General features: G+C 42.9%; 1 protein-coding gene and 1 pseudogene across 1 annotated transcript; both read left to right on the top strand.

The window, feature by feature from the left end:
* The first annotated feature begins 5,502 nt into the window (after nt 1-5,502).
* LOC126102259 (5S ribosomal RNA) lies at nt 5,503-5,620 on the top strand (annotated as a pseudogene).
* A 721-nt stretch (nt 5,621-6,341) lies between these two features.
* On the top strand, nt 6,342-45,174 carry LOC126100785 (dehydrogenase/reductase SDR family member 11-like). The gene is made up of 6 exons (XM_049911406.1): nt 6,342-6,511; nt 21,746-21,908; nt 28,354-28,483; nt 35,261-35,390; nt 44,572-44,718; nt 44,946-45,174. The coding sequence occupies exons 1-6, from the start codon at nt 6,380-6,382 to the stop codon at nt 44,985-44,987; spliced, it is 744 nt and encodes a 247-aa protein (XP_049767363.1). The 5' UTR covers nt 6,342-6,379; the 3' UTR covers nt 44,988-45,174.
* Nucleotides 45,175-72,089: the final 26,915 nt, after the last annotated feature.

Raw genomic sequence — 72,089 nt, forward strand, 5'->3', positions numbered from 1 at the left:
TTCACGTCCTATGCATTGACTATAACATGTCTGAAGGTTCACTGCACAATACTGCTCCTGCACCCCCGCTACATTAGTTAAAGCCTGCAATTCCGCTTGCGTATAAGACAGATGAATCACCAAATTCATCCATTTACATGCCAATTATTTCAAGATATAGTTCAGAATTAAGAACATAAAATTGATCTTGTGGATTTAGATGATGTAGAGGTAACTGTTCGATTGCGCTTACGAAAACGTAATGGGTATAGTACGCTAGTAACATTGTATCCCTGTGAAGAAAAAGAAAGAAATTAAAAGTGTGTTTCCTCCTCACAGTCGACAAATGATATCATCACTACGATATTCAATACAATAAATACTATCACCATTTTCTGTGACTCTCTCATTCGTTATTGTGATGAGTGAAGAAGACGAAGATGAATTACTTACTGAATATGAGAGCAAAAGTAATTGTCGTTGACGGCTCTGTGCGTCGTTTCGGGTATCATAAGTGTAAAGCATTTTGTCAGCCAGTTTTCGCTCACAGTGGTTCCATTCCAATAGTTACACAATATGATAACTCGTACCTACTACCATGAGGGAGTCCGCCCCCGGTAGCTGAGTGGGCCGGCACGGTAGCTCAGCGTGTTCGGTCAAAGTGGTAGCAACCCTCTGTAATAAAAAAACTGAGTGCATGGATCAACGATGAAACTGAAAGTGTGTCATAAGACGTCCGCCCCGAACAAATGAAACGAACGACAACGAAGAAATTGAGATAAACAAAACAAAAAAAAGGGTCAGCGCGACAGAATGTCAAACATAAGGGACCGGGTTCGATTCCCGGCTGGGTCGGAGATTTTCTCCGTTCCGGGACTGGGTGTTGTGTTGTCCTAACCATCATCATTTCATCCCCATCGACGCGCAAGTCACCGAAATGGCGTCAGATCGAAAGACTTGCACCCGACGAACGGTCTACCCGACGGGAGGCCCTAGCCACACGACACTTACATTACCTTGTGGGAATCGTCTCTCAATGAAGAAAGGCTTAAGGTGGAGCGTACATGAAGTTGACCGAAAATGTGAACTTTCAGTTTATTTTTTATTTAGTAATAGTTCCCATAGACAATAAGTGCCCAAGGTTTCAATGATGAAATAGCATCCGAAGTGCCTGAAAAATAATTAAATGTGTGAAGCGACCTTCGTGCCACGCCTAGTTTTTGAAGCAGCACTTCAATACTACCTCAGTGAACAACAATCCCGTGGATTACTTTCAAGCAAACTTGCTTGGGATAAATCTAGAACACTGTGATATGTACTGTGTGGTTTCATGCGCTGAAGCGCCAAAGGAACTGATAGAGGCATGCGTATTCAAATACAGTGATATGTGTACAGACAGAATACGGCGCTGCGGTCGGCAATGCCTATATAAGACAACAAGTATCTGGCGTAGTTGTTAGATCGGTTACTGCCGCTACAGTGGTAGGTTATCAAGATTTCAGTGAGCTTGAACGTCGTGTTACAGTCGACGCACGAGCCATGGAACAAAGCCGCTCCGAGGTAGCGTTGAAGTGGGGATTTTCCCGTACGACCACGTCACTAGTGTACCGTAAGTATCAGGAATCCGGTAACGTATCAAATCGCTCCGACATTTCTGTGGCCGGAAGAAGGTACTGCAAGAACGGGAGAAACGACGACTGAATAGTTCACTGTGACAGAAGTGCAACCCTCCGCAAATTGCGGCACATTTCAATGCTGGGTCATCAGCAAGTGTCAGCGTACGAACCATTCAGCGAAACATAATCGATATGGGCATTCGGAGCCGAAGGCCCACTCTTGGCCACATTGGTGACTACACGAGACAAAGCTTTACGCCTCGCCTGAGCTCGTCAACATCGACATTGGACTATTGATGACTGGAAACACGTTGCCTGGTCGGACGAGTATCGTTTTAGATTGTATCGAGCGGATGGACTTGTACAGGCATGGAGACAACCTCATGAATTGATAGAAAGGAGACCATACGTCTAGGTACTTCTGTGACAGGCGACACGTACATAAGCAACCTGTCTGACCACCTGCATCCATTCATGTCCATTGTGCATTCGGACCGACTGTGACAATTCCAGCAGGACAACGCGACATACGGATTTATGGACAGCCCTGCAGGATTCACGGTGTCAGTTCCCTCCAGCACTACTTCAGACGTTATTCGAGTCCATGCCACGTCGTGTTGCGGCACTTCTGCGTGCTCGCGGGCGCGCTACACGATATTAGGCAGGTGTACCAGTTTCTTTGGCTCTTCAGTGTAGAGCATCTATGACTCTGTTACGTATTTTAGAAACAATAACAAACCAGCTGTTTTGTTATGAAGAAGCAGTTATTGTTTTGCCACCTTTTGATCTGCTACAGTTGTCAGAATTGCGACATATGATGCAGTTCTTGTATTTAATGATGGGAACGCAGGGAGGATGAAGGTATTAGAGAGAATAGGCTTCAAGACAGGAAATTTCACGCAAGACGTCTTTGCTGCTGAAAAGTCAGTTGAAGACCTGGTAAAGAAAAGAAGGCAGAAAAAAACAGAAGAAAAGCCTTGAAGTGAAAGAGGACCCTGAGAATAAATCTGGCGCGCCTGAAGAGGTGACATAAGAAAAAATGTTGTGTTTGAAGCTTAAATTACAATGAGAGTTTATGTACCTTTTTCTCAGAACGTATGAAGGCTAGATTTATGAAATTTTCCACGCTTATTTCTATAAAGCTAATAAATGTTTTCTCAAGAGTAAATTTTGAAATTCTGAGTGTAAGCTGACATTTGGGGCGAAGAATTCTAATTAAAAAATTATTAAAACTCTCCCGTATGCTCAAAAACCCTCACGAGAGAAGCTTAATATATGGAAAGGGATTGTTGTTGTTGTTGTGGTCTTCAGTCCTGAGACTGGTTTGATGCAGCTCTCCATGCTACTCTATCCTGTGCAAGCTTCTTCATCTCCCAGTATCTACTGCAACCTACATCCTTCTGAATCTGCTTAGTGTATTCATCTCTTGGTCTCCCTCTACGATTTTTACCCTCCACACTGCCCTCCAATGCTAAATTTGTGATCCCTTGATGCCTCAAAACATGTCCTACCAACCGATCCCTTCTTCTAGTCAAGTTGTGCCACAAACTTCTCTTCTCCCCAATCCTATTCAATACCTCCTCATTAGTTACGTGATCTACCCACCTTATCTTCAGCATTCTTCTGTAGCACCACATTTCGAAAGCTTCTATTCTCTTCTTGTCCAAACTAGTTATCGTCCATGTTTCACTTCCATACATGGCTACACTCCATACAAATACTTTCAGAAACGACTTCCTGACACTTAAATCTATACTCGATGTTAACAAATTCCTCTTCTTGAGAAACGCTTTCCTTGCCATTGCCAGTCTACATTTTATATCCTCTCTACTTCGACCATCATCGGTTATTTTACTCCCTAAATAGCAAAACTCCTTTACTACTTTAAGTGTCTCATTTTCTAATCTAATTCCCTCAGCATCACCCGACTTAATTTGACTACATTCCATTATCCTCGTTTTGCTTTTGTTGATGTTCATCTTATATCCTCCTTTCAAGACACTGTCCATTCCGTTCAACTGCTCTTCCAAGTCCTTTGCTGTCTCTGACAGAATTACAATGTCATCGGCGAACCTCAAAGTTTTTACTTCTTCTCCATGAATTTTAATACCTACTCCGAATTTTTCTTTTGTTTCCTTTACTGCTTGCTCAATATACAGATTGAATAACATCGGGGAGAGGCTACAACCCTGTCTTACTCCTTTCCCAACCACTGCTTCCCTTTCATGCCCCTCGACTCTTATAACTGCCATCTGGTTTCTGTACAAACTGTAAATAGCCTTTCGCTCCCTGTATTTTACCCCTGCCACCTTCAGAATTTGAAAGAGAGTATTCCAGTTAACATTATCAAAAGCTTTCTCTAAGTCTACAAATGCTAGAAACGTAGGTTTGCCTTTTCTTAATCTTTCTTCTAAGATAAGTCGTAAGGTCAGTATTGCCTCACGTGTTCCAACATTTCTACGGAATCCAAACTGATCTTCCCCGAGGTCGGCTTCTACCAGTTTTTCCATTCGTCTGTAAAGAATTCGCGTTAGTATTTTGCAGCTGTGACTTATTAAACTGATTGTTCGGTAATTTTCACATCTGTCAACACCTGCTTTCTTTGGGATTGGAATTATTATATTCTTCTTGAAGTCTGAGGGTATTTCGCCTGTCTCATACATCGTGCTCACCAGATGGTAGAGTTTTGTCAGGACTGGCTCTCCCGAGGCCATCAGTAGTTCAAATGGAATGTTGTCTACTCCCGGGGCCTTGTTTCGACTCAGGTCTTTCAGTGCTCTGTCAAACTCTTCTGAGAAAAACGTATATATATATATATATATATATATATATATATATATATATATATATATATATATATATAAATGTTTGAAAATCAGGCTTCCAAATTCCATATGTAAATTAAATAAATAAAATCCAAGGATGGTAACAGTAAATATGTTAATTTCGTGTAAAGCATGGTACAAAATTTCGCTTCGGTATCTTTAAAACTGTGGATTTGGTGCATCCTTAAAATAGTGTGTATTTGTCATGAACATTCCCTTAACTATGAAACAGATTTAGTGAAAGCTGCCGATAGTGCCTTAAAGAATAATTGTACCCATCCCTTGTTTCAGTAGAATCAGTAGCTAACAGCCGAATTGTGGGTCGTGTGCATAGTCCAGGAACTTCTATACTGATGAGGGAATTTGCGTAGTTTACGCCAAGTGACGCAATCGCTTTGCAGAATGTTGGTTAGGGAATGAGAGCTGAAATAAAATAATTTGTTGATAATGATGTTTCTTAAATATTATGCGCATTTTTCTGTCGTGGATGCAGCCGTGGCCTAGGTCTGTCGGGACGGCAGTTCAGCATGTTCGGTCAGAGGGTTATCTGCCCTCTGTGACAAAAACCTGAGGAATGGATCAACGATGAACATTAACGGTTGTCGTGGGATGTCCACCCCGAGCAAATATAACGAACAGTTAGGAAAAAAATGAAATTTCAAAAAAGGGGGGGGGGGGGGGTAACGTGTTCGATTACAAATCAGAACGGCCTCGGCCCGGATCCCGAACCTGCCAGCGCTTAAAATTTGATTAATAATCAGCACTGCCGGCCGAAGACTTCCGGCATAAGAAGTCCGCGTCTTTCTGCCAAGGGCCTTGTCAAAGAGGGCGGAAGAGCAGACAGAGGTTCAGGGCACTTTCTTGTGCTTGGAGTGGGAAACTACCCTTAAAGAAGGGGGAATCAGCAATGGTCAACGACATGAGGAAGCAGAAGGCAATGGATACCTCTGCATTAGAAACACATACTGTGTATCCACAGGACATGTGGCCTCTAACAGGAATTCGTGCTGGGCCGCATCATACCAGTAAGAAGAGTGATGACTCAAAAAAAAAACTTTTTTCTCAAAATCTACCAAGGCTAGGGCAACGGCCTTGCCGCAGTGGATGCATCGGTTCCCGACAGATCACCGAAGTTAAGCGCTGTCGGGCGTGGCTGGCACTTGGATGGGTGACCATCCGAGCCGCCATGAGCTGTTGCCATTCTTCGGCGTGCACTCAGTCTCGTCATGCCAACTAAGGAGCCACTCTACCGAACAGCAGCAGCTCCGGTCAAAGAAAACCATCATAACGACCGGGAGAGCGGTGGTGTGCTGACGACAAGCCCCTCCCATCGGCATCCTCATTGAGGATGACAGCCGGCCGGAGTGGCCGAGCGGTTAAAGGAGCTACAGTCTGGAACCGCACGACCGCTACGGTCGCAGGTTCGAATCCTGCCTCGGGCATGGATGTGTGTGATGTCCTTAGGTTAGTTAGGTTTACGTAGTTCTAAGTTCTAGGGGACTTATGACCACAGCAGTTGAGTCCCATAGCGCTCAGAGCCATTTGAACCATTTTTTTGAGGATGACACGGCGGTCGGATGGTCCCGTTGGGCCACTTCTGGCCTGAAGACGGAGTGGTATCAAGGCTAGATTTGCGAAATTTTGTACACCTAGTTCTATAAACTGCATCCCTCTCTGCGTGATTCTTGGTTTCGCGGAGAGACGGAGGTATCAAGTAACGTGTTCCAGAACTGACGTCTCGGCTGACTCAGCGTTTTGTATGGCGGGTGTCGTCAGATGACCAATTGACGAATGTCACGCCGCAGGTCCGGCAGTACACAGCCCGGGGTTATCTCTCTTGCGACCGCCGGACTTCAGAGAGAGCGACAAGAAAAAAGAAAAAGCACATCGCGGACGGAGTATTAAAGTCCGGCTGCGCCAGAACCCCGCCGTAGTCAGAGCGATCGAGCGTGGTTCGAGATGGCGCTGTACAAGGGACGTGTTGCGCTGGTGACCGGCGCCGGGGCAGGCATAGGCGCCGCCATCACGCAGGCGCTGCTCCGGCACGGCGTCAACGTCGTGGGCGTCGCCAGGAGGCGCGCCAGGGTGCAGGTACGTTCAAAATGGTTCAGATGGCTTTGATCAGTATGGGACTTAACATCTGAGGTCATCAGTACCCTAGAACTTAAGCTACTTAAACTTAACTAACCTAAGGACATCACACACGTCCATGCCCGAGGCAGGATTCGAACCTTCGACCGTAGCTGTCGCGCTGTTCCGGACTGAAGCGCCTAGAACCGCTCGGCCGGTGCAGGTACGTCTGCTGCCGTGTCACCAGAGCCAGGAAGGCCCATGCGTGTACCCCAAGGGCACCAACAGAAAATGCGGCGCCTCTTTTCTCGGCAAATTTGACCACACAAAAAGAGGAAGAATTTTATACAGTCTGGGTCCTATCCAGGATCTACAGACCACTACACTGAACCTTTGCAGCTGGGCTTACCAGCGAATATTTTTTTGATCACGAAATCTGATTTTGTACACTCGGTTCGTCATTTCTCAATTTTGTGGTTCCGTACCTGAACTGGTAGAAACGCAACCTTATAGTAGTAGTTCAGATCCTTTTTGAGTGCATTCAGTTATTAGTTGGCACACCCACGCCTATACAGAACCTGCACTAACATTAGCGCTCAACTGAACTTTAAAAAGAAAAGAAATGTTTTCTTTGAATACTTTTATTTTTAAAACGACGAAGGATAAGTGATACTTAGTTTTTGCTAGGTTTTGTAGACGTAATAACGACGAACTAACGAGTGAGAGACAACTGGTGTTGCTGATGTCTAACAACCTTTTCTTTTTATGGAATGATGCAGCAATTCCCACTGCATCGTGCCTTCTAACAACTCCTTCACAGGAAAGAAACCTAACTACGCCCATTTAGGGTAGATACTTCTTACGATGAATACTTGGGCTCCGTCACTCCCCTGTCTAGCGACACTTGCTGCACCACAACCTGCATCCCCACTTCAAATCGAACAGGTTAAAATGCGTAAATTACTTTATTTCTGACCAAAAATGGTTCAAATGGCGCTGAGCACTATGGGACTTAACATATGAGGTCATCAGTCCCCTAGAACTTGATGATGATGATGATGATGTCCTCCTCGCCGTGTCCGGCGACAGCGACTCCGTTAGTCTTCTCTGTCCTTGTTGTGGTAGGCTCGGATGTGGCTCGCCAATCCGAATTTCGCTTTGAACATCCTGTTGCGTGAAGCACAGTGAAGTTGACCAGCAGAGTTGTAAGTATACGTGTAGACAGGTTTGAGCTGAGGTAGCTCTCTTTTAGCATCCAGGTTCATTAGACGCTTTTGCTCGAAATGTTCGATGCTCTTATGTACAGTTGATCGCCACTCCGATCGGCGCAATGCTAGCTCCTCCCAACGGTTGCTTGGAATGCCACAGGCTGCAAGGTGGCGTTTAATGGTGTCTTTATATCGCAGGTGTTGACCACCTTTCCTCCTCTTCCCGCACGAGAGCTGCGAGTAGATCACCGCTTTAGGTAGCCTACTGTCATCCATGCGTACTATGTGACCACTCCATCTCAGTTGATGTTTCATTATTGAAGCTTCAATACCAGCCAGTTTCACGCGGCGCAAAATCTCCGTGTTTGGGACACGGTCTTTCCATTTGATGCGCAGAATTGATCTCAGACATCGAAGATGAAATTTATCTAGCTTCTTGATGTCAGCTTTGTAACAGCACCAGGTTTCCGAGGCATAGAGTAAGGTGGATAATACTACTGCTTTGTAGACTGCAATTTTTGTTTGTAGTTTGAGATCATGTGATTTCCATACTCGGTCATTAAGCTTACCGAAGGCTGAGGCTGCGCTGGCTATACGCGCTGCGATTTCCGTTGTCAGGCTGTTGTCACTTCTAATTTGGCTTCCCAAGTATTTGAAATTTGACACATTTTGCAAGGGTTTGTTATTTATCTCAATACTGGAGTCATCTGCATTAAGAGCTCTAAGTGGCTGTTTGAGAACTTGCGTTTTAGTGATGCTAATGGCTAAGCCAAATCTTCTGCAGGAGGCATTTAGCACATTTATGTAAGTCTGAAGAGTTTCGCAAGAATTAGCCATCCGCGTAGAGAATCTCTAAGATGGTTAGTTTGGTTACGCGACTTTTTGTTCTGAGGCGAGAGATGTTGAAGACACTTTTGTCTGTCCTTGTGTCGAGACTAATTTGATTACTACAGGGTTTGGTCGCGTCTCTCATAACAACTGCGAAGTAAAGTGAGAAGAGTGTGGGAGCTAGAACACAGCCTTGTTTTACACCACATGTCACGGGAAACTGTTCGCTTATAAGTCTATAGGCCTTTGGCACAATTGTTTTGTTAATCTCCATTGCAGGATGTATTTTTATGTATTTCACTTCTGCGTCACAAGCCACTGGCGACACGCAGTCAGTGTCCTTTGCTACATACAATGTCCATATAAGCAATTAATATAAGGCACAAGTCTCACTGTAACAGCTAGGATGACGGCTCTTCTACTCCGGGTCTGCTAGTGCCGTCCTACTACTGTCCAGCCGAGGCTGGCAGTGTAAGTAGGCTGTTTAGGTTTTTATGTCGGTAACGCCACGTAGTGCTCTGTATCAAAATCACTGACTGTGCTGAGTGCAGTCTGTGGCTGGTTGGACTCATTGTTGGAATATTCGCTTGTGTAGTGTTGGGCAGATTGAGGTGAACAGCGCTTAGCGTTGTGCGGTTGGAAGTGAGCCGCCAGCAGTGGTGGATGTTGGGAGAGAGATGCCAGAGTTTTGAGAACGGGCGATCAGGACGGGTGTCCGTCAGAAAAAGGAAATTTGTAAGACTGGGTGTCATGAACTGATATATGATGACTTTTGAACCCTATTAAGGTAAATACATTGTTTGTTCTCTATCAAAATCTTTCATTTGCTAACTATGCCTATCAGTTGTTAGTGCCTTCAGTAGTTAGAATCTTTTATTTAGCTCGCAGTATTGGCGCTCGTCGTATTGCAGTAGTTCGAGTAATGAAGATTTTTGTGAGACAAATGATTCATGAAAGGTATAGGATATTGTTAGTCAGGGCCATTCTTTTGTAGGGATTATTGAAAGTCAGACTGCGTTGCGCTAAAATATTGTGTGTCAGTTTAGTGATGATCAGAATAAGTAAAGAGAGAACTGCCTGAATACGTTCAGTATTGCTCAGCTGTCTGAATATCAAATAACTTCGAAGTTTACCAGCACAGTCATTCATAATTTTTCTAAGGGGAGGTTTCAGCAGGAGCGGCGCTTATATTCTCTTAGTACAGTTGCCGCTCCTGTCGTGGTGACGTCCTAGTCAGCGTACTGTTGCCTCTCTGCTCTTGCGTTTTTCATCTTCATGCCGGCACTTGTCGATAGGCCAGAACACTAAATATAATTAATCATTTCAAAATCGTCTCGAAGGGATAGAAATATATCTTTGTGTATAAAAGGATTTAGAAATCAGTCTATAGTACTGTTTGCGATACATCGAAGTAAGTACCTCCCAGTGAGGTGAACCGATTAAAGTTAAAGTATTGGGAAAGTGGTAAACTTGGCCACTTCTCCCGAGCAGTAGGTGGCCATATTTCCCGGTCGGATGTCATGTCGACATCAGCGGTTCATAAGTCAAGCTATCAGACAGGAAGAAACAACAAGGAGCTACATTTGTAAGCGAAAAAAGGTTGTCTAAACAGTGATATTTTAAAAATTATTACTCTAGGTATTAACAAGGTAACAAGAGTACTATAAATGGCTTACTTTTCATCAAACAACTGAAAATCAGGAAAGTCCTTACTAAGAATATAACAGAACAGACTCCCACTGTCAAACTCATGACAACAATGACGGTGTGTATTGGAACTACTGTGATCACTTCTCGGCAGGCAGCAGCAATGTTCAGGTCAAAAAAATTCAATGGCCGATTATCCCATCCTGGCCTATTTTTTCGGATCCTTCTATAAGAGGCGTATAAATGAAACCCGGCCACCAGTGTAATGTAACGGAAACGATTTTATTAACTCAAAAACGGAGTTATACACAGTACATATACTCAAAAATAGTCGCCAAAACTGTTGGCACATTTATCCTATTGCGTCACTAGCCGGTCGATTTCATCCTCGGAGAAGCTAATAGGCTGCTGTCGGATCCAGTCCTGGTCCCAGTCACACACTTCGTCGTCCGTTGCGAATCGATATCCGCGGATAGGGTGTTTTGGAAGTCCAAACACCGATGGATCTCGTCCACAGTGATTCTGCGGTTGTCCAAGACTAAAGCATTCACTTCCGCAACCATTTCCGGTGTGATGACACGATGAGCCTGTCCAGGACCAGCATCGTCTTCCAGTGACTCGCGCCCCTCAAGGAATCGTTTGCGCCATTCCACAATACTTACGACTCAGACTGTACTCACCGTAAACGACCTTCATCTGTCGATACATTTCTCGGCCTGCAACTCCCTCCGCCGCCAAAAATCGAATCACTGCTCGTTGTTTCTGCTTGTATGTATTGTACTGTATGTCAACCGGGGGCCTAGAAACGACGGAGAGGCTCCGTCCCCGCCGCAGCCACAGTGGTCCACAACCCCACGACGACTACCGCAGTCCACTTCACCCCTCCGCCGACCCAAACCGAACCACTTCTTCAGGGTTATTGTGCGGTTCGGCCCCCAGTGGACCCCCCTCCAGGGAATGTCTCACACCAGACGAGTGCAACCCCTATGTTTGGGTGGTAGAGTAATGGTGGTGAACGCGTATGTGGAGAACTTGTTTGCGCAGCAATTGCCGACATAGTGTACCTGAGGAGGAATAAGAGGAACCAGCCCGCATTCGCCGAGGCAGATGGAAAACCGCCTAAAAACCATCCACAGACTGGCCGGCTCACCGGAGCTCGACACAAGTCCGCCGGGTGGATACGTGCCGGGGACCAGGCGCTCCTTCCCAGTCCCGGAAGCCGTGCGTTAGACCGCACGGCTAACTGGGCGGGCTGTTCGTGCTTACCCGCCTGCATGTCTGGTAGTGGTCGATAACTTGTGTGACCACCTTCTCTTCGGCCTGAAAACACACTGGCGCTAGGCAACATCAAACGGTACGTCAGTCTCTCTGCCAATATATGGCGCCACCATACCCGCATTTATGTGGTCCCACATTACGTGTAAGGCAAAGGTAGATTGAGTGAACCTCATACTTTTTCAAAGGCGGTACTGGTAAAAACAATTTTTTTCTCATTTTACATAAAAATGCCTTAAATTTCGAACATTTTCAATGACATTAGTATGAATATCAACCAGCTACACTTCTTTTTAGATGGTTTTTATTTTATAAATCACTCACTGTGACCCCATTCTGGCATACTGCCATTACCAGGGGCACTGTAAATAGAAAAGTAAGTAAAGGTCGTAATATAATGGTCTGTAACAATGACCAGATAATTCTATTAATTTGGTATTTTTATCTTACATATAATATCGTTGCTGTTATGTCCCGTCTTTTTTTAGAACTAATAGTTTCTCCTCAGATGTCGATGGAGACGTGTATCTAACTTTAGTCGGTTTTTATGTGTGCTATTTTTCTCTTGACAGATTGAATGACAATGGTTCAGCGATATTACATGTTTACACAGTTCCCGTTATAAACATGTGGATAAGCGATATTACATGTTTACATAATTACCTTTATAATGGTACAATTATTAGATGTCTACATGGTTACCATTATAATGGTAGCCATGTAAACATGTAACATCGCTGATCCACTGTCATCCAAGTTGTCAAAGGCAGATATACGTCTTCAACGTACATCTGAGTACAAACAATAATTCTAAGGAAAAGACAGGACATTGCAGCAACGATATTACATGTAAGGTAAAAACACCAAACAATTGTATTATAACTTTTCGGATCATAGTTACGGACCATTATACTAAGACCATATTTTATTTACGTAGTTACAGAGCATCTACTGTCAGCAATATGCGGAAATGGGCTCATCGTGAGTGATTTTTAAAATAAAAATCATTTAAAGAGCAGTTTAGCTGGCTGACGACCAGTTTAGCTGGCTGATATTCGTAATAACAATGTCGTTAGATGACATTTTGCACTTTGGGCCCCAAAGAACAAAGTTTCCAATGTGCCCATAATTCTGTACAATTTTCATATCCCCCACGACTACCAATAAAATCTGACCATGAGCTGCAATATTTTGATTCGAATTTCACTCGAAGGTGAAAATCCTGTCTTTCTTCTTTTGTTCTGAAAAGAGTTGGAAGATGTTTCTTCTTGTCATTACTATCCTAAAATGTAATTTCTGGTGCTTCTTAAGGTTGAGTGGAAGTATTTGTTGACGATTGATACATGATGTGGTGTCATTTTCCTTTTGGTTGGCCTGTGAGTTCTTGAGTTCCAGTTCTTCAAGAATGTGTTTTGCTTCAGAATCACTACTTTTCTCACTTGATGAATGAATATCATTTGGAAAATCCTCCTGAAGTGACTCCAGTATCTCCTCATCTTTTAAGTATCTTGCCATGGCATGTCATGCAGGAACACGAAACTCTATACCTGAAGTATAGAATTTTTATACGAAAATTTTGTAAGTGTCTTCAATCTTTTGTTCTTCCGAACAATTAGTAGCGTAAATAGACTTACTACGAAATGAGGAATAAATATGAAAATCAGATTATCACAAGAAACACTCAAAGAATGACCAGCTTCTATCTGCATGCAACCAAATAACAAGAGCACTACACCCGCTAAATTTCAACCTCCTTTGGAGCCAAAGATAATATATCCGGGAAAATTTATGTGACGTGTTAACAGTGTACTATTAGTAATCTATAAAATTTCACAACGAAATTTAATGCAATATGAAGAAACTTTCGTGGTTTTACTTGCTTCAGTTTCTAACTGATAGGTATAACAAATCTTACTGAAAATAGGTACTTGCTCTATCAGTAGGTGGCGCTTGTAACAAATCTTCATTAACAATCCATCTTATTTACTATATAGAGGATATGAAACAATACGATAAGTCAATTTCAGTTTGCGCGACGGAATTTCTCTGTGCACACCTTTACCGCATCTGGTACACTCATATAGCGACAAACGTACCTCATATACCGAAAGAAAATCTTTATGTAACTGGGTGTTCCCTAACCATGGGAAAGATAGGCCAAAGATTACGGACCATTACGCAGAGGGTATTTAAAGTCAGTGACAACAATATCTAAAATATCTTTAATGGCTCGAAAATAGCACAAACAACAGATATACCAACCACAATTTAAGCATACAGGCGGTGAAATAATGAAGGCGCGCAATGCGTGACCACATGGTACCGAAAGTGCAAATCTCACGAATTCTTACAATAATTGTACTTGTAAAAAGGCATTGAAATATACTCTGAGAGTGAGTGAAGAACACAAAGAACGAATATGGGAGCAAAAAATACATGTGCGCCAGAACACGTATCTAATAAACGATTGGTCATTATACACGTTCAGATTCTCGAAACGCAGAGAACCGATATTCCGAGACCATAATACGCCCAGAATATCACTTTAATTTTTATCTATGTTACAAACAACAGGAATGATTGAAGGATTTGAGTAAGAGTAATGAAGGTTTCGTTATCCACAGACTGCTTATTACAACTATGAAAAAAGTGATCAGAGCAGTACATGAGGTCTCTTTCTTAGTCTACAGTAAGCAAGTTCGTAAGGGAGTGGAGGTTAGCGACAGTAGTGTAGAATATGTCATTAATTATTTGCTTTACCTTCCTACATTTCACCAGCGTTAGTTTACGTATTAAATGATACACCCCGTACACAATGACACCACTCCACTCACACGATTTCACATGCTCAACTTCACTCTCACCATCATACTGCTAGTCGTCAAGTGAACATTAACAGATTACTGGCTACGCATCTGCCAAAAACAGCAACATCAACGGAAATACATTTTTTTAAAGACACAGTAAACGCATGACATATACTCCTTAACTATGTGGCAAACATATGTCACTGTAAATAATTTGTGCAACTGCATCTTCATTCACGCAGTTAGCCACATAACAATATTAATTTAAATGTCACATCTCTTATATGATGATAGGACTATGAGTTATGGGCTTTCGACCATCATCCGGTGCCTAATTTGTTTAGGTTCAACGCTAAGAACATCTGTATGTCACAGATAGAATAAAACTTTTTCTAACTTAACCTATTGTAGCAGTCAGTTTCTCTATCAGATGTCTGTTCACGTTTAACAGCTATTTAGATTTCCGTCACGCGCAGACTATGGGGAAGCAACGACTTGTGATGTCATATCGTTGCAATACACTCACACTCTGGACCACTGCCACTGTTTATATAGGGACAGTAAACCATTTCATAATCAGTTTTGAATTTTAAGTGATTGTTTATCCAAAACTTTCGTTTACCCGCAGATCACAACACTAAAATAGTCAGTAGTTATACTGAAACCAAAACAAATCCCCATGTTCTGGGTTTTAATAAAACTCAAATTGGGATTTTACGTTATGTGAGACTACAGTTGAGCATTTAACCTACCCACGAGATGCTAACAAGATCTGACCCCAGTGATTAGCACAGTAACAGACACTTCCCAAACGATCATGTGAAAGTATTAAGAAAACAGTCACGCGACGGAAACTAGTAAGAATCTGAATTTAAACACGGGTGGCCGAATAAACATGAATGGTGTGTGTCGTACCTTTAGATATGGTAACCGATAGAGGTTTCATCGTTCAACAAAATGAAACGAAATGTCACACCAAACTGTTGTTTATTCCTAAAAAAATTAATTGGATTCCACTACACAAAACAATTAACATTGCAGTGCACAGAGGTTCACTTGGATTGTAAATGAGACGCGGTAAGACCTTGTCACAGTTTGGTGGAACTGGAAATTAAATGATACAATTCGCTTTGTCCACCTAAACCCTCATGAATTTTTCAATACACTGAAAAAAAGGACCCAGAAACGTCCATGCAAGCACCAGCACCCTTGCCTAAACACGTGATCACTTCAACTAGCCGACTGTTTGGATTAATTTTAGAAATTAATGACTCTAGCTTACAATGAAAAACTTCACGGTCTTCTCGTCACAACTCTCGCGGCTTATTCTTACCATCGGTCTAAGACTCAGGCTGAGTATGACTCTAATGACAGCTGAAAGTTATAAGTTTAACTCTGGCACCTATGGCCAGCTCTAGGACGACAACCTCCATCTATGCAGCTCTACAGTGGATCAGCACCGGATTCTCTTCAGCCAATCGCTAGAGACCTTTCGAGTTCAGACATCAGTTTCCCTTCTCCTCAAGAAATGGCTGTGATTAGCCAGTAATGAATTATCTACCTCAGAGCAGATGGAAAGCAGAAGTTCTTTCTAGTCATGAGAATGGTTTCATATTTCTGCCAACGACAAGAACTGAAAATAAGCACTTCCTCCCCACTGTGAAAATGATTTTGGTAAACCAACCTGAGATTTGTGTACAAAATTTAAACAACCAGGCCTGCTGACCTACTGTGAGTCAAGCAGATTCCTTTCAGCTTGAGTGTGTCATGTTTCCCACCCCTTGCGGATTCACATTTTGTGAAAGCATTCTTTCCTAGGCATCTCACAATGACAGTTTACAGTATATGCCCTGGTGAAAATTGACTCGGGGGCTGCGTTTGTGGTACTGTCTCTGACAATGGCCCCGTGACCAGGATATCTGCCTTAAGCCACCCATCCATTCACAGGGCTATTAGTCAACCAAACCCCCTGCCGAGCGGGTCTGATCTGACACGTTCACCTTTATGTGGGCGAATAGTGGTTGGGTCTACAGTCTAGTTGTATTGGATCCACTGGCTCTCCGCTAGCTCCCTTTCCAACTGCTACGTGCCACCCCACACTCTGCCCTTGCCCTTCTGTTTTGGCATGGTGAAAGCTGCCATGAGACTGGGCACAGGTAGGTTCCATCATACAGTTGCAGTGTGCATACGCAGATCGGTGACCTGCTCAGTGGTGGTGGTGGGGGGGTGGGGGGGTGGGGGGGGGGGGGGTGTTGGCCAACTTGTTGGCTTGTGAATGGGTGGCTTCAGTACCTGACATTTCAGCTAGAAACGTTTTTACTACGTCTTAGCCACTGGATAGCTGCGCCCCTCACTTTCCCACAGGCTGCTAGCAGACCCAGCTACCAAAGCAGCATTACATGTATCCTTACAGAAGAGAAATGAATTTGAGAAGTACTTAGTTTTTCAATCATTGGTGCTTGTTTCACTAACTTTCACATTTTAGTGCATCAGTAGTAATTTGAATTTAATTTTGGAATTCAATATGGATAGAGGTCTATTAACTAGGTTACGAAGTGGTTTTGGAAGAACTACCCCACAACAGTTGTCAGCAAGGACTGGCAGATACAGACTTCATAAACCATGATGATTGTATGCGTGACATTTTAAAGAAATGTAGAGCATCTAAAACTCGATGCGTTTCAATAGCTGGTGATGTGAATTATATTTGCAATAACATTCTAAAAATACACCTGAAACTTTCGTAGTCACTGTGAGTACAGTAAATAAGTAAACAATTATCGTGGTGTGATCTGTCATGGGAGTCAACTAATAGCTTCTTCTTTCCTAAAACAGAATCCAAAGACAGCACAATATCTACATTAAGATTTTCTAGTCAACTGCAATGCATTTTTCCTTTGAGCTTTATATCTATTTTTTTTCTCTAAGTGCACACTGATTTCTTCTTTTTAGATATTATACAGTATTATTGATGTACACGACATTTTTCATTGAACAAGAAGGCATTTCCCCTGTCTACAGCAGATTTAATTTCCATTCGGCTAGTAACACAAAATATAATACCAATAGTACAATACATATACTGAACAGGCAAAAAAACTGGTACACCTGCCTAATATAGTGTAACGCCCCCGCGAGCATGCAGAAGTGCCGCAACACGACGTACCATGGACTTGACTAATGTGTCTGAAGTAGTGCTACAGCGAACTGACACCATGAATCCTGCACGTCTGTCCATAAATACATGAGAGTACGAGGGGTGGAGATCTCCTCTGAACAGCGCATTGCAATGCCTGCCAGGTATGTTCAATAACGTTCATGTCTGGGAAGTCTGCTGATCAGCGGAAAAGTGTTTCTGGAACAACTGTAGCAATTCTGGACATATGGGGTATCGCATTGTTCTGCTGGAATTACCCAAATCCGTCGGAATGCACAATGGATATTAATGGATGCAGGTGATCAGACAGGTCGCTTTCGTACTTGTCATCTGTCAGAGTCGTATCTAGACGTTTCAGGGGTCCCATATCACTCCACCTGCACACGTCTCACACCATTACAGAGCCTCCACCAGCTTCAACAGTCCCCTTCTGACATGCAGGGTCCATGGATTTATGAGGTTGTCTCCATACCCATACAAGTCCATCTGCTCGACACAATTTGAAACGAGACTCGTCTGACTGTGCAACATCTTTACAGTCATCAACAGTCCATTGTCAGTGTTGATGGGCCCAGGCGAGGCATAAAGCTTTGTGCTGTGCACTCATCAAGGGTATAAGAGTGGGCCTTCGGCTCCGAAAGCCAATATCAATGATGTTTCGTTGAATGGTTCGCACGCTCACACTTGCTGACGGCCCAACAATGAAATCTGCAGCAATTTGTGGAGGGTTGTATTTCTGTCACGTTCAGCGACTCTCTTCAGTCGTCGTTGGTCTCATTCTTGTAGAATTTTTTCCGGCCACAGCGACGTCGGAGATTTGATATTTTGCCAGATTCCTGGTACACTCGTGAAACAGTCGTAGGGAAAATCCCCACTTCATCGCTACCTCGGAGATGCTGGTCCCATCGCTTATGCGCCGACTATACCACCACGTTCAACTCAATTAAATCTTCATAACCTACAAATGTAGCAGCAGTAACCGATCTAAGAACTGCTACAATAGCAGGTTGCATATATAAGTTTTTATTATTAAAACAGTGTCATTTGCATTTTTGTTATTATCATTTCCATTTGAAAATAAATATAGGCTTTCAACAAAAGAGCAACAACTGTTCCTGCTAACCCGATTAATATCTGAGATGCAGCCACAGAAAGGTTGAAGTGGTTGCAGCTGGCGGACAACAAAAAATATTATATAGTGTTGTAATGGATACCAATGATGTCATAGCGGGCAAGAGGGGTTCGTAAAGATGTTGGTTGCAACCACACGATAGTCACCACTTGAAACAGCCAAACAGCATTCGACCTAAACTCTCGGAAGTTAAACCACTTGATGAGGGCTGATGATCAAGAATACTGTATGAGCATATATCGCTGTGGGATCATGCGTTTGTACATCTACAAACCTCTTTTACCAGTGAGTTGAAAAATCTTCATCTTTTCAGTCTCATCCACCAACCGTTATCGTCTTGACCTAAATACAAAATCTCCTAACGAAACTGTGGTGGTTTACCATTACTATTTAGATCTCTCTTAGAGTGGGACAGTAGACAGAAATTCTCTACCACTCTCATTTCATCCAACAGAAATAGCTGCACATCCACACGAGTCTCCGTAATTTAAACGTCTACACCTGCAACCTCCTCTGGCCCTCAATGGCTATGTCCCATGCTGAGTGCTTGGTGTTTTTCACTTTCCTTCGCAGATTCTATCTCTTCTAAAAGGCATTCTTTAAGCTTCTTGTGCACTGAAAGTTTAGATTGTGCCGTCCTAGCAGTAAATGCCCAGTATCCTCGCTACTGTAGAAAAACAGCACTCATTTCCGAGCATGTACAGGTAACTGTCTGAATCCTGGCTTCCAGCAGAAACATCTTTATGGTCTGTGTGATGTGATCCCCTCCGTGCTCTTATGCATTCTCAAAGCTGGACAGCCGTCCCAAGTTGCAGAAATGCACTACAAGGACCCATCAGTGTAAGAATTAAAGGAAACAGCACATCTGAGATTTGCAATCACTGGCGTTAGATTTAATTGTGTGCATGCTTTTATGCAGCACTAGTAATTTAAATGAATTTGCTATCTTAATTCGCATAATGGTTTAGCAATAAATGTTATGGAACAGCTTTTAGAACCTTTAGACCAATACAAATAAAAAATATTACCTCCATGCACCAACATATTCCAAATGTCAGAAGGTTAAGTGTCAATGTTGTTGAAAATTTGTAAATAAAGTCCATTTTTACAAAGACTACGGAACTGTTCCAATGATGTCTAAAGAAACAGTGACGGATGTTTTATAAAATCTGAAGAGGACATTGTACATGAAAATCGCTGAAATTTGACATTTTCTGTTTTTTATCCCATAATGTACATTGGACGTTCCTGAATATTCTGATGTATAATACATTAAAACCAGACAATTGTGACACCTTCAAATGATATTTTGAATGTTGTCAAGTGACTGTCAAATTTCACAGCTACGTTTATACTGCCACAGTTCAGCAGTCATATCTTGGGAACTACAAAGTCTAGAAGGCTGTGCATTGCTTTGTTTTGTGCCTACTGCTACGTCTCAGAAGTTGGCATTACGAATAAACCTAAAAAACCGAGGTGGGTAACAAAAGTGTCTGATGGCAAGACAATAAAATATGCTGGAAGACTAATAGACAAAGTAAGTGATGAATTACATGAATATCATGGGAAGGCCATTAGAGATAAATGTGACAATTTAGAGAAGATGAAAAGAGCTGTGTGGAGCACTTTCTTCTGTCGAATATCAACCAATGAAAAGCCATGTTATGCTTTGAGTCCACCTCCACCAAACACTTGGTGTAAATATAGACTAGCTGACCTTTCTGGCACCCTGCATGAATTTACACACAAACACTCTCTTCCTTTGACGGTTATGGAGGCAATAAAACCTATTTGCAGAGATATGGCAAAACCTGAGCTACTAAAGACGTTTTTACATGGGAAGACCCAGAACGTGGATGAGTCCGTCAATAATGCTGTGTGGTGCCGTGTACGTAAAAATGTATTTGTTGGCCTATGACTCTAAAGTTTGCAGTGTCTGATGCTGCAATAACTTTTATTGGTGGGGACTATGAAAGACTTAAGGTTCTGGAGAACTTAGGGGTAAAATTCGGACAGAACACAGCTAAAGGACTGCGGGAACTGGATGAGCTTCGTGTACGTAAAGTAGAGTTAGCTGCTCAGCGAGTGACAAAAGAAGCGAGAAAGAAAAGGAGGAGGCAAGCACTAGGCTGTTGTGACGCTGAAGAAGACACAGACTATGGGCCAGGGCAATTCTAGTGCATAAAAGACGCAGAAATGTGAGTCTGTATAAGAATTTGTAAAAAAAAGTTTTAATCCTCAATATCTCTTAACTACATTTTATGCAATAAATGATGCTTTTTCTAAAAACGTACTGATGGTAGGGACAGGAAATTTTTACAGCATGCCAAGTGTGAGATTCAACACATATGGACCTAGAATAAATAAAGTATCCTGAGTTGTTTTGTTTTTATGTTCATTTAGTTACAAAATTCTGTCAAAATTGAGTGTTTGAAAAAAAAGATAACATGCCCCACAATACAATTTTAGTAATAATTCTAGTTCAGTGTATCTAGAAAGGTGCATTCAATAGTCATGGAAAATTGTAAGCAGGTGTCTTAAAAAGTTTCCAAGATAATGGGTCACAAATTCGATAATTTAACATTGGCAGCAGAGGACATACAATGTCCCTTTAACAAAAGGGAGGGTTTTTCATGACCTCATGTGATTAGTAGTGTTTAAAGGCATTGGCACTAATGTAGCAAGTCAGTCTGTCACTTGTATCCAACGTAGAGTGATGACCCAGTGTTCAAAGCACTGAAGTGATATGTGGGAGAACATAGCACAGATCCAAGTCAAGCCAGTATGACTTAAGTTTCGCATGGCTTCGCTAAATCTATTCTGTAGAATGCAGGTTGGTTACTTCGAAACCACCTGATCGTTTTATTAACCAGTGACTCTGTGGGTAAGTGACACACTAAAAATCCTGAGATCCACGGTTCAGTCCTAGAATTTGATACGTTACGTGACACTTTCCTAATGTCCCACTATGATTTGAACTCGCTAAAAATTACGAATAGCTTCGTGGTTCGGTGTCCACATTACACTGTAGACTCCTTTGTAAACGACTGGGTGACTCAGTTCAGAGGCCAAAGAAAGAGAAAGATATGTCACCTGCAATTGCTCAACCTTCTTGTTGAGGATAATATTTTCTCTAGTAAGCAGGTAACTAACGATATTCTGCGTTCCTTTTTCATCACCGTGGTTTCTGCTTTCGTGCAGGCTCTGGCTTTGAAGGATGCCCCTGGCAAACTGTACGCCCTGGAAGCGGACGTCAGCAAAGAGGAGAGCGTACTGGCCGTTTTCAAGTGGATCAGAGAGAACCTGTCTGGAGTGGACATCCTCGTCAACAACGTCGCCGTCTTGGTTGACGAAGACCTGACAAGTATGTACAAAGTTCCTTGGTATCAGCTAAACCGCTAATCTCTATTCAGATGATAAGGAACGACAGCAATACCTTGCATGTACCAATTTTTCACTGAATTTCGCAGCGTTCTCTGCATGTGGCCATGCTTACATCATTTCTCTTTACTTCTCTTTTTAGAGCCAGTTGTGGTTAGGATATCCACATGAAACTTTTTTTCAGTGGTCTTTTAATATATTCCATTAATCATGTCAATTTTTACATACAGATATATCACACAATTTATTTCCGTATTCAATTAATGTACAATCGATACGAAGACTACATAGTCTCAGCATCAGGTATCAAATACGACTCAAAAGTCGAGTGGTGTTCTTAACCAAGAGCATCCAAAGTAGCTAGAAGAGATTTGGTTTTCTGGATAGAGGTTTTGAATGGCACACTGAAATCAAGACTGTCTGCTCTTCTTACCGTGTCCTTTTCAACACGAATGCTCGTTGTATTTCTGGCACCAGAGCTTTAAGCATAAGCCATCTGACTGTTTGTACAGTTTTCCTATGGGGTCCTCTCGTAGCCCACTACTGGCTGAAATATCAATGGAACATTTCTTGAGCAAATAACTTTTGAGTGCAAATATTACGTGTATGATATACTGTTTACATCGACAGGCACTACAGCACAATACTTTCTTTTTTAGCTTAGTCAACATAAAAACGTTCAGATCACAGCGGAGATTGGCAATAAATCCATAAACTTCCTAGACCCAACCGTCGACGTCAGTTCACTAACAAGTTGTTTCATAAAATTACACGAAAAAAACAGAACTACAGACACTGCCCCAGGCCAGTGTATGGTAACCTTTGCTGTTCATGCCGTATGTTAAAGACCTTGCACACAACGTTAATAGTAACCTCAGATTTTTTACAGGCGATACTGCTACCTATAAAGAAGTACTGTAAAAGAGAAGCTGCATAAATATTCAGTCAGAGCTTGATAAGATTTCAAAATGCTGCAAAGATTGGCAACTTGCTTTAAACGTTCAGAAATGTAAAACTGTGCACTTGACAAAACGAAAAAGCGTAGTATCCCGTGACGGTAATATCGGTGAGTTACTGTTGAATTCGGCCAGCTCATACAAATATCTGGGTGTGTAACTTTGTAGGGATATGAAATGGAGTGATCACATAGCCTCAGCCGAGGGTAAAGCAGGTGGTAGACGTCGCTTTTTGGTAGTACACTGGGGAAGCGCAATCAGTCTACATAGGAGATTGCGTACAAATCACTCACGTGACTGTTCCTAGAATATTGCTCAAATGTGTGCGACCCTTACCAGATAGGACTAAAAGGTGATACTGAATCTGTACTGCGAAGGGCAGCACGAATGGTCACAGGATTGTTTGATCCTTGGGAATGTGTCGCAGAGATACTGAAGAACTGGCAGATTCTTGAAGATAGACATTAACTATCCTTAGAAAGTCTCCTAACAAAGTTTCAAGAACTGGCTTTAAATAATGGCTGTAGGAGTGTACTACGAGCACCTAAATGTCGCTCACGTAGCGGTCGTGAGGATAAGATTAGAATAATTACAGCATGCACAGAGACGTTCAAACAATCATTCTTAGTGCGCTCCATACGTGAATGGAACGAGAAGAAACCCTAATAACTGGCGCAATGGAACGTACCCTCTGCCATGTACTCAACGGTGGTGTGCAGAGTATAGATGTAGATGTAGAAATAACACCTTATTGCTCACAATACCCAGTAGCACACAAAGATGCAAATTTCGACTACCTGTCGCACTGTCCCATATTTGTTCCAATGTCCAAGGGAGATTTGAAAGCAGAATCTGACACAGTAAAATTTATTACTTTAATCAATTGCTATATTTCTACCTTGAATAACCGTATCTTGCATAGAAAACAAAAATTGAGAATAATGCCTCTCTTCCAAGCTCGCTCTGCTTTTCCTTCCAACATTTCTAGGCAATGGTGAACAATCCCATACGTAGGACAGATATCACAAACTGCTGACAAAACAATGAAATCCTGCAATTTCCTATTGCGGGAGGAACACAACAGCCCATTATATTTTCAGTAGTAACGAAAAGACCCAATTACTAGCCAACAACGGAGTACACAAAATTACTTGTTCCATTTGTGATAAGTTTTACATTGAGCTCAGTAGTTCAGTTGGTAGAGCAGTTGCCGGTGAAAGGCAAAAGTCCCGAGTTCCAGTCTCGGTCCGGCACACAGTTTTAATCTGCCAGGAAGTTTCATTTCAGCGCACTCTCCGCTGCACAGTGAAAATCTCATTCTGGAAACATCCCTTAGGCTGTGGCTAAGCCATGTCTCCGCAATATCCTTTCTTTCAGGAGTGCTAGTTCTGCAAGATTCGCAGGAGAGCTTCTGTGAAGTTTGGAAGATAGGAGACGAAGTACTGGCAGAATTGAAGCTGTGAGGACGGACCATGAGTCGTGCTTGGGTAGCTGAGTTGGTAGAGCACTTGCCCGCGAAAGGCAAAGGTCCCGAGTTCGAGTCTCTGTCGGGCACACAGTTTTAATCTGGCAGGAAATTTCAAGTATTACATTGGTTAACCTGGCAGAGACATAGCAGCTAGCCTGGCTGAACATGAACGGAGCCAGAGATAGCAGAATTTTGACTTCAGACACAATGATACCTTCTTGCTTACAACACCCAGTAGCACGCGAACACACAGATTTTGATCTACGAGTAATGGCGCACCGTCTCTCCTCTGCTCCCATGTACAAAGAAGAATTCAAAGCAGATTTTGACACAATAAAATGTATTGCCTCAAACAACAGCGGTAACCTTGTCTAGACTGACCACATCTTGCACGGGAAAAATTGAAAATTATACCCATCCAAGTTTCCTCTCCTGTTGCTTCCGATGTTTGCATGAAGTGGTGTGCAATCCCATACGTATGACAACTATCACAAAATGCCATCAAATCACTCAAATCAGGCAATTTCTTATTATCACAGGAACCCCAGAGCCCAGTATACTTTCAGCAGAAACGAGAAGATCCATTCACTTGCTAACAGCGGGTATATAGTGTGATTTGTCCCCCTTGTGATATGTTTTATATTGGTAATTCTGACATAGGCCTAACAACTAGGATGGCTGAACATAAAACGCATCTGGCGGTAGCAGAATTCTGACTTTACACGTATGAGGAGCATGTAGTGAGCCAGGACCACAGCTGCCAGTTACTGTCCCATGTCCTCCACTTAACGAACTAACGCCAAGCGCTGTAAATTAACAAGCATCTGGCCCAAAGTCCTGATTTAATATTAAATAACCTACACAGTTCAGTATTCCCCCTCTTCCAAACTTCACTTAATCCTCACGGTTTTCCACTGCTCCCCACACTGCCTATTCCATTCTATTCCACTATTTCTCCTGTATTTATTCATTTTATTGTGATTGTCTATGCACTTCACATGTTCTGTTTATGGAGTTCCGCCTGTCAATCGTTGAAAGCGGAATCCTTGTAGAATTACTGTGTTGCCCGTCTGTCTGTGTGGCCGACTGTTAGAAACCCTTTCCCTCAGGAAGAGTCAGACGTATCAGTTTGAAATTTTGTCACATACTAATGCCCACAGAGCCTTTGCGGAGTAAAAAAATGGAAGCTTCTAAATCAGTGTAGTCAAAAGACACGGCTCCTAAGTCACAAATTTTGGTACTCTCAAATTCACACATCAAAACCTGTAGGTTGTTTCCTGTTGGCCTAGAATCATGAAATTTGACAAGAAGCAAGCTTTCACAGTACAAGTAAAGGAAAAAATCCCAAAACTGTAAATGTGTAATTGTATCACACAAAAAAGTATTTTGTCATTTGTTATCCAACGTTAAATTTTAAACATTCTCGAAAATCTTGGAATTCCTGGGATCGTTATCTTGCTAATATCAGAGATTCTCGATTTTCAGAATGGACGGACTGTCTATACACATAATTAAGTTCGCATAGCACCCTAAGTGGGCGAGATCTACTCGCACCTGCCCAATTTTTAAACTCACATTTTCCCTACCGCAAAAGATATTCTTCATACCACTGTTACATAATTTATCTTATGCACTCCCTATTACAACTGTCAATTTTAACTCTTACTCTCTTTCTCTGTCACCGCCCACATGTAATACATCTTTAACCTATTCTTCACACTTTCTTATCTTGAATTAATTTTATTTTTGTGACTGTTTTAATTTATATATGTACAGTTTCATTTTGGATGTTTAATTAAATATTTCTCTGTTTCGCTTGCTTTATATTTATTGACTGTTTAACTTTGCGTTTTTAATTGCATTATAACTGCGATGTCAAAGATGACATTTACTCTTACGTCGTTCCTCACACTACGTATAAAATCTTTTTCACTGTTGTTCAAGAATATTGTAAGATAATCAGTTTGTCTGATGATGCTTTACAATGCCAAAAAGCAGTTCACAAAATAAATTATTACTGTAGAAAATACACAATATTGTGCTTTACAGTTATAAGTAAAATGTGTTGAACCAAGAAGCCACGGAAGAATCTGTTAACATGTTTTTCCGAGGTAGTCACCAGACACACATCTTGTTTCAAGTGATCTGGGCCGGAATTACAAACTCTATGTTAACGGTAAGGTGGCAAGGCACTCAGGGCGCACTCTCTCTCTCTCTCTATTTTTGTGTGTGTGTGTGTGTGTGTGTGTGTGTGTGTGTGTGTGTGTCTGTGTGTGTGTGTCTGGAACTGATAGTTTTTTGACAGCACAGCTCCAATCCAGAGTGATATGCATTCATTTATTATTTCCTTTGTTTCTACTGTGGCACTCTCTATATGCTAATTTCCTTCTATTACAGTTTAGGGCCAAAGAAACAGGTGTAGACATGCGTATTCAAATACAGAGATATGTAAACAGGCAGAATACGGTGCTGCGGTCGGCAACGCCTGTATAAGACAAGAGTCTGGAGCAGTTGTTAGATCGGTTGCTGCTCCTACGATGGTAGGTTATCAAGATTTAAGTGAATTTGAACATGATGTTATACTCGGCGGATTTTCAAGTTCACTTGAACCGATTGCCATAGTTTACTTCCACTAAAGCGAGAAAGAAACTGGTATATACGTGCGTATTAAAATACAGAGATACGTAAACAGGCAGAATACGGCACTGCAGTCGGCAACGCCTATATAAGACAACCAGTGTCTGGCGCAGTTGTTAGATCGGTTACTGGCTCCTACAACGGCAGGTTATCAAGATTTATGTGTGTTTGAACGTAGTGTTATACTCGGCGCACGAGCGATGGTTCACAAGATCTCCGATTTTCCCGTACAAACAATTCACGAGTGTACCATGAATATCATAAATCCGGTAAAACATCAAAACTCCGACATTACTGCGGCCGTAAAAACATCATGCAAGAACGGGACCAACGACGACTGAAGAAAATCATTCAACGTGACAGATCTGCAGCCCTTCCGCAAATTGCTGCAGATTTCAATGTTGGGCCATCAACCATCTCAGCGTGAGAACTATTCAACGAAACATCATCGATATGGGCTTTCGGAGCCGAAGGCCCACACGTGTACCCTTGATGACTGCACGACACATAACTTTGTGCCTCGCCTGAGGCACCCCCCCCCCCCCCTGCAACACCACCATGGGACTCTTGATGATTGTAAACATGTTGCCTGATCGGACGAGTCTCGTTTCTTATTGTATCGATCGGATGGACGTGGACGGGTATGGAGACAACCTCATGAATCCATGGACGCTGTATGTCAGCAGGGGACCGTTCAAGCTGGTGCTCTATAATGGTGTAGGTCGTGTGCAGCTGGAGTGATGTGCGGAAGCATCCCGTCTGATCAGCTACTCGTACATCGATTCACGTCTATTGTTCATTTCGACAGACTTGAGTAATATCAACAGGACAATGCGACACCCCACACGTCCAGTACTGCTACAAAGTGGCTCCAGGAACGCTCTTCTGCGTTTCAACTCTTCCGATGGCCACTAAACTCCCCAGACATGAGCATATATGGGATGCCTTGCAACGTGTTGCTCAGAAGAGATCACGCCGTCTTACTCTTACAGATTTATCGACAGCCCTGCAGGATTCATGGTGTCAGTTCCCTCCAGCACTACTTCAGACATTAGTCGAGTCCATGGTACGTCGTGTTGCGGCACTTTTGCATGCTTGCGGGGTCCCTACAAGATATTAGGCGGTTCTACCAGTCTCTTTGGGCCTTCAGTGTATAATTTCGTGTGGAGTAACGTTGCTACATATGTAAAAAATCTGTTTGTTTTCAACTCGCACACAGATAGATAGATGGATAGATAAACAGAGAGAGAGAGAGAAAAGAGTATACCAGTCTGGGTATACACTTCAGCTTAAAAATATGTAATGTTTTTGAATGTGTATGCCGATATTTTCGGTGCTCACTGAGATAGAATCTCTGATGTGCGCAGCTGCATCGACGGACTCATGGAGGCGCATGCTGGAGGTGAACGTGCTGGGTCTGAGCATCTGCACCAGGGAGGCCATCCAGGACATGATCAGAAGGGGCGTCGACGACGGCTTCGTCATCCACATCAACGGGTGTGTTCCCTACTCCTTTTGCATACTGAGTTCATTAATTTACCCACTCCTGTATCACATTTCACTTACAACCTGGAATACACTGCTGCCTGTGTTCCATAGATTTTAGCATATTATAACCAAATTCTATTGTTATTTTTACCGTTGTTTTCCTGGCAATGACTCCCAAAACCACAGCAATTACCACTACTGAATTTAATTCTTATAAAACGGAGAGAAAGACCAGAGTAGAGAACAGACTGCATGAGAATTTAGTTGAGTGAAGGGAGACCGTGAGCATCGTCTAATAATTATCTCTTTAAAGAGTAATAACAAAACTACGAAAAACAAAGGAGCCAGTAGAGTAAATATTACACTACTGGCCATTAAAATTGCTACACCAAGAAGAAATGCAGATGATAAACGGGTATTCATTGGACAAATCTATTATACTAGAACTGACATGTGATTACATTTTCACGCAATTTGGGTGCGTAGATCCTGAGGAATCAGTACCCTGAACAACCACCTCTGGCCGTAATAACGGCCTTGATACGCCTGGGTATTGAGTCAAACAGAGCTTCAACACGATAACACAGTTCGTCAAGAGTATTGACTGGCGTATTGTGACGAGCCAGTTGCTCGGCCACCATTGACCAGACGTTTTCATTTGGTGAGAGATCTACAGAATGTGCTGGCCCGGACAGTACTCGAACAGTTTCTGTATCCAGAAGGGTCCGTACAGGACCTGCAATATACGGTCGTGCGTTATCATGCTGAAATGTAGGGTTTCGTAGGGATCGAATGAAGGGTAGAACCACTGGTCTTAACACATCTGAAATGTAACGTCCACTGTTCAAAGTGCCGTCAATGCGAACAAGAGGTGATCGAGACCAATGGCACCCCATACCATCACGCCGGGTGGTACGCCAGTATGGCAATGACGAATACACGCTTCTAATGTGCGTTCACCGCGATGTCGCCAAACACGGATGCGACCATCACGATGCTGTAAACAGAACCTGGATTCATCCGAAAAAATGACTTTTTGCCATTCGTGCACACAGGTTCTTCGTTGAGTACACCATCGCAGGCGCTCCTGTCTGTGATGCAGTGTCAAGGGTAACCGCAGCCATGGTCTCCGAGCTGATAGTCCATGATGCTGCAAACGTCTTCGAACTGTTCGTGCAGATGTTTCTTGTCTTTCAAACGTCCCCATCTGTGGACTCAGGGATCGAGACCTGGCTGCACGATCCGTTACAGCCATGCGGATAAGATGCCTGTCATCTCGACTGCTAGTGATACGAGGCCGTTGGGATCCAGCACGGCGTTCCGTATTACCCTCCAGAACCCACCGATTCCGTATTCTACTAACAGTCATTGGATCTCGACCAACGCGAGCAGCAATGTCGCGATACGATAAACCGCAATCGCGATAGGCTACAATCCGACCTTTATTAAAGTCGGAAACGTGATGGTACGCATTTATCCTCCTCACACGAGACATCACAACAACGTTTCACCAGGCAACGTCGGTCAACTGCTGATTGTGTATGAGAAATCGGTTGGAAACTTTTCTCATGTCAGCACGTTGTAGGTATCACCACCGGCGCCAGCCTTGTGTGAATGCTGTGAAAAGCTAATCATTTGCATATCATAGCATCTTCTTCCTGTCGGTTAAATTTCGCGTCTGTAGCACGTCAGCTTCGTAGCAATTTTATTGGCCAGTAGTATAGATTATCACCAGAGGAAACAGTGCTTTTTCTCAACAAAGAATTTCGTAAAAATTTTTATAGAAAAGTTAGATTTATTTAGAATATTTCGGACAGTTGATTCAAGAATACTGTAACAGTTCAGAGTCTCGCGGTGGTAATCCTGAATAAAATGTTCTTCGGCTTTCAGTCGCGCCAAGTGATTAACATCCCACGAGCTTTCGACCTTGGCCTTTGTCAGCTGGAGTGGCTGCTGACAAACAGTTGATAAGCCCTTACATACTTTAACTGCCGGCTGTGACGTCATTGGTGCTCACGGTAACACCATATAGGGATGTTCGTTGAATACGTGGTCGATGCGTCCTCTTCCTCCTCGCGATCGCCGGATGCCACGCTGCGCTTAGTTCTAGGCCGTCGTCTCCGTTAAATGTACTGTCAGTGATTTCTGTTCCAGTGGCTTCTTTAATTACACTGCCCAGAAACCGTTAGCGCGAGCCACGACACGGGTTCCGTCAAACTTGACCCTGTAGCTGTTATCTACAGCATGTCCAGCTTAATCGGATTTTTCGGGGTTCGAGGACGATAAATCCTCTCATGCTCCTTCCTGCATTGTTCTACAGTGCACACTGTTTGTATGGCTCACGACTGGCCACAGTTGAGAGGTGTTTTGTAGACGGCAGGTGTTCTAAGAGTTGCCACATCTGTAACTGGTCTCAGCATCTGCCGTATTTTTGACGACGGCTTGAAGGATGATTTGACCTTGTGTCTCTTCAGCAGGCTTATTATCTTATTCGACGCGGAGTCACAGAACGGTAAAACAGCAAGTTTCTTTTCCTGTTCCTCATCGATGGCCTTATGTGATACTTGCTTGAATCCAGTTCATTTATCTGGTGGTCGTTGTTCTGTTGTTTCTGCATACTTGGCGTTGGTGGCTAAGCCCGTGGGGCAGTTTGTCTGCGTCTGATGTCATTCTTGCGTAATGTACCAACGTTGGTAACACAGCGCCCCTCTGTGCTGCTGATAATGGCTGATGGCGTGCTAATAGAGACGACTGGTGTGAGTAGTTTATCTACAGACGCAGTAGCGAAGACATCCATTTCCTTTTTCGGCGGACGGGATGGTCGAGGAATGCCAAGGCATCGTCATTTCCTGGTTCCTTAGTGAACTGGACGTTACCGTCAGTGCTGTTGAGATGTTCCAAGATCTCAATTTGTTTCCACGTCCACTGGTCCAAATGCCAAATATTTCTTCAGATGATGTAAATCCTCGAACTTCTTGTTGTGGACTGACAAGACAGCCAGTCCACAGTGACGGGTAACCGAAAGGCACGCGTTTACACACGCCGGCTGACGTTAGGTCTGAAACAGGATACGTAATGAATGCTATAAAGAAAAGTACGTAGCTGCTGGAATACTTAACTTTAATCCATCATTTGTATACAGCATTCTTGATGATACAAATGAGACTCTCTCTATAAATGATTAATGGCGCCTTGCTAGGTCGTAGCCATGGACTTAGCTGAAGGCTATTCTAACTATCTCTCGGCAAATGAGAGAAAGGCTTCGTCAGTGTAGTCGCTAGCAAAGTCGTCGTACAACTGGGCCGAGTGCTAGTACGTCTCACCAGACCTGCCGTGTGGTGGCGCTCGGTCTGCAATTGCTGACAGTGGCGACACGCGGGTCCGACATGTACTAATGGACCGCGGCCGATTTAAAGCTACCACCTAGCAAGTGTGGTGTCTGGCGGTGACACCACACTTCTCTATAAAGTGATTCGCAACCCTTTGAGCTGACGGATTTCCAATCATAACGCCGAGGGTAAGATTGTAGTACTGGTGGTTGTGAAGCCTAAATGGCTCGATCAGCTCACTTTCGAAGAAATGCGGTCCAAAGGGTCTTCGGTAGGTACATTCGTAAACAGCGCCACCATGTCAAAACTGACCAAAATGATGCTCTTCATTGAACCGGTGGTGGATACGGTGAGGTGGAGAGGTGTCCCATCTTTGTAAATGTTGGGCAAAACGCAAACAGCAGGTGATCTGATGGAAATGTTTCTGGACCACACTTTCTTCCAACATTGCTTAAGAAGCTCATATGCGTTTTTCGTAATTCTAATTGCTGGATCGCTCCGTTAAGTAGTCCAGAAAGTAAGTCCCGATCGATCGCGAAATGGGAACCACTGCGAAAATCCGTTAAAGCTTTGCACAGATGTGTTGGGCAGTGTCTCTAGTATGCCCGTCGATCGTGTCGCGTCGCTCTTTCCAGTTTTGAGTGAACAGTGAGCACGTAAAGCTGCGTAGGGAATAGCGTCCCCCGCCAAGTACGAGGGCCTGATTAGAGATTTCGCCTGTGTCATGCAGCCCACATAACACAACTGTCGAGCATTTCCTTCTCCATGCAAATTCTCGGTCGCACACTGCAGGAGAAATGAAGACGCTCCTACAGCGTTTCCGATGAGAAGTGTTTGATCACCCACAATACAGTCCGTAATTGGCTCCCCCTAAGTTTCATCTCTGATCACAAGAACCGCTGGCTACGAAGACAAACTTTTTCCACAGACAACGAGCTTCAGCCCATTGCAGATAACTGGCATAAAGCATACGCGGCTGCTTTTTATGACGAGTATATTGGAAAGTTGATACAACACTACGATAACACTCGAAGTTGGAGCGGCGACTATGTAAAGAAGTAGGTGTAAGGTGTACCTAACTGTTGCAAATAAAACTTTACTGGTTTTCACTGTGGTTTCCATTTCGTAACCGATCGGAACTTATTTTCTGGACAGCTCTCGTATTCTGGTCAAGTAGCCTGCATATCTTCGTATCATACTACGCGTGTTCCACAGGTAGATTTGCCTTGTCCTTGCCAGCAGAAAGAACTACAGTGCTTTCATCACTGCGTAGCGTGGGCAGGTCATTGCACTTAACACTGGTCATGTCTGGCGCTGGTGCTTTAACTTTTTCGATGATGCTGTTAGTTTTACTTCGTATTTGTGTGTCGTTTCTCTGGGGATCTTGCGCTCTGCCTGTTCGACGTCTCTTATTATTTCACATACGGGGATGACCTATGGCGAAGGTGCAAAGTTAAATTCTTTCTTACGTGTTCACCTAGCACTCGTGTCTATGTCTCCCTCCGTCAAGATGACGGCGGTGCGATCAGAGGACCTGTGCTCCGCACAGTATTGTTAAGAAAGCCGGCTCAGCTACCATTTGTGCTTCTCTGTAGTTGGGTTTTTGGGAAATGGAAACGATGCCCAACACCAGGCAGCAATATATGTAGAAGAATTTATTCTTGTGGTCTTGCATCTGCAACTATCATGGACGTTGACAGGCTTGAATTTGGTTGGCATCGGTATGGGTATGGTACTTCTCAATAAATTAATTATCCATGCAACATAATAGGAAGTGCCTGCATCCAAGGCGACTTTCGTTATATGTACATTAAACCGTAGTCTGAGGCGTCTAAGAGGGTTGGAACTTCAATAGTGCAACTATTTATTCACAACCGATACAAAAGAGTTACATGTTTGCACCTGTTACTGTCCTTCAAAATAGTCACCAGCGTTGTGTAGTACCCGTTGCCAGCGATGTGGAAGGCGTAGTATACAGTCAGCAGAGCCTGTTCTGTTACTGGCGTGAATGGAGCGGTCTACTGCCTGTCGAATCTGTGGAACAGTTCTGAAGCGAATGCCACGAAGTGGTTCCTTCATCTTCGGAATCAAATCAGAGTCATAAGGACTTAAGTCCGGTGAGTACGGTAGATGGTAAAGTACTTCCCAGCCCCTTCGACCGAACAGAGCTGCCACAGCTTGCGCTGTTTGCGCCCGCGCATTGTCATGCAAAGTGATGTGTGAGTTGCGCAGAAAGTGTCGCCACTTCTTTCGCAAAACTGGTCGCAGGTGATGCTGCAAAAACGGACATAATACTGTGCGTTGACGGTCTTCCGTGGAGGAACGTAACGCGTTAGGATAACACCATCATAGTCTTACACGAGAATCACGATACCATTCGCCATACTGGTACTCTGACGCACTGTCGACTTTCGTGGCGACCCATAATGACACCATTCGTTGGATTGGCGTTTCAGTTTTGGCTCGTACGATGTGGCCCATGTCTCATCCAGTGTTACGATATGGCGTAAGAAATCCTCTCCTAAGCTCTCATAGCGGTCCGTCTGAGCAGCGTCGTAACGCATCCATTTCATTTTCGTCAAGTCATGCGGAACCCAACGTGATGCAATTTTTCGCTTGCCCAGGCGTTTCTTCAGGATGCGAAGCACAGTCATATGCACTAATCGGGTTTTGTGGACGATCTCACGAATCGTATGGCGTCGATCACTGTCCACTAACGCGGCAACAGCATGCACGTCTTCTTCAGAGACGCTAGGACGACCTGCCTGAAGCATGTCTGCCACAGTTTGCCGACCTTCGTTGAAGGCTTTTACCCAACGTGTCACTGTCCTGTACGGCAATGTCGAATCCCCACACGCCTCTTGAAGACCTTGATGACACTGCCGTGCTGTACGACCTCTGGCACATTCAATACTGATCCAACTCCGTTGTTCCTGTTACGAAAACATAGTGACACCGTTACTTTAGACCGCTCGCTGACAAGTGACTGTGTTTCCCTCGATTGTGCGCGCGCTGGTGACGTGGGACGGGCGAGTCCATTTGCTCGGAGGTAAGGTAGGTATTTCAAGAACGTGTCCTATCAGCGACAACAGTAGATTCCATTGCATAGTGTCTCCATAGCAGTGTTGCCACTATTTAAGTTCGAGCCTATGTATTCGTGCTTAACGCTTCGTATGCTAATTCTACCGACAACCTCAGAGACTCATGTAAGGAGTTGATGAATTTAAAAGTTTAAAGAAGCTGAGGAAATCGAATTTTATGAGAGTGTTCAAGTTTGAAAATTAACTGTCTGCTTCTTTGAGACTCTGAGGATGTCCGTAGAATTAGGACACGAAGCGATAGGCACAGCAATTTGGCTCAGACCGCGATTTAATGAGCACGTAAAAAAAAATTGGCAAGGATGTGAACACCGGTCATCGAAGCCTACGTTGTGTAACTAAGTGTTCGTCTTGCACAGGCTCTGGGGACACAACCCACCACCGAACAGCAAGGTGGCCATGGCTGCGGCCACCAAGCAGGCTGTGACGGCGCTGCTGGAAGGCCTCAGGAAGGACCTCGTCGCCAGGAAGAGCCACATCAGAGTGGGGGTAAGCCACGGCCTGGCTGTCCTAGGACGTGATCTCTCAGTATTTCTACTTCTACACTGAACGATGGGGGAAACTACCACATGTGGAGACATCGCTGTCTGGCTTGTACAGGCCTGGACTGATACGTAGTCATTTTCTATGCAACAGCGAAAACTTTCTCAGAAATATGACTGATAGTAAGAGCGATGTACCGATATATCTACGGCCGCAACTGTAACTTAATACTGTTAATTCATATATTTCACAGGCCGCACGGATATTGCACAACACGTTTCAGAGTATCGCCTCTCATCTGAAAACTTTTAATACTTACCTTTAACGTACATCACTTCTACATAGTGTTTTTGTTGTTCTTGTTGTGATCTTCAGTCGTGTGGCTGGTTTGATTCACCACGTCACGCAAGTGTATACTGTGCATCCCACGTCACCTCTCCATAACTGCTGCAGCCAGATCTAATCGAACCTGCTTACTGTGGTCATGTCTTGGTCTTTCTCTCTCTCTAAATTTTTTATTCTCTTCACATCCTTCCAAACTGACGATTACTTGATGCCACAAGTCGTCTCCTACCAATCAATACCTTGTTCCAGTCAAGTTGGGCCATACATTTTCTTTCTTCTCCTATTCTATTTAATATGTCTCATTTAGATAAGTGATCTTCCCATTTAGTCTTCATCATTCTTCTGTAGCATCAAATTTCCAAAGTTTCTATTGTCCTCTTGTCTCAATTGCTCAATCAAAACAAGAGCTCATGTGGTGCTGATGGAGTCTCTAACAGAATCTTGAAGTTTTGCTCTAATTTAATAAGTGGAGTCCATAGTGATATATGCAATGCTTCGCTGGCACAGGGAATTTTTCCAGACAGATTGAAATACACAATTGTCAAACCTCTTCATAAGAAAGGGGACAAGAGTGACTTAAATAATTATAGATCAATCTCATTGCTGCCTTCATTTTCTAAAATATTCGAAAAAGGTTACGTATTCAAAAGTAGTCTCATATTTATGTGAAAATAATTTACTTGGCATGTCACAGTTCGGATTCCGGAAGGGCTACTCGACTGAGAATGCTATCTACACATTTACCAATCAAATAGGTACAAGTCCTACATAACAAATTATCGCCAGTTGGTATTTTCTGTGATCTTTCCAAGGCATTTGATTGTGTGGATTATGTCACACTCTTAGAAAAACTCAAGTTTTATGGAATTGAAGGCTATACACGCACCTGGTTTGAATCATACTTAACGAACAGAAAGCAAAAAGTTGTGCTGAATAACACAAATAATGTTGGGAGGGTGGTAAATTCTAGTGAATGGGGAGTTATCACAAAGGAAGTCCCACAGGGTTCAATTTTGGGTCCTCTGCTGTTCCTTATTCATGTGAATGACCTCTCATTTAACGTTCAGCAAGCATAACTAGTACTTTTTGCATGTGACACGAGTGTTATAATAAATCCAATTCCAGAAAAAGCAGCTGAAGATATTGTTAAGGATGCCTTTCAAAGAATTATTAAGTGGTTCTCAGAAAATGGACCCTCCCTTGATTTTGAAAAAACTCAGTATATCCAGCTCTCTACACTGTGTAGATTCATACTGACAATTGATGTAGCATATGAACAGGGCTCAGTTAACAGTGTAGACTTCTCCAAACTTTTGGGTGTTCACATTGATGACAACTTGAACTGGAAGAAGCATATTACTGAGCTTGTCAAACAATTAAGTTTAGCTTTTCTCGCTCTTCATATAATCGCTGGTCTTGGTAATAAACAGATCAGCCTCCTAACGTACTTTGCATATTTCCACTCAATAATGTCGTATGGAATAATTTTCTGGGGTAACTCACCACTTAGACATAAAGTATTGATTGCACAAAAGAGAGCAGTGAGAATAATTTGTGGTGTTCAACACAAGGGCGTCATGTAGGCACCTATTCAAGGAGTTAGGTATTTTAACTGCACCATAAGAGTACATATATTCACTAATGAAATTCACAAAGAACAGTGATGTTCATATGTACAATACTAGAGGGAAAAATGACCTTTCCTGTCCGTTATTGAAGCTGTCGGTTGCTCCAAAAGGAGTACATTATTCAGCAACAAAAATCTTAGATCATTTTCACAACAACATAAAGTTAAAGGTAGCAGATTATGTATTATATCCAGCTTAAAGTCATTTCTTTTGGACAACTCTTTCTATTCCATAGACGAGTTTCTGTTTCAGAACTGGTAAAAAAAGAAAAAAAATGTACCTCTAAATGTAGTTGCATGGGTAGAACATAAAATTTCAGTAATATTAACATTAGCACTATTCATGTGTGTATATATATCTTGTAATCTGACTTGTTCCATATCATAACTGTAAAATAATCGTCAAAATGATCTACAGAACATGACATAACTAAACTAAACTAAACTAAACTATCACCCAGCTTCTTTTCTTTGCAAGGCTACAGCCCTGACAAATACTTTTAGAAAAGACTTCCTAACAGTTCACTTTATATTCGATATTAACAAATTGTCCTTTGTCAGAAAGGAGTGTCTTACAATTGACAATAAGTATTTTATATTCTTCCTTTGTCCAACATCAGTTATTCTGCTGCCCAAATAGCAGCCCTCATCTGCTACGTTAAGTGTCTCGTTTCTTAATCTCTTTCACTCATCATCATCTGATTTAATTCCACTACATTTCATTAGCCCTGCTTTACTTTCGTTGATCTTCACCTTATAGCGTCTTTTCAAGACACTATACATTCCATCCCATTGCTTTTCCAAGTCCTTTGCCATCTCTGTCAGAATCATAATGTTACTCCCAAACGTGCCTGTACTTTAATCCCTTCATCAGATTTTTCTTTGATTTCCTTTACTACTTGCACAATGTACTGACTGAATAACATCGAGGATAAGCTATAATATTTTCTCACTCCGATCTCAACCACTGCTTCTCTTTGATAACCTTCGATTCCTACAATTGCCGTCTGTCTTCAGTATAAGTTGCAAATAAAATTTCGCTTCTGTATTTTACCCCGGCTGCCTTTAGAATTGCGAACACAGCGTTCCAGCCAAGTTTTTCAAAAGCTTTCTCTAAATCTGCTAAAACAGTGAACGTAAATTTGCTTCTTTTTTTTTTTTTTTAACTACAGCCTAAGACAAGCTCTAGAGTCAACATCACCACCACCCCGACATTTCTCTAGAACCGAAGTTGATCTTCCCTGAGGTCGACTTCTACCAGTTTCTTCATTCTTCTGTAAATAATTTGTGATAGTATTTTGCAGCCACGGGTTGTTAAAGCAATGATTGACACTATTCACACGTCAGCACTTACCTTCTTTGGAACTGAAATTATCTTCTATACATTGTGACATAAAATAAAACAACATCTATCGTAAATTAATATATTAGAGCAGGTTCTTTACTGTTGCCTTTGGTTTATTAGCTGGTGGATGGTTTCAAATGCAGCAAATTCAGTTTGTTTATGTATTTTATTTACTTTCCGTGACCAGAACACTAGACATTAAACATACATTAAAATCCAGTACAAGTCAGCTGTAATAAAGTTTAAAGCTTAAATACGTCTTGTTCAATAATTAGCTACTGAGATGGCCTAGCTGTAAATCTACCGGGATGCAGCTTCTGCTGAAGTTTTTGCACGTCCGTAGGTGGTCGTCCATTCCCGCAGTCACATAGGGTTCCACATCGAAGTAGCTCCAATGGGCACCGTTATACTTACAATGTGAGACCCTGGTCTTCGGCCCGTTGAGAGGCTTCCGGGTTCTGAAGGAATTGTTATTCCTAGACGCAAGTTCTTCTTTCAGCTCCAGGATAGGATGGTTGCCTCATTCTATAGCTGTAGTCTCTTTCTGGTGACGTTGTCTGGCTCTGACGATCAAACGAAACTCTTTCTTGAGCGGAGTCGCCTAGGCTGTTGTTCGTGTCCGTGCAGAGGGTGGCAATAATCTGTCATCTGGACTACTGGCCATTAAAATTGCTACACCAAGAAGAAATGCAGATGATAAACGGGTATTCATTGGTCAAGTATATTATACTGGAACTGACATGTGATTACATTTTCACGCAATTTGGGTGCATAGATCCTGACAAATCAGTACCCAGAACAACCGCCTCTGGCCGTAATAACGGCCTTGATACGCCTGGGCATTGAGTCAAAACAGAGCTCGGATGGCGTGTACAGGTACAGCTGCCCGTGCAGCTTCAACACGATACCAAGTTCATCAAGAGTAGTCACTGGCGTATTGTGACGAGCCAGTTGATCGGCCCCCATTGACCAGACGTTTTCAGTTGGTGAGAAATTTGGAGAATGTGCTGGCCAGGGCAGCAGTCGAACATTTTCTGTATCCAGAAAGGCCCGTACAGGACCTGCAACATGCGGTCGTGCATTATCCTGCTGAAATGTAGTGTTTCGCAGGGATCGAATGAAGGGTAGAGCCACGGGTCGTAACACATCTGAAATGTAACGCCCACTGTTCAAAGTGCTGTCAATGCGAACAAGAGGTGACCGAGACGTGTAACCAGTGGCACCCCATACCATCACGCCGGGTGACAGGCCAGTATGGCGATGACGAATACACGCTTCCAATGTACGTTCACCGCGATGTCGCCAAACACGGAAGCGACCATCATGATGCTGTTAACAGAACCTGAATTCATCCGAAAAAAATGACGTTTTCCCATTCGTGCACCCAGTTTCGTCGTTTAGTACACCATCGCAAGCGCTCCTGTCTGTGATGCAGCATCAAGGGTAACCGCAGCCATGGTCTCCGAACTGATAGTCCATGCTGCTGCAAGCTGCAAACGTCGTCGAACTGTTCGTGCAGATGGTTGTTGTCTTGCAAACGTCCCCACCTGTTGACTCAGGGATCGAGACGTGGCTGCATGATCCGTTACAGCCATGCGGATAAGATGCCTGTCATCTCGACTGCTAGTGATACGAGGCCGTTGGGATCCAGCACGGCGTTCCGTATTACCCTCCTGAACCCACCGATTCCATATTCTGCTAACAGTCATTGGATCTCGACCCACGCGAGCAGCAATGTCGCGATTTGATAAACCGCAATCGCGATAGGCTACAATCCGACCTTTATCAAAGTCGGAGACGTGATGGTACGCATTTCTCCTCCTTACACGAGACATCACAACAACGTTTCACCAGGCAATGTTGGTCAACTGCTGTTTGTGTATGAGAAATCGGTTTGAAACTTTCCTCATGTTAGTACGTTGTAGATGTCGCCACCGGCGCCAAACTTACATGAATGCTATGAAAAGCTAATCATTTGCATATCACAGCATCTTCTTCCTGTCGGATAAATTTCGCGTCTGTAGCACGTCATCTTCTTGGTGTATCAATTTTAATGACCAGTAGTGCATTTCTTTCTCTCCACTTTGGCAGTTACTTGCCGCCGTTTACTGAAGGGAGCTGTCCTTGTGAGAGACAGACAACTTCTCTGTCGGCGTGGGGTACCTTGTAGCCATATTTTACGACGAAGTCTGTTATCATCGTTAGTAAAAGTGTAACTCCTCATAGTTCCTGAGGAAGCTTAGCGTGGCCTTATGTGGATGCTTTTTTGCCGTGTAGCATGGTGTGGTATGAGAGTATACTTTTATTTTCAGTCACTTCACTGTTGTCGGTGGTGTAGATCGTAGGACAATAGACACTATTTAAAATTCACTTTCACTTCCACATAGTCACAACTCCATTCAAACGACGTTGTTTATGTTCTGTTTAAAAGATACCGTAGTCTTGAGGTACTTGCTTTGACTAATAAACAAAACACCGATTCCCCGGTTCGAACACAGTTATTGCTTATATTTTGAATAAAAGAGAGATTGTCTGATAACGTGACAGAAACAGATACAGAAATCTTTATAAAAGAGACAGGGATTCAGTATTAGAATCAGAATTTAAGAGAGCTTCGGAAGACTTAATATCAAATAAGACAAAAGGAATAGATAATATTCCATCAGAAATCATCGGGGGAAGTGGCAACAGAATGAGTTTTCACGTTGGTGTGTAGAATATGAGGGCTTGACGAAGTATCATCTGACTTTCGGGAAAACATATTCCACACAATTCCGAAGATTGCAAGAACTGACAAGTGCGAGGATTATGCACAATCTGCTTAACAGCTCACGCATCCAAACTGCTGACAAGAATCGTATACAGAAGAATTGAAAATAAAACTGAATAAGTGTTACAAGACGATCAGTTTGGTTTTAGGAAAGGTTGATAATGGAAGCAAGACTGAAGGAAAATCAAGACCTGGAGAAAGCTTTCCACAACGTAAAATGGTGCAAGTTGTTCGAAATTCTGAGAACAACAAGGGTACGCTATAGGGAGAGAGATTAATAGACAATATGTAGAACAGTCAAGAGGGAATAATAAGAGTGGATGATCAAGAACGAAGGGCTCCGATTAAAAAGTGTGTAAGACGTGGTTGTAGTCTTTCGTCCCTGCTGTTCAATCTATACACCGAAAAAGCAATGACAGCAATAAAAGAAAGCTTCGTGAGTGGAATTTAAGTTCAAAGTGAAAGGATATCTATGATAAGATTCGCTAGTGACATTGCTATCCTCAGGAAAAGCGAAGAAGAATTACAGATTTTGTTGAATGGAATGAACACTCCAATACGTACATAATGTCGATTGAGAGAAAATCGAAGAAAAACGAAAAAGGAATTTTGCTGCCTAGACAGCAAAATAATCCGTTGCGGGCGGAACAAAGAGGACATAAAAGCACACTAGCACTGCCAAAAAGGGCACATCTGGCCAAGAGAAGTCTACTAGTATCAAACACTGGCTCCAGTTTGAGGAAGAAATTTCTGAGAATGTACGTTTGGTGCACAGCATTGTATGACAGTAAAACATGCACTGTAGAAAACCCTTAACAGAAGGTAATTGAAGCATTTGCGATGCGACGCCACCGAAGAATGTTGAAAATTATGTTGTCTGATAAGGTAAGGATTGTGGAGGTTCTCAGTAGAATCGGCGAAGAAAATGCGGAAACACTGACTAGACGATGGGACAGTATGGTACTAGAGGTAGCTGTAGAGGGTAAAAACTGCGGAGGAAGACAGATTGGAATTTTTCCAGAATAACTAAGGACTTGGTTGCAAGAACTACTCTGAGATGATAAGGTTACCACAGGAGAGGAATCTGTGCGGGGCCTCATCAAAATAAAAGAGAACAGAAGTCTCTTTAGAGAACACGTATTCTGAATTTCTGTTCACTGTAATCACGTTAGTAATATATTCTAAGTGACTTTACCTAAACTGGTACAGATCTATCATAAGGTCCATAACGACTGACTCAATTATCGCTACACAGCAGTGTTTCAACATTGTTTTATCTTTTTATCTCATTTATAGCTCTTTCCTCGAAAATAGTCTTCTGCGTTTCTGAATAAATTGGAGTGGATCGAGGTCATTTAACGAAAATGGGTATTTTGTGCTTTGTAGTTAGGTATCTGCTGCAGATTTGTGCTCTTTCTCATTCTGAATCACCCAACATGTTTCTGCAGAGGCTTTTATAACTGGTAAAAGAGTTGATAATAATTGGAGCATATAATTTTATATATTCCAGTTTGATCACATTTATTCTGTATCTGCTTCATGTTGTGTTCTATTCCTTAACTCCGGTAGTGATGATGAAAGTATTTCTGAATTTTTTTTTCCATTCTATCTGAAGTTGTTTCAAAATACGAAACGCTTGTGTATTTATTTAGATTATTTGTCTGAGTACTGCTATGACGATTTTTTTGTTCTGATCTGTATTTTTCTTCAGCTTCTTGTGGATAGAATCAATGTTTATTTGCTATTTGTTCGATAGCAATCTTATTGATAGTTTACACATCTCATTTTAAATCTTTTGGATTTAAAGAGAATTTATACACAGGCACTGAGGACAGACCTGATCGCAGCATCTTCACGAGAGTTTGTATGTGTGGAACTTGTGGCTATTTTGCTGCCTATCATAGTTGGCTTTTCTATACCTCAGCGATGAGTGTTATTAAATACAAGTAATTAAGATTTCTATTTGCTTCTTATTCCACAAAGTAATCTACCTGTATCAGTCGCAGGCCCTTATTTAAGGAAGAAATTTCTGTGAAAGTACATCAGAAACAGGTGGAAAAAATCGCAAAATAAGAGATTCAAAGTGACTGAGATGTCCTATGGAAGAAAGCTGCATGGACTGAGAAGATAAAAAATGAGGAAGTTATCAACAAAATCTACGAGAAAGGGAACATGAGAAAAACGCTGGCACTGCAAGAATAAGGAACAGGACGATAGCACATGTGTTGAGAATCACAGGAATAGCTTCCGTGGAACTAATGGAGCCACTGAGGGCAAAAGATGAGCAGAAAGACAGAGACAGCAATATGCTGAACAAACAGTTCAGGATGTTAGATACAATCGCTAGTCTGAGATGATGGTGTTGGTACAGGAGAGGAACTAGTTGTGGGTCGTATACAATTCTAGAAGTTCAAACAGTGGGACTCTGAAACCGCCTCAAACAAAACGATTTTCTGAAACATTTCAAGTAGTGAAAGGGAACGAATACAGTTCTCTGGTAACTCAGCTAGGTCCTACATTGAAGGTGCAACGTTGACAGATAACATCGATGTTCTGCTCACCAATTCTTTACTCAGTCTGCTGTACATTTCGATCGCCTTGTCATCATCATCATCATCATCAGGTACATTTCTGTTTAGTTGATGAATTTCGTTTGTGAGTCTCAGTTGCGGGCTATTTGGCAGACGGCTTTCATACGAGCCGCTGGAGCTGCAAGTCTATAACCCAGCGAAATGTTTTGTCCAGGACTTTTTCCAATCTCCGATATTCTTCTGATCTTGTACTCTCATATATATCTGTTTTTTAAATTATTTATTCAATAATCTTTGAGGGACACTCTCGAACTTGGCTGGACGGCTATTTAAACCTGAAAAATAAACTGATTCCCTCACACTTGGTATTCAGGAAATAGCTCACCATAGAGAAAGAATTGTATATCATTGCGGAGAATATATTATAGATTAATTTCTGTATGCTGCTTATCTCAAATAACATAGTTTAAAACAACCTACGAGAACTTTGTTATATGATTCAGAACAAAAATTACTATTTGTATTCTGTTTTGGAACCCTTCTCCTTCTCATTTTTTTTTTCGTTACAGCAAGTATCTCCCGGATTGGTGAAGACAGAGTTCTACAATACAACTAAACACTTGACACCTGAAATGTTCAAGACAGCACCTTATCTGGAACCAGAAGATATAGCGAATGCTGTCATCTACATGTTGTCCCAGCATCCGAGAGTACAGGTAAAGCTACTTTCGTAGTGCAGTTCCTGCGGGTACACACCAGTCAAAAAGATTCATATATTCGGCAAGCTATAGTTTGTCAAATGATTTTTGCTGCTACTCTTAGCTGCTGTGCACTGAAAAATTCTAACTTTTGCTGTATTCCTTCCACACTTTGCCTCTCGCTCGTTTTATCTCGCCAGTGGAATAGAGGAAAACAAACAAACCGACGTTTTTTTTTGTTCCAGGTTCATGACATCCTAATCCACCCGACAGGTGATCCGTTCTAGATGGAATCCTCTGTGATAATGCACGGATAAACGCACTGCATCTGTCCTTCACCTTGAATTGCTGGTCATGTATTTGTTTGTGTTGTGCAGTTACCCGTACATTACTCCGGAATATCATAATCAATTGAATTGTTAAGAAGTTACAAAATCGTCTTTAAAAAATAAATTATCCAATTTTCTCCTTTTATTTGTTTGACTACTACTTATTCGTTTGTTTACTCTTGTCACAATAAGTACCTGAGGCCACTCACGCATCATGTCAAACACATTACAATTTACGGTCCAGGTCTGTATAACGTTGCTTTTAAGTTACCATAGAAGATAACATACGACAAAAAAACTTGCTTACGACTGACTGAATGTTTCGCAATGACATGAACTTGAGTACATATCTTTTTCCAGATGAGGAAATGATTATTAGCCATAGCAAAAAATGACTTAACAGAAAGTTATTTTTAAAATGAATGCTATAGCTAAAGGTTACTGTATCCCAGTGCTCATGTAGATTTGCAATGATTATCTCCTATTTTCAACACCTGTTAGGCCCAGTGTTACAGGTTAGTATTACCATCCTTGTTGCAGAAGCACTGGCGGCTACAGGACCAAATCTGTGCCTAAAAGGTAATCTCTAAATTACGGTGTAAACAGGCTGTTTAGGTTTTTGTGTTGGTAACGTCACGTAGCGCTCTGTATGAAAATCACTGGCTGTGCTGTGTGCAGTCTGTGGCTGCTCTGCATTGTTGGAATATTCGCTTGTGTAGTGTTGGGCATTTGGATGTGAACAGCGCGTAGCGTTGCGCAGTTGGAGGTGAGCCGTCAGCAGTGGTCGGTGTGGGGAGAGAGATGGCAGAGTTTTGAGAGCGGATGATCTGGACGTGTGTCCATCAGAGAGAGTAAATTTGTAATACGGGATATCATGAACTGATATAATATATATATATGATGACTTTTGAATATTATTAAGGTAAATACATTGTTTGTTCTCTATCAAAATCTTTCATTTGCTAACTATGCGTATCAGTAGTTAGAGCCTTCAGTAGTTAGAATTTTTTATTTAGCTGGTAGTATTGGCGCTCACCGTATTGCAGTAGTTCGAGTAACGAAGATTTTTGTGAGGTAAGTGATTCATGAAAGGTATAGGTTATTGTTAGTCAGGGCCACTCTTTTGTAGGGATTATTGAAAGTCAGATTGCGTTGCGCTAAAAATATTGTGTGTCAGTTTGGTGATGATCAGAATAAGTAAAGAGAGAAATGTCTGAGTACGTCCAGTTTTCCTCATCTGTTTGAAAGTCAAATAACGTAAGAGGTTTATGAGCACAGTCATTTATAATTTTTCTAAGGGGATGTTTCAAAGGCTGTACCAAAAAATCTATGCATTAGACTTTTCATTTCATGATCACACATATACATATTGATAATAGCCAGTTTTGAGAGTTATCTTCGTAAAGCTATGCAGTATCACAGGAATTATAGAGGAGAAGCAGTAAAATTTAATAAATTTGTAGTAAATTTCGGTTTATGTATGCACTATACTGTCAAAGTTCGCAGTAACAGCAGTCTAATACACAGAGTCACGATCTTGGACGGGAGCAACACTCTATCAAAGGTGAGAAAAAGAATGCGTGTGGGCACTAAGGATGCATCTACCGTTTTCATCACCCGATGGACGTCAGGCCACACGGCAGTCTAGTGAACACCACGGGATGAACTGAGGGTTCTATGCTGGTCAGGTGGGTGAGACTGAATCACGATAACTGATCACGGTACCTGATGCCCATAGTTGGAACTGGTCGGTGGCGCTGTGACGCACGGCAGTTCAGAAATGATTCCAATGGCTCTGAGCACTATGGGACTTAACTGCTGAGATCATCAGTCCCCTAGAACTTAGAACTACTTAAACCTAACTAACCTAAGGACGACACACACATCCATGCCCGAGGGAGGATTCGAACATGCGACCGTAGCGGTCGCGCTGTTCCAAACTGAAGCGCCTAGAACCGCTCGGCCACCCCGGCCGGCCACGCACGGCAGTCACGTACCCCATATTCTGAGCATTAATGCTACCAAGCTTGGTAATCGCACGGTAATTACTTTCCGTGTTATAATGTGCTAAATAGGGAAAATTTAATTGTAACCATCTGGTAACTGTGTACACAATAATCCCATAATTGTATCATGAATACAAAGGCGTAAACGACTTTCAACACCGCTACTAAATACCAAGTCAGCGTATCAGTCTGCCTTCTTCAGTCTGCCATGCCTACATAAGAAGCCAAAGCCACCAATTCTCCGGTACCTGTGACCTTACTTAGTCCGCCAGGAAAGTGAGAGAGAATCCTCAACAGATCGCACGATCTGCTTCGTCAGCGTTTCTTCCAAAGCGCTAGGCAATTACAGTGTGCCTATCACTCCATTCTGTCTTCTTTTGCTATTACTTTTTAATATTTGCTTATATTTAATTCTAGTTTTCTTGCCCCAGTCATACTTCTCGTTGCAGTAAGCTGCCATTTCTCTCTTGTAACCGCACTTTTTAACTGTTTTTGATTTTCTCCATTTACCGCTGTTCTGGGGTTCGCTGTGACAGTGTTTGGTGCGCAACCTGTGCTAGCCACCACCTGGAACGACGGTTAGGCCTCCTCGCTGTTCCCGAAAAGCCAGTGCGCCAATGCTCTTGGCCATCAGGGTGGCCAATTCCGAGAATCTGCGGAGTCTTTGACCTCTCGTGGCACCCGCCCTGCCCAGCAGAGAAATCCAACGCTTGGAAACCAAATGCCTAACTTCTTTAATCTATTCTGAAAGCTGGCCGGGAGGATTGTGTCGTTACGCCGTATGCATTTCAGGGTTGCTAGGTTTCTTTCTCAATAAAATCAAGATTCTTCTTATGAAATCTACACGAAATATACATAGGGCCTAAATTCAAAATACAATATAACAAAGCACTGCATTTTGGTTTATTAATATTTTCGCTCACTTTTTAACCTCCTTAATAGGACCTTTCATTCTCCCCCGTCGACAAAAGGACGAACTGCAGGCACGTAAATGAGTAATTCATCTTCACCCTTAATCAGCTTCTAATATAGCCGTGATAAACCCTTTCTGTCATCTCACCATGTGTGCTTCATGAAGATGAAAATGCTTTCTGGAGCACCATTGGAATGAGGTACGGAAAAGAGGTTCAACAGTTTTTCACTATTTTCAAAATGACAAAAAAATTCCATCCATTCATCAGACTTCAGCTTACAAAAGTTCTCTTCTTCCTTCAGAAAGGTGTTAAACTGGATATACTTTTCGAACATCAAATCCTCGTCTACAAGAAGTTCGTATGAAGAAGCCACTGCTATGAATGCTGAAACTGAGCCTGTTCCCCTGTTAATGAGACTGGCTTGAAAGCTTTGTAAACATTCTCTTCAAAGTCAAATCGTTCCTCAAATAGTTAATATCTCACTGCAAGTAATCATCCGCTTCTCTTTTGAACGTTGGCTACCATGCGGGAAAATCTGGGTTCGATTCGCTGTACTGGCAAGGAATTTTGCCTGGTGGGTGGTCCGCTACGGGGTACACTTCTGCCTCGTGATGTCAAGTGAGAGGCAACGTGACCGAATAGTAGCGCTCCACGATCGGAGCAGTCTGAAAAGGGATCGGGCGACCGGTGTGCCAACTGATGTGCTGCTCACACCGACACAGGGAAAACAGTGATGAAAGTTTCCAGAAGTTTATTGATGAAGGAAACAAACGTCTGATTCGAAGGCAATAACAAAATCACGATTACTGTGTCTCACAGATGTGAAGACTTGACAGTATGGTGGTTCCAGTGTCTGAGAAGTAACACATTCAGTGTCTTCATAGTCAAATACATTTATATGGAAAATATTCTAATCGAGCAGGTAGGTTAGAAATTTAAAAAGGGAAATGGATAGGTTAAAGTTAGATATAGTGGGAATTAGTGAAGTTCGGTGGCAGGAGGAACAAGACTTTTGGTCAGGTGAATACAGGGTTACAAATACAAAATCAAATAGGGGTAATGCAGGAGTAGGTTTAATAATGAATAAAAAGAATAGGAGTGCGGGTAAGCTACTACAAACAGCATCGTAAACGCATTATTGTGGCCAAGATAGACACGAAGCCCACGCCTACTACAGTAGTACAAGTTTATATGCCAACTAGCTCTACAGATGACGAAGAAATTGATGAAATGTATGATGACATAAAAGAAATTATTCAGATAGTGAAGGGAGACGAAAATTTAATAGTCATGGGTGACTGGAATTCGAGTGTAGGAAAAGGGAGAGAAGGAAACATAGTAGGTGAATATAGATTGGGGGTAAGAAATGAGAGAGGAAGCCGTCTGTTAGAGTTTTGCACAAAGCCTAACTTAATCATAGCTAACACTTCGTTCAAGAATCACAAAAGAAGGTTTGGAAGAACCCTGGAGATTCTAAAAGGTTTCAGATAGATTATATAATGGTAAGACAGAGATTTAGGAACCAGGTTTTAAATTGTAAGACATTTCCAGGCGCAGATGTGAACTCTGACCACAATCTATTGGTTATGAACTGCAGATTACAATTGAAGAAACTTCAAAAAGGTGGAAATTTAAGGAGATGGGACCTGGACAAACTGAAAAAAACAGAGGTTGTGCAGAGTTTCAGGGAGAGCATAAGGGAACAGTTGACAAGAATGGGGGGAAGAAATACAGTAGAAGAAGAATGGGTAGCACTGAGGGATGAAGCATAGGATCAAGTAGGTAAAAAGACGAGGGCTAGTAGAAATCCTTGGGTAACAGAAGAGATACTGAATTTAATTCATGAAACGAAAAAATACAAAACTGCAGTAAGTGTAGCAGGCAAAAAGGAATACAAACGACTCGAAACTGAGATAGACAGGAAGTGCAAAATGGCTAAGCAGGGATGGCTAGAGGACAAATGTAAGGATGTAGAGGCTTATCTCACTAGGGGTAAGATAGATACTGCCTACAGGAAAATTAAAGAGACCTTTGGGGAAAAGAGAAACACTTGTATGAATATCAAGAGCTCAGATGGAAACCCAGTCCTAACCAAAGCAGGGAAAGCAGAAAGATGGAAGGAGTATATAGAGGGTCTATACAAGGGCGATGTACTTGAGGACAATATTATAGAAACGGAAGAGAATGTAGATGAAGATGAAATGGGAGATACGATACGGCGTGAAGAGTTTGACAGAGCACTGAAAGACCTGAGCCGAAACAAGGCCCCAGGAATAGACAACATTGCATTAGAACTACTGACAGCCTTGGGAGAGCCAGTCCTGACAAAACTCTAGCATCTGGTGAGCAAGATGTATGAGACAAGCGAAGTACCCTCAGACTTCAAGAAGAATAGCAGGTGTTGATAGATGTGAAAATTACCGAACTATCATTTTAATACGTCACAGCTGGAAAATACTAACGCGAATTCTTTACAGACGAATGGAAAAACTGATAGAGGCCGACCTCGGGGAAAATCAGTTTGGATTCCGTAGAAATATTGGAACATGTGAGGCAACACTGACCTTATGACTTATCTTAGAAGAAAGATTAAGGAAAGGCAAACCTATGTTTATAGCATTTGTAGACTTAGAGAAAGCTTTTGACAATGTTGACTGGAATACTCTCTTTCAAATTCTAAAGGTGGCAGGGGTAAAGTACAGGGAGCGAAAGGCTATTTACAATTTGTACGGAAACCAGATGGCAGTTATAAGAATCGATGGGCATGAAAAGGAAGCAGTGGTTGGGAAGGGAGTGAGACAGGGTTGTAGCCTCTCCCCAATGTTATTCAATCTATATATTGAGCAAGCAGTAAAGGAAACAAAAGAAAAATTCGGAGTAGGTATTAAAATCCATGGAGAAGAAATAAAAACTTTGAGGTTCGCCGATGACATTGTAATTCTGTCAGAGACAGCAAAGGACTCGGAAGAGCAGTTGAATGGAACGGACAGTGTCTTGAAAGGAGGATATAAGATGAACATTAACAAAAGCAAAACGAGGATAATGGAATGTAGCCGAATTAAGTCGCATGACGCTGAGGGAATTAGATTAGGAAATCAGACACTTAAAGTAGTAAAGGAGTTTTGCTATCTGGGGAGCAGAATAACTGATGATGGTCGAAGTAGATAGATATAAAATGTAGACTGGCAATGGCAAGGTAAGCATTTCTGAACAAGAGAAATTTGTTAACATCGAGTATAGATTTAAGTGTCAGGAAGTCGTTTCTGAAAGTATTTGTATGGAGTGTAGCCATGTATGGAAGTGAAACATGGACAATAAATAGTTTGGACAGGAAGCGAATAGAAGCTTTCGAAACGTGGTGCTACAGTATAATGCTGAAGATTAGATGGGTAGATCACATAACTAATGAGGAGGTATTGAATAGAATTGGGGAGAAGAGGAGTTTGTGGCACAACTTGACGAGAAGAAGGGACCGGTTGGTAGGACATGTTCTGAGGCATCAAAGGATCACAAATTTAGCATTGGAGGGCAGCATGGAGGATAAAAATCGTAGAGGGAGACCAAGAGATTAATACACTAAGCAGATTCAGAAGGATGTAGGTTGCAGTTGGTACTGGGAGATGAAGAAGCTTGCACAGGATAGAGTAGCATGGAGAGCTGCATCAAACCAGTCTCAGGACTGGTGACCACAACAACAACAACATTCTAAGTCCGATTAAGCTGTCTTGAATACATCTACATCTACATTTATACTCCGCAAGCCACCCAACGGTGTGTAGTGGAGGGCACCTTACGTCCCACTGTCATTACCTCCCTTTCCTGTTCCAGTAGCGAATGGTTCGCGGGAAGAACGACTGCCGGAAAGCCTCCGTGTGCGCTTGAATCTCTCTAATTTTACATTCGTGATCTCTTCGGGAGGTATAAGTAGGGGAAGCAATATATTCGATACCTTATCCAGAAACGCACCCTCTCGAAACCTGGGCAGCAAGCTACACCGCGTTGCAGAGCGCCTGTCTTGCAGAGCCTGCCACCTGAGTTTGCTAATCATCTCTCACTCTTACCAGATAACCCTGTGACGAAACGCGCCGCTCTTCTTTGGATCTTCTCTATCTCCTCTGTCAACCCGACCTGGTACGGACCCAACACTGATGATCAATACTCAAGTGTAGGTCGAACGAGTGTTTTGTAAGACACCTCCCTTGTTGATGGACTACATTTTCTAAGGACTCTCCCAATGAATCTCAGCCTGGCACCCGCCTCACCAATAATTAATTTTATATGATCATTCCACTTCAAATCGTTCCGTACGCATACTCACAGATATTTTACAGAAGTAACTGCTACCAGTGTTTGTTCCGCTATCATATAATCACACAATAAAGGATCCTTCTTTCTTTGTATTCGCAATACATTACATTTGTGTACGTTAAGGGTCAGTTGCCACTCCCTGCACCAAGTGCCTATCCGCTGCAGATCTTTCTGCATTTCGCTGCAATTTTCTACTGCTGCAACTTCTCAGTATACTACAGCATCATCCGCAAAAGGCCGCATGTAAATTCCGATACTATCTACTAGGTCATTTATATATATTGTGAAAAGCAATGGTCCCATAACACTCCCCTGTGCCACGCCAGAGGTCACTTTAACGACCGTAGACGTCTCTCCATTGAGAAAAATATGCTGTGTTCTGTTTGCTAAAAGCTCTTCAATTCAGCCACACAGCTGGTCTGATATTCCGTAGGCTCTTACTTTGTTTTTCAGGCGACAGTGCGGCACTCTATCGAATGCCTTCCGGAAGTCAAGGAAAATGGCATCTACCTTGGAGCCTGTATCTAATATTTTCCGGGTCTCATGAACAAATAAAGCTAGTTGAGTCTCACACGATCGCTGTTTCCGGAATCCATGTTGATTCCTACTGAGTAGATTCTGGGTTCCCAGAAATGACATGATACGCGAGCAAGAAACATGTTCTAAAATTCTACAACAGATCGATGTCAGAGATGTAGGTCTATAGTTTTGCACATCTGCTCGATGACCCTTCTTGAAAACTGGAAGTACCTGTGCTCTTTTCCAATCGTTTGGAACCTTAATTTCCTCTAGAGACTTGCGGTACACGGCTGTTAGAAGGGGGGGGGGGGGGGGAGGAAGTTCTTTTTCTTTTGCGTACTCTGTGTAAAAACGAATTGGTATCCCGTCAGATCCAGTGGACTTTCCTCTGTTGAGTGATTTCAGTTGCTTTTCTATTCCTTGGACACTTATTTCGATGTCAGACATTTTTCGTTTGTGTGGGGATTTGGAGAAGGAACTGCAGTGCGGTCTTCCTCTGTGAAACAGCTTTGGAAGAAGGTGTTTAGTATTTCAGCTTTACCCGTGTCATCCTCTGTTTCGATGCCATTATCATCCCAGAGTGTCTGGATATGCCGTTTCGATCCACTTACTGATTTAACGTAAGACCAGAACTTCCTAGGATTTTCTGTCAAGTCGGTACATAGAATTTTACTTTCGAATTCACTGAACGCTTTACGCATAGCTCTCCTTACGCGAACTTTGACATCGTTTAGCTTCTGTTTGTCTGAGTGGTTTTGGCGGAATAACACTAGCATAGAAACAGAAAAATCAGACTGTATCCATGGTTACAGTCTGACCGCACCAAGGGAAAGAACGACGAATTCTGAATACCACGAGGGCGTTCTAATACGATTTGAAGAGTAGCACCCGCGCAGAGGCTAGGAGAGGCTCTCGAAGCCAGAAGAACTGATCTGTGCAGCTCTGGCGCCGACCTTTATAGCGGAAGGGGGCGGAATACTGGCGGCACTGTTTTCTGGTCACGTGTGTGGCGGATGCGAATAGGTCTTTTGAAATGGCAGGATCTGCTAGTGTTGGTACCGCTGCCTGGTGTCCGTCCGTTACTGCGACAGTGCGACGTGGCGACTCTAAGACGTGCAGGGGCAATGTAGGCTGCACGCATACCCCAGTTGCCCGAAGGGTTGCCTATTGCTTTTGCGAAGCTCTCTGGTATAGCACTGACCACATGCACCTCCACACCGCATCTGCATGACGCCGCAAGGCAGAGGAGGACACGGCGGCCGGTAGGCAGCCCTTGTGCCCTCACTGCCTGTCGAGGAGCCCATTCCACAGGACTGACCCTCAATTACAAACACACAATGACAAATTTAAAGTGGAGACCGTAATATTATATGAAATATTGTCCATTTTTGTGTGGTTGGGAATCGTGTTTCCAGCGGAAAATTCGGGACTATGCTGCCTACATCGGGATACCTGGTAATCCTGGTGCTTCTGTGTGTGTGTGTGTGTGTGTGTGTGTGTGTGTGTGTGTGTGTGTGTGTGTGTGCGAGCGTGCGTGCGTGCGAGAGAGAGACAGAGAAAGAGAAAGAGAGAGAGAGAAAGAAAGAGAGAGAGAGATAGAGTCATTATACATCAGCCTACGAACACACTTTCAGCTGAACACTGTTTTGAGTGTTGCTCGAACAGTCCACGGGTATACTGCCGGATCATAGTGTCCAACGGGCACAATATTTGGGCGATCAGACATGTCGCCATCGCCAGTTGCGCTGACGAACTGAGCTCCTGATCTTTTTTTTCTTTATTGATTTTCTATTCCCCCCGAAGGGGGCGGGCTGGCAGCAGCTTACTACGCTGCTCTACAGCCTACAGACTTTTTTTAAAAAAAAGGCAGAAGAAAGAAGCAAGAAAAAACAGGCGATAAAATGGTGATTTAAAGTGGAAAATGGCGTAAAAATGCGGAAAGTTAAAACAGAAAGCAAAAGGGGATGGCAATGTTGATAAAATACACAGGAATCAGACAAGTAACATAGTAGACACACAATTAAAGAAACATGGCGACAGTCTGGTTTCTGTTCGCAAGAGATAAAAAAATTCAAATCCAGCGACAGTATGATGGCTGTTCGCTACACTTCCCAAAAGACACAACACGGAACACTCACTGGAAAAACACACCGTAAAACACTGCACGAAAATGGCGGCACAAATATGGCACTCCCGATCCAAAGGCAGATGGGGGGGGGGGACCTGGAGAAGGGGGAAAAAAAAGGAGGGAGGAAAGGAAAAAACGAAAAGGGGGGGAACCAAGGAGGGAGAGGACTAATAAAGGGGGAGAAGGGCAGACGCGAGAGGGAATGAGAGGAGGCAGAGGAGGGAAATGTAAAAGGACTCGGGGGATAAGCTCCTGAGGGCCGGCGGTCGATTTAAACCCCCTCCCGCCGCAGGCCGCTCTCTTCGCCGTCCGCGCCCGCGCGCCGGCGGTCGCGAAGACGTCGGAATCTGTCGTAGCGTCGATGTGCTTGCTACGTCCACCCTGGTCACCAGCTCGTACTTCTTGCTGAGAGTCTTCTTAATTACATTCAATGCCGGGTCCCAAGCCTTGCTGAGATTGTGGCCGCACCAGGGAAGATCTTATCAACCGAGATTGCGGCTACAATCTCAGTAAGGTTTGGGACCCGGCATTGAATGTAATTAAGAAGACTCTCAGCAAGAAGTACGAACTGGCGACCAGGGCGGACGTAGCAAGCACATCGACGCTACGACAGATTCCGACGCCTTCGCGACCGCCGGCGCGCGGGCGCGGACGGCGAAGAGAGCGGCCCGCGGGGGGAGGGGATTTAAATCGGCCGCCCGCCCTCAGGAGCTCAGTTCGTCAGTGCAACTGACGATGGTGACATGTCTGATCGCCGAAATATTGTGCCCGTTGGACACTATGATCCTGCAGTATACCCGTGGACTGTTCGAGCAACAAATACGCCGGGAGAAATTGAAGAATCACATCATATGTTTTGAATGTATCTGCGGAGATTTTTCTGTTTTCGCTGCTGTAATACCCGCGATGTGCACAGCTGGAAGAACGGAATCGTAGAGGCGCATGTGGGACCTCAACGTGCCAGGGAGGCGATCCAGGACATGATCAGCAGAGGCGTCAACGACGACTTCGTCATCCACATCAACGGGTGCGTTTTCTACTGCTTCTGCGTACTGATTTGTTTGCTGTTATATTGCATTATACTTACAACCTGGAATACACTTATGAACGTGTTCCACAAGTGTTATCACAACATAACAAAACCTGAACGTTACCCATAACAGATCTAGTCGAACTACATGATTGTCCCTTTACAGGGTGCAGAATAACAACTACTTCCAGTCACAATAGAGGGTGATTTTATTTAATAGAGGACCGGTTCCGGGCTTGTGTCTATCTTCACCTGGTTGTTACATTCAGTTACATGTTTCGATGCTCAACATTGGAGATCAGTACATATGGAGAATCCATTCACCATTTTTTTTTAAATCTATCGATTTTTTACACATATGCTGCTTGCCTTTGATACAAAACAGCTTGTGATGCACGTTCAGTTACAACATCTAACGAGTTTACAGAGGAAAACAGAGATTGACTGGTAGTGGTTATTATTCTACGCCCTAAATAGTCTATTGTTATAGTATTAGCAACAAACGTTTTTTATTATTGTCATTGTTATTTAAAAGTAATGATTATTGCCCTTGACTCCCAATTCACGTAAATTACTACCTAACTACTACTGAAAGTAAGTTTTATAAAGTGAAAAGAAAGACCGGCGCAGAGACGGGACGGTAACAAGTATGAGAATCTGTTTGAGTGGAGGGAGACAGGGAGTGTTGTCCACTAACTTTCTCTTTAAAACGTTTTGCAATTAAAAAGTAGTAGAAATAATAAAAAACACAGTAGGTTACACAGTACAGCATGTATAAAAACCTCCACAGAGAGCGCTATTCCTTTTCCCAACAAAGAAAGCATTTTTTTTAATTATAAGGTTTATAATTTACGACTGGAACCATCACAAGTATGGCTTCAAAAGTTTATTTAAATAAAACCATTGCCGGTTTTGGATTTATTACAAATCTACTTTCAGATGGCTGTTACAGACTTTTTTGCTTTGCCACTCTGGCATAGTCCTACAGTCATTCCGAGCTTTACGCCTTAGATAGAGAAAAAAATTTTCATTTGACATTCACTAAGCAAACGAAAGACTTTTTTCTGTGATCTTCAGAGAAACATATATGAATTTGTTGATAGTTAGTAAAACGTGAAACATGGCAAAAACTAACGTGGCGCGTGTTTCTGTGTGACGATTTTGTCGGGTGTTTGTGTTATACACTTTAAAGTCCTCATTTTTTGGCATGTGGACTTTGGGAGTGCCTTTAAATTCTCGGGAAACTGGCTGAACAACGCTGTTTTTGCTGTAACAGAGACAAAACGCGAACGTTACTCCTTACTCTGTCTTTATTGGGAAAAACCAATAAACAAGAACATTACTGATGTCGACAAAGTAGTCAAAACAAAACACAGTTTAAGCAAGAAATTCTTATATCAGAAGAAAAATAACATCTGATTTAGTTTCACTCTCCGTGATGAAGGCATCCCCCATCTCCGTTCTGTGATGCGGGATGCCTATATCACAGGCGGACTGCAGACTCGCTGCAAGCACGAACCTCTCTAGCCGTACGCTTCAAAGCAGCTCACAAGTCTCTCGCTCGAGAAAGTCCACTAAAGAAAAGACGGTAACAAAATTAATGGAGAGTGGTCGGCACACCATTACCACAAAATTGTCCAGGGAGCCCATATTACAGTTACACAGCACTGTTGATTCACGGACCGAAGTTACCATTCCTGACAATCCGGGACTAACAGGAGACGAGGCACGTGGATGTTGCGCCCGGAATGACAGATCCCTAAAAGTCCGGGCGGCGTGTCGAACTGCCTTTTGGCCAGCGCTGCGTCGGCTTATGAGGCTGGTTGGCACACGAATTTTCTGCGACTATTTTGTAAATAAAAATGTAAATGTCGTGTGACTAGGGCCTCCCGTCGGGTAGACCGTTTGCCGGGTGCAAGTCTTTCGATTTGACGCCACTTCGGCATCTTGCGCGTCGAGGGATCAGTTGATGATGATGAGGACAACACAACACCCAGTCCCTGAGCCGAGAAAATCCCCGACCCAGCCGAGAATCTTAACAGGGCCCTTAGGATTGACATTCTGTCGCGCTGACCACTCAGCTACCGCGGATGTACGTATATTTTCTGTCACGTGGGTTGTGTAGGAAAATAGTCCACACGTTGATTGCGACCTCTGGCGCTACTGTCGATCCGCGGTGTTCGGGTAGCGACAATTGGCGGTCATTGGCTAAAACTTTTAGTCTCCGGCAGGGCCTCAGTCGTACCGCGAACATCTGATTTGGTTTCACTCTCCGTGATGAAGGCGTCCCGCATCTCCGTTCTGTGATGCGGGATGCCTATATCACAGGCGGACCGCAGATTCGCTGCAAGCACAAACATCTCTAGCCGTACGCTTCACAGCAGCACACACACTCAACATTTACAAAACGTAGCTCAGCTTCGCGTAAGTAACACGTACGCATGCATTAGTTTCATTGACGTCAAAATAGAGAAGATATTAAGTTACAAATGCTGTATAGGGTATTGTAAGACCACAGTAAAATATACAGTGTTGTCCATTAATCGGGACCGGGCCAAATATCTCACGAAATAAGCGTCAAACGAGAAAACTACTAAGAACGAAACTGGTCTAACTTGAAGGGAGAAACCAGATGGCGCTATGGTTGGCCCGCTAGCTGGCGCTGCCATAGGTCAGATGGATATCAAATGCGTTTTTTAAAATAATGACCCCCATTTTTATTGCATATTTCGTGTAGTACGTCAAGAAATACGAATATTTTAGTTGGACCACTTTTTTCTCTTTGTGATAGATGGCGTTGTAATAGTCACAAACATATGGCTCACAATTTTAGACGAACAGTTGGTAACAGGTAGGTTTTTTAAATTAAAATACAGAACGTAGGTACTTTTGAACATTTTATTTCGGTTGTTCGAATGTGATACATGTACCTTTGTGAACTTGTCATTTCTGAGAACGCATGCTGTTACAACGTGATTGCCTGTAAATACCACATTAATGCAATAAATGCTCAAAATGATGTCCGTCAACCTCAAATGCATTTGGTAATACGTGTAACGACATTCCTCTCAACAGCGAGTAGTTCACCTTCCGCAATGTTAGTACATGCATTGAAAATGCGCTGATGCATGTTGTCAGGCGTTGTCGGTGGATCACGATAGCAAATATCCTTCAACTTTCCTCACAGAAAGAAATCCGGGGACGTCAGATACGGTGAACGTGCGGGTCATGGTACGGTGCTTCGACGACCAATCCACCTGGCATGAAATATGCTATTCAATACCGCTTCAACCGCACGCGAGCTATGTGCCGGACATCCATCATGTTGGAAGTACATCGCCATTCTGTCACGCAGTGAAACATCTTATAGTAACATCGGTAGAACATTATATAGGAAATCAGCATACATTGCACCATTTAGATTGCCATCGATAAAATGGGGGCCAATTATCCTTCCTCCGCCGGCCGGGGTGGCCGAGCTGTTCTAGGCGCTACAGTCTGGAACCGCACGACCACTACGGTCGCAGGTTCCAATCCTGCCTCGGGCATGGATGTGTGTGATGTCCTTAGGTAGGTTAGGTTTAAGTAGTCCTAAGTTCTAGGGGACTGATGACCTCAGAAGTTAAGGCCCATAGTGCTCAGAGCCATTTGAACCATATCCTTCCTCCCATAATGCCGCACCATGTATTAACCCGCCAAGGTCGCTGATGTTCCTCTTGTCGCAGCCATCGTGGATTTTCCGTTGTCCAATAGTGCATATTATGCCGGTTTACGTTACCGCTGTCGGTGAATGACGCTTCGTCGCTAAATAGAACGCGTGCAAAAAATCTGTCATCGTCCCGTAATTTCTCTTGTGCCCAGTGGCAGAACTGTACACGACGTTCAAAGTCGTCGCCATGCAATTCCCGGTGCATAGAAATATGGTACGGGTGCATTCTCAACACCGACGTTTTTGAGATTCCCGATTCTCGCTCAATTTGTCTTCTACTGATGTGCGGATTAGCCGCGACAGCAGCTAAAACTCCTACTTGGGCATCATCATTTGTTGCAGGTCGTGATTGACGTTTCACATGTGGTTGAACGTTTCCCGTTTCCTTAAATAACGTAACTATCCGGCGAACGTTCCGGACACTTGGATGATGTCGTCCAGGATACCGAGCAGCATACATAGCACACGCGCGTTGGGCATTTTGATCACGATAGCCGTACATCAACACGATATCGACCTTTTCTGCAATTGGTAAACGGACAATTTTAACACGGGTAATGAACCAGGAAGCACATACCACCCGCACCGGCGGAATGTTACGTGATACCACGTGCTTATACGTTTGTGACTATTACGGCGCCATCTATCACAAAGCGAAAAAGGTGGTTCAACTAAAACATTCATATTTCTTTACGTAGGTTCCTATTTAAAAAAACAAACGCAATTGATATCCTTTCGACCTATGGCAGCGCCATCTAGCGGGCCAACCATAGCGCCATCTGGTTTCCCCCTTCAAGCTAGACGAGTTTCGTTCTTTGTAGTTTTTTCGTTTGACGCTTATTTCTTGAGATCTTTGGCCCGGTCACGATCAATGGACCACCCTGTATATCTGCTAGAGCACTAGAATTAAGTGAAAGGTCTGTTATCCCCAGAGGACGACACGGCGGTCGGATGGTCCTGGTAGGCCACTCGTGGCCTGAAGACGGAGTGCTTTTTTATTTTGGGTTCTGATGACATCTGCAGCATTAGGAGATGAAATGACAGGCGCAGAAACAAGCCTTAGACCTCCAAGGATGTAAAGACGGTTTTTGGTAGCTTGCGATCTCTCAGACATCCTCACGTGGTTGATGAATGGTGTGCTTCAGGGTGTTGAGCTGCGTCGTTTTTTCCTTCATAAAACGAAAAAAAAAAGACTCAGCTAACATCTGGAAGCAGACCATCAGTATGAAAGCCTGCACCTTGTCAGTAAGTGTTTTTCCTCGTATAGGCTGTGGGGCCACAACCCACCGCCCAGCAGCCAGGCGGCCATGTCCGCAGCCACAAAGCAGGCTCGGACTGCGCTGCTCGAAGGCTTGAGGAAGGACCTCGTCGCCAGGAAGAGCCGCATCCGAGTGGGGGTAAGCTCCGACCTGTTTTTCCGCAGAGTTCACCTCTCAAGATTGCCACAGTAGCAGCTGCGAGACCTGAAGGCGTCACTATTTCCCTAGAGCAAGGGTTGACTGATAAATAACCAGTTTCTATGAAATAGCGAGAACCTTGGTTAAGAAGCATTGCGTATACATCCCGAGGTGAGAGATGCCATGGGACAATGGTGTACACTTTTACAGACGGCGGTAGTATCACATACGTAAGGTATAAAAGGACAGTGTATTTCCGGAGCTGTCGCTTGTACTCAGGTGATTCGTGTGAAAAGGTTTCCCCACGCAATTATGGAGGCATGATGAGAATTAACAGACGTTGATCGCGGAATGGTGGGTGGAGCTAGACGCAAGGGATACTCCATTTCTGAAATCGTTAGGGAATTCAGCATTCGGAATTCCACAGTGTCACGAGTGTGTCGAGACTACCACAGTCCATGGCTTCACCCCTCAGCACGGACGAGAGCAGCGGCACGTGCGTAGAATTGCCAATGTTAACAGATAAGCAGCTCTGCTTGAAACAATCGCAGAAGTCAATGTGGGACGTGCTACGACCGTATCCGTTAGGACCGTGTGGCCAAATTTCGCGTTGATGGGCTATGGCAGCAGAAGACCGACGCTAGTACCTTTGCCAACAGCACGACATCGCCTGCAGCGTCCCTCCTGTTCTCGTGATCATAGTAGTTGGACTCTAGACGACTGGAAACACGGCCTGGTCAGATGAGTCCCGATTTCAGTTGGTAAGAGATGATGGTGCAGACATCACGATGGTGCAGATACCATGAAGCCATCGACCCAAGTTGTCAACAAGGCACTGGTGGTGGCTTCATTACGGTGTGGACTATGTTCACATGGAATGGACTGGGCCCTCTTGTCGAGGAGAACCGATCGTTGACTGGAATCGAGAGGTCAGGTTGCGTACAAAATTCTGCCCCGGTAACACTTTCGCAATTATAGACGGCTGTAGAGGCAACGTGGCTCAGTATTTCTACAGGAATTCCAACGACTTGTTGAGTCTACGCCACGTCGAGCTGCTGCACTTAGCCGGACAAAAGGAGGTCCGACACTATGTTAAGAGATATCTCATGACCTCAGTGTATACTGCCTGTGAAAAGAGTGATCACCTAGAAGACTTGGTCAGATGACATTGTAACCTTTTCACATTCACACCATCGGCAGGTACGTAGATGATTAGAGTTGCAGTCCTCTGCGACACTTAGAACGGACACCATAGTACGTTAGTTTTGTTCGTGTTCTTACCGGGTCTGGTAGAGCATATCAAGTGCATGAACAGTATCAGATCTTGAATGATCGCTAGGAAAGGACGTGTGGAAGCCGCGTACTCGCCTGTGACAGCGTTTTCAGCACCTGAAAGCTTTTGTACGTCTCCATTTAGTCGGTTGATCGAATCATGCAACATCCACATTTCTAGAGCATTCATACATGACAGAACCCTGGTGTTGGACTGCATGGGAGAGTGAGGGCATATATACTTTGCGTCAAGATTCAGGTACCCAAAGACTGGAAAGTTGCACAGGTCACACCAATATTCAAGAAAGGTAGTGGGAGTAATCCACTAAATTACAGGCCCATATCGTTAACGTCGATATTCAGCAGGATTTTGGAACATATATCGTTTTCGAACATTATGAATTACCTCGAAGGAAACGGTCTATTTACACACAGTCAACATGGGTTTGGAAAACATCGTTCCTCTGAAACACAACTAGCTCTTTATTCACATGAAGTGCTGAGTGCTATTGACAACGGATTTCAGATCGATTCCACATTCCTGGATTTCCGGAAGGCTTTTGACACTGTACCACACAAGCGGCTCGTAGTGGAATTGCGTGCTTATGGAATGTCGTCTCAGTTATGTGACTGGATTTGCGATTTCCTGTCGGAGAGGTCACGGTTCGTAGTAATTGACGGAAAGTCATCGAGTAAAACAGAAGTGATTTCAGGCGTTCCCCAAGGTAGTGTTATAGGCCCTTTGCTGTTCCTTATCTATACAAATGATTTGGGAGACAATCTGAGAAGCCGTCTTCGGTTGTTTGCAGATTACGCTGTCGTTTATCGACTAATAAAGTCATCATAAGATCAAAACAAACTGCAAAACGATTTAGAAAAAATTTCTGAATGGTGCGAAAAGTAGCAGTTGACCCTAAATAACGACAAGTGTGAGGTCATCCACATGAGTGCTGAAAGGAACTCGTTAAACTTCGGTTACACGATAAATAAGTCTAATCTAAAAGCCGTAAATTCAACTAAATACCTAGGTATCACAATTACGAACAACTTAAACTGGAAAGAACACATATAAAATGTTGTGGGGAAGGCTAACCAAAGGCTGTGTTTTATTGGCAGGACACTTAGAAAATGTAACAGATCTACTAATGAGACTACGCTTGTCCGTCCTGTTTTAGAATACTGCTGCGCGCTGTGGGATCCTTACCAGATAGGACTGGCGGAGTACACCAAAAAAGTTCAGAGAAAGGCAGCACGTTTTGTACTATCGCGAAATATGGGATAGAGTATCAGAGAAATGATACAGGATTTGGGCTGGAAATCATTAAAAGAAAGGCGTTTTTCGTCGCGACGGCATCTTCTGACGAAATTGCAACCACCAACTTTCCCCTCCGAATGCGAAAATATTTTGTTGACACCGACCTACATAGAAAGGAACGATCACCACGATAAAATAAGGGAAATCAGAGCTCGTACGGAAAGATGTAGGTGTTCATTCTTTCCGCGCGCCATACGAGATTGGAATAATAGAGAATTGTGAAGGTGGTTCAATTAACTCTCTGCCAGGCACTTGAATGTGATTTGCAGAGTATCCATGTAGATGTAGATGTAGGTCGTCCCAAGCCTGACCACCACAAGGGTGGATCACTGTAATGTGGACCAAACACTTCATAATCTGTACACAACTGCGTCTGCCATCCGACAGCGAGTAATGGGCTTCCTGAAATATTCTGTGCCTTCCCGCACCATTGGTTGGGGGAATAGCAGCAGCTTGACTAGGAATTTGTCGTCCCGCACGTAGGCCGCCGTTATCAGCGCGGCATAAGCGGCTGCGTTTGGAGTGCCGCAGTGAGCACGAAGCATGGAACACTTATGAATGGAATTAGAATTATATTAATACCTTAAGCTGCTGACGGGCGTTGATATATAACGACGGGGACAGGTGAAAATGTCTGTCCCGACCGGGACTCGAACCTGGGATCTTCTGCTTACATGGCAGATGCTCTATCCACCTGAGCCACCGAGGGCACAAAGGTTAGTCCGACCGCAGGGACTAAATCGCTCACGCATCCCGCGAGACCCACATTCTCACCTTATATTTCCATGCACTACATTCATAGTATCCCACCCCAACACATCCATCACTCGTCGAAGACATTCTTACCAAGTCCCGTAAGAGTTCGGGGAATATGTGTGCATCCGCACAGAAGAAGAAGGTCATGGCCGGTATTGCCAGAACTTATATGGATATGGTGTCTGTTCTTTCGGACATGTCCGCCGGTGAGTCTGATGACGACATTTGAAGATATCTCTTTCTTAAAACGTGCTGGAGAGGCACAGCTGTGTGCCTCCTGGGGTCAGGATGTGTGGAGCCAAAGTGTATGACTTCAGAACATAGCTGAGGGAACTCAAACAACACGACGCTATGTCACGGTCATCCTGCGTCTTCGAGTGTTACCCGTCAAGCGACAATAGGGATTCTTGGTTCAAATGGCTCTGAGGATTATCGGATTTAACATCTGAGGTCATCAGTCCTCTAGAACTTAGAACTACTTAAACCTAACTAACTTAAGGACATCACACACATCCATGCCCGAGGCAGGATTCGAACCTGCGACCGTAGCGGTCGCGCGGTTTCAGATTGAAGCGCCTAGAACCGCTCGGCCACACCGGCCGGCATAAGGGACTCTCTTTGAGATGGTGAGGTACTCCCTGAATCAGCAAGATCCCCAAATCTCAGCCTGATGTCAACTCCGTCCCAGCGTCAGTATCGAAAATATCAAGAATTTTTATAACAGCTGTGGGCCACCTTGCCTCAGGAGAGAATACAGCGGTTTTATGACAACCTTCCCAAAGACGACCAGTACATGCAGCCAGGCACAAAGCAGTACAGCGTCACACTGATAAGTGTGCTCAAACTGCCAACTTCTTTGCAAACTCGGCATGATTTTGTAAGCTTTGAAATAACATTCCATACTCTCTCTACAATGAAGTTTTCATTGCTTTTTCTCCTCCGCTTCTGCGTGCTTCAATTTTTGTCAGGCATAAATCATGTTATAGCATAGCTTCCGGAGAAAAAAAAGAGTATAAATTAAATTATCGATACTCAACAAGGGGAGCGCTATAAGCGCTCTCAGAATAGTTATTTGTAGTATCTTTGTCATTTGGTACAAAAGGGATGAAAGCTTTTTGTTTCATTGTCTTTTTTGGTTCTGATGTTCTAGCTGACGGACGCTTATTGTTCACGGTCTATAACTAATACAATTATCTGTAGTAATACTAGTAATATTTTGAATATATATGAAACTACGGCTTATAAAAATTGTTTTTTCGTCAGTAACAATTACCTCTACTCCTCATGATTTAGTTACGTAATAATTAAATGTTGCCCTAGCCATTTTGTATAGGATCATTGTTGTAGCGACGTCATTAATGATAAAAATGGTATAAGCTATTTTAATAGTCATTTAATGCTTAAACTACTAAAAAGAATAATCTCAATAAATACAAAACGGCGTCTTGTAATATTTTACAATTCATTTTTGGCCAGAGGTACAGTTTTATTAAGATGGTTCAAATGGCTCTGAGCACTATGGGACTTACCTTCTGAGGTCATCAGTCCCCTACAACTTAGAACTACTTAAACCTAACCTAAGGACATCACACACATCCATGCCCGAGGCAGGATTCGAATCTGAACTGTAGCGGTCGCGCGGTTCCAGACTGTAGCGCCTAGAACCGCTCGGCCACCCCGACCGGCTTTTATTGAGAGTAATTTCTATAAATGTGTACGCTGCCATTGCACATAGGCAACTATCTTGGAGTATCAAGCCTCACAGGAAAAAAAATTAAGCATTGTGTTCAATTGGCTTATCGCGTAATATTAAAGAAAGTTTTTTTTAATCCATGGTGAGTAAGATGGATGTCTTCACCCTGGAATACGTGTGATACTTGTGGCGATAGTGCCCTGAGGAAATTTAGGCGTGGCTTTCAACAAACACACAACAGAATTTTTAACAAAGTATTTCATTCAATTATCAGAATATTCTCTTTTTAAAAAAAAGAAAGTTACACGATAATATTAGCATTTCATGCTTACCAGTAACGCAAATCATATACTTCATGTATGTATCAGTTTCTTACTATGCAGCGAGATTTGCTGTCTTGAAGGTTGGCCCTGTCACTCATAAATATCCCCCCCCCCCTTAGAGGAGATGTATAGAGCACAATATATGTAAGACAGTAACTGTTCTAAAATATACCATGAAACATGGAAATATCTGGTGGACTGTTACAGTCATTGTGAGGACAATCAAATATGCAGTCTCGTGACCTGCTGATACAAATGGCTCTAAGCATTATGCGACTTAACTTCTGAGGTCATCAGTCGCCTAGAACTTAGAACTAATTAAACCTAACTAACCTAAGGACATCACACACATCCATTCCCGAGGCAGGATTCGAACCTGCGACCGTAGTGGTCGCTCGGTTCCTGACTGTAGCGCCTGCTGATACAGATCAGCTACTTACTCTGAACGTTACTTACCAGGAAAGTACTTGGGCTCGAAAAAACGCAAATACACCAAAATCGTGTGAGAAGTAATGTAAGGGTCTCTTATTGCGCTAGTGATACTCCCGCATCTGCAAAATTCTGCAGTCGTACGTTAGAGGCCTCTGCGTATGCCGTGCCGCATTGCACACTGACCTGCCGGTGCGCCAGTCGGGACCAGTAGGGACGGTACAGTGTGCCTCTGAAGTTGCGTTTTGTGACATTATTTGTGTATTGAAGCGTCATATGGCTCACCGATTGGTAATCAATCCTGCTAATGTATTGCGATTGGTTGATATGAAGTTACGAAGAACCCTTCTTCATGAAGATGATATTGGTGTAGAAGACGAATCATTCGCATGTTTTCTGGTATCTATTATAGTGCAGAAATATGAACATAAGTTAGAAACAGACTGTTGTAACACTAACACATAATGATGATGATAGGGATGATAATGACGAACAACTCATTGCAAACGGTAGGGCTACGGCAAGTGCGGGAAGAGGCGATGAAAGCAGTGACATTGAATACCAATCGTCTCCCAACAAGAAGGTTAAAGTTGCAAGTATCATCACGGCGTTTGATGGCAACACACTGGAGAACATGTACGATGATTATTACGTAAGAGGTTTCGACACATACGACAAGCTTCTGAAAAGATACCCGAAACTGAAGCCTAAAAGCAATATTAAAAACAAACCGGATTACGTGGCAAAGAAAAGAGAACGAAATACAGTTTTCAAAGGAAATCGTACACTGCTGTTCAAGACCATCAAGGAGCGTGTAATGGCGAAATTCGATGAAGCGCGAGAATGCGGTTCCGCCGTTCATTATTGGCATTTACAACATTGGGCATTGGACGTAGCCAGAAATCTCGGGTGTACAAACTTTACAGCTTCACTAGGGTTTATTACTAATTTCAAAAAGGAGTTTAGGATAACATCACGCCGTATCACTATGCTCCAAGCACGAAAAGATAAGGATGACGAAGAAGAGCTGATTGAAACAGCTCAAACGTTTGTTGCTGACGTCAATGAGCATATCACGAGAGAAAACATCGATATTAGTTCTGTATGGAACTGTGATCAGAGTCAGTTCAACTATGAATTTTCTTGTGACAGAACACTATCCATGAAAGGGAAGAGAAACACTGTCGCGATGTTGCAATCAGTTAACTGTGCAACACATAGTTACACGAGCGATCTTGCTATATCAATGGACGGACGATTGGCAGACAAAAAGTTTGCACCCCGCGTGTCAAGGGAAATAGAAACGCGGTGCCCTCCAAATGTCGTCGTCGATGCAAGTGTGAGTGGGAAGATGACGAAACAACATCTGAAGACGTTTTTTCTGTCTATTTTGAATCCACATTTGTCGAGAAAGTCATTAGTACTTTGTGACTCCTGGTCTTGACATAAGGAAGAACGGGTACTACTGTAAACATCTGGCGGAAAACATGTAGATTTAAAAATCATTCCGCCTCAAACTACAAAATATGCACAACCTCTGGATGTGTATTTCTTCAGGAAATATAAAATATATGCCAAGAGAATAACAGACTGCATTAAACTACGTTCCAGTAATATGCAGCCGAAATTGCACGACAGATTCTTTATCATGAATATGCATTCTGCCATTTACAGTCAGTTATCTGCGGGAGTATACAGACCAATATTTTGCTACGCGTGGCAGAACGCTGGCTATGATATTGCTGAACCAATGAACAACTTCAAAAGTGTCATTGACGTGGCGTTCAACTCTGATATTATAGAATGTTCAAATACGCCATGCGATCATCTTGCATTTCTTCACTGTGCGTTTTGCAGTCATTCGTATTGCTCGGAGTATTTTATTGACATTCCGCATCTACATTTATAGTTAAGATTGCTGCATTGCGTATGGCGTCTACAATTACATCTACAGTGTCTAGAGCATGACTGCAGAGTTTTGCAGAAAAACGATACCCACCAGCACATTCAGAGGTACATAATGGTCCTGTAACCAAACGTTCATACAGATCTGTTTGTTCGAGCCCAAGTACTTTCCTGGTTAGTAAGCACCTACCATACCAACAAATCGAATGGTGAAAGGTATACTGTGCTTCTATTGAAAGGACAAATTCTAGTTTTCATTATACTATTTACTTGAAATCAAACCCATTCAATCAGAATGAACAATAAGCAAGTTACAAAACGCCCAGCGGACACATGAAAACATGAAGTAACTACAATAAACTAGTATTGGTTGCCTAATTCTGCTCAGCTATACAACGCGATCAGAGAATCTCTACACGGAATGACTGACGTCGCTTCCGTACTGAAAACTAGGAGAATCTACTCCAACTGACGTGAAACCTCAGTGGAGAAACTTTTACAACTGATCCCAGCAATTTACACTATCTGACCTCATGCCGATCGGGGGGCTACTTCACTGTCTCAGAAAATGTGCTGGTGGAGTGCCGTGACGACTCTCGTAGTATCGTACACTGTGAACAAGAATGCGGTCCCGCAATGTTTTCAATGCGCTGAAACATAAACCCTCAGACAGCAGACTACCGTCCACAAACTGCTAAGTCCAAACTCTGTCTAAATAGCTTCACTACCAACAACAAACGTAAGACGAGAACTCACAGTCAAAGGTGGGAACGTCTTAAATATAAGTGCATAATAGAGAAAGAGCTCCCCCAGATAACTGTATGCCAGGCGCAAGACGAAAACTTCCAGCCCAAGAGGCGAAGTTCACACGTGTTTTATACGAAGAACGATGTTCAATACGCTAACCAACGCCTGCAGCATAAGTCCTACCTATCCCGGGGACTCTGACAGATGTCTTCCCAGTTCTGAGACTCAGACAGAACTCCCCTTCTCCAAAAGTCCTGGCTCTCCAGCTCACCGCTCATTACCTCTCCCCTAAGTAAGAACGGGCGAATCATAATCTTAGCACCTGGTGTTCGCACTTCCACTCCCCTCACTCCGTCCGACCACAAACTCAAGTTTGACATCCCCCTTGGAAATGTCTACAGCAAATTCTTTCTCCCATCTCGTCACACAAATACACCAATCGGGAACAGCCATGTTAAAATTGTGGGAAACAGGTACATCGATCGAGAAACCAGTGTCGCCACTGAGTGCTACACAGCCACGCTACATTTAATCCGATCATCCAACATACAAGTGAAATTCAGTTTTTAGCACCAAGGTGTACTTCACCATGTCAGTCATCTCCTATTTTCGCAACAAAACGAAAATCCGCTTATCAAATGACATCAAAACTCAATCTAAGTACATGTCAAAGTGTGGGTCGAAAGAATCGTAATGGACAAAATCTTGCCACTTTCTTTTTTGTTTTTGTTTTTTTGTTTTTGGTTTTTGAGTCACCAAGATCTGAATGGTTTTATGCAGCCCGCCACGAATTCCTCTCCTGTGCCTACCTCTTCATCTCAGAGTACCACCTGCAATCGACGTCCTTAATTATTTTCTGTCTTCCTCCATAGTTTTTGCCCGCTACAGCTCCCTCTAGAACCATGGAAGTCATTCCTTGATGTCTTAACAAATGTCCAATCATCCTGTCCCTTCTCCTTGCCAGTGTTTTCCACATATTCCTTTCCTCTCCAATTCTACGCAGAGTCTCGTCATTCCTTACATTATCAGTCCATTGAACTTTCGACATTCCTCTGTAGCACCACGTCTCAGATGCTTCGATTCCCTTCTTTTCCGGTTTTCCGACAGTCCATGTTTCGCAACCATACAATCCAGTGCCCCAAACGTACATCCTCAAAAATTTCTTCCTCAGATTAAGGCCTATGTTTGATAATAGTAGACTTCCATTGGCCAGGAAAGCCGTTTTTGCCACTGTTAATCTGCTTTCGATGTCCTTGTTCCGTCCGTCATTGGTTATTTTGCTGCCTAGGTAGTAGAATTCCTTAACATCATCTACTTCGCGACCATCAGTCCTGATGTTAAGTTTCTCGATATTCTCATACTTGCCGCTTCTCATTACTTTCGTCTTTCTTAGACTTAATCCCAATCCAACTTCTGGACTCATTAGACTGTTTATTCCATTCTGCATTTCATGTAATTCTTCTTCACTTTCACTCAAGGATAGCACTGTCATCAGTGAATCGTATCATTGATATCCTTTTACTTGAATTTTAATCCCACATTTAAACCTTTTTTTTATTTCCAACATTGCTTCTTCGATGTCATCTTACAAGTACAATAAAATAAAACCTACGACAACTTAACTTATTGTGGGAGCCTCTGTACTGTTGTCTTTGGTTTATCAGATGCATACACTTTCAACTGATGCTGCAGCTTCATTGTACCTATTATGTACTCATACTTTAGGGCGGAGTCTGCTAAGTTCGTTAGCACACGTTGTAATTCATCACAGCCCCGGAAGAGTTAATGCTTATTTTTTTGCGTTGTGGCGTTATGTGGTAGCATGGTATACTCTTATTTCTAATCACTTCACTGTTCTCAGTACCACAGATCGGATGCCTGTAAGTCATATCTTAAATTCACTTCTCCTTTCAGATTTTTAGGACTCCTTTCACACAACATTTTTTATGCCCCAGTCCAAAGATATATATATATATACTCCCCTCAGCCGTAACTGAAATTCGACAATATTACTTTTGCTTTTTTTATTGTGTGCGAATTGTATAATAAAATCCTAGGTATAAAACCAGTACAAAACTGCAGTCAATGATCATCAGAGTATTACTAAATTGCAAGTCCATCTTTTTTTCTATAATATACTTACTAAAATTGATAAGGTTTAGTATCTACATTATACAGTCCTTAACAGTACCGAAAGAATACTGCCACAAAAATGCACTGTTTCATTTATTATTTTCCCTTTTTCAGTGTACATCTGTAGCTCCTCCACCTGTTTCTGAGTCGTTTGGAGTAGTAAGGGTCATTTAAGGAAACTGAACTCCTTGTGTTTTGTGTATATCTGTTGCAAATTCGTGTGTTTTATAAATGTTTTTGCTTGTAATGGAATTGCCTATGGGAGCATATAATTTTACATGCTTCAGGTTGACCATATTTATCCGTTTGACGATGTCTGCTATTCTTTAAGCCAGGTTAATATTAACGCTGTAGTCTACAGTGATGATACCATTATTGAGATGTTTTGCAGTTTTATCTGAGATTTTTTGAAAACACGGTACACCAGCATATTTATTGTAATTATTCTTCTGTATGCTGAAACGGAAATTTTTTTG

Source organism: Schistocerca cancellata, chromosome 9 (assembly GCF_023864275.1).
Source record: "Schistocerca cancellata isolate TAMUIC-IGC-003103 chromosome 9, iqSchCanc2.1, whole genome shotgun sequence".
In the NCBI taxonomy this organism is placed as follows: Eukaryota; Metazoa; Arthropoda; class Insecta; order Orthoptera; family Acrididae; genus Schistocerca; species Schistocerca cancellata.

Excerpts from the sequence above, each read along its gene's own strand:
- LOC126100785 (XM_049911406.1), top strand. The coding sequence starts at position 6,380 with ATGGCGCTGTACAAGGGACGTGTTGCGCTGGTGACCGGCGCCGGGGCA. Across the intron at positions 6,512-21,745 it reads GGAGGCGCGCCAGGGTGCAG|GCTCTGGCTTTGAAGGATGC; the intron begins GTACGTTCAAAA and ends GCTTTCGTGCAG. Across the intron at positions 21,909-28,353 it reads GGTTGACGAAGACCTGACAA|CTGCATCGACGGACTCATGG; the intron begins GTATGTACAAAG and ends TGATGTGCGCAG.